The 72089-nt window shown below is 36.2% G+C and overlaps 1 protein-coding gene across 1 annotated transcript; it reads left to right on the top strand.

Moving 5' to 3' along the window:
• Positions 1 to 41144: 41144 nt before the first annotated feature.
• Positions 41145 to 43117, top strand: LOC139855248 (uncharacterized). The gene is made up of 7 exons (XM_071844486.1): positions 41145 to 41319; positions 41404 to 41484; positions 41724 to 41809; positions 41886 to 42029; positions 42341 to 42436; positions 42571 to 42885; positions 42971 to 43117. The coding sequence occupies exons 1-7, from the start codon at positions 41145 to 41147 to the stop codon at positions 43115 to 43117; spliced, it is 1044 nt and encodes a 347-aa protein (XP_071700587.1).
• The last annotated feature ends 28972 nt before the right edge of the window (positions 43118 to 72089 follow it).

Genomic DNA, 72089 nt, shown 5'->3' on the forward strand with positions numbered 1-72089 from the left:
TGTAACATATTTGTATTGTAAACCATTATGTAATGGTCGTGTGTAAACAGGATATTTTAGATTATCATTATTTGATAATCTACGTAAAGCTTTTTAAACCTTTATTTATGAAATAAAGGTTATGGTTTGTTTTAAAAATGAATGCAGTCTTTGAAAAACGTCTCATATAGAGGTCAAAACCTCGCAACGAAATCAATTAATATGGAACGTTTTTAATCAATAAGAACGGGACATTTCATATATAATTACAATTTAGATATTAAAGAAATATAATTAAAATAAGCTAGCTAGCATGCAACAACTAAGGACATAGAAGACGTGGTTCACCATGATTTAAGATAACATAGTGTCGGGATGATTGTGAGACACACATTTGATAGATATACCTTGGTGTAGACACTAGATTCCCTACTAATTGATTTCTCGATTAGCATGTCACTAGGAACTAGGCTATCGTGATTCTGATCGGATGAACTATGCTCAACTCCCGACGCTTTATCTGGTTTAAGGATATAAGCGGCCCATCTTGGATGCAATGCATACCTTGGGCGCACGAATAAAGTAGCATAGCCATATAGATATAATATCCAACATTTCTTAACACCTTAGTGTATCACTCAAGTGAGTGGTTATGATTGTGTTTCGAATTCCTTTATGTCAATGGTTTGGTAAAATCTAAGGGTTTATAGACAAATTAGAACCTCTGATAGTTCTCAGTCATCCTTAAATATTTATAAGCTTAGTTTGTATTGTAGTGCGTTAAATTCTCATTTATGATTTAAACCAGCCCTTACTTAAATCTACCTAATAAATCCCTTAGTTATCCACCATGTACTATACTTATAATGGTTCCATAGCTTCTAACCTTGACCAGGTTCAAGTGGTCCTATATTACATCAACACTGTACTCTACTGTAGCAACAGTATTTCCTCGAGTCTTATACTCTTGACCAATGTCTTGATCTGGTCCTACGGTAATTCCCCATGCACTTTATAGTATTTTCGATGGGTTCAAACCTTGACCAATGTATAAACACATATAATTAATTACCTTATAATTGTTAACTTTATAAAAGGTTTTAATCACGTTTATTGGTGGAAGGGCGACAATAACGAGGTTTAATATCATAGACAGAAAGCGAGTACGAAACGCTAATCATCTCTAACTAACATTATTAAATCATGGCAAACAATCAAGTAATTACTCACACATCATGGCAACAAGCATTTCTAATATTAATAAATCACAAATATCGAACAAGAATATTATAATAAATTAATAAAAGAAATGATAGATGTTACCGAATAATGTCGGCAGAATAACACTTGTAATTCTTCATAATATCCATAGCGTTACAATGCTTGATAGCTTCTACTAATAACTACATACTACTCTCTTATTGATCACTAGAGAGCGACAATAGAGAGATAATTACATTTCCTAATCTCTGTACTTCTCTCTCTAGAATCTAGAGAGAGAAAGTAGAGAGAGAACTAATCTCCTACTGATCACTAGAGAGCGACAATAGAAAGATATTTAGAGAGAGAAGTGAAGAACGTGTGTGTTGAAATGGTGGGATGAAGCCCCCATTTATAGGAAATGCTTGGTGGGAAAATTGTAATTAAATGGCTAAAAAACCCCTGGCAGGCCGTTCGGCAGGCCGTTCGGCAGGCCGTTTTTCGAGGCCATTTTCCACGGAAACCTGATTTTGATGCCCGTTTGCTGGCATGCCGTTTTCCCTTATGGCAAGCCGTTTGGCAAGCCGTTTGCTGGATCGTAACTTGTATTTCACCGTTTTCACTCTAGAATCTTCGTTTTAGCTCCGTTTCTGACGATTCTTGCACCCACGCTTTCGTAATTAAATATCCTACAACATGAAATTAAGTAAATAAATATTTCTAAAATTTATAAAATAAGTTATTTAAACGCGAGTTAATTGTATTAGCCGGGTTTTGCTCGTTTTTCCTCGTTTTTCATCCGTTTTAGTGATTCTTGAAACATAGCCTTTGTAATGACATAATCTACCAAATGAAGCAAATAAATGCTAGTTTAGATGATAAAGTCAATTACTTTATCATAAATGGGGCTAGTATCGTTGATAAAAATGTGACTTTTTAGCCGATATCAAATATCCCCACTTAGACTTTGCTTGTCCCCAAGCAAACCTTTCTTTTATTTTGAGTTCAAGGATGCTTCTGAGGTTTCCGTTCTATTATTCAAGTGGCTTGTTTTTATAAGAGCAAGATCAGACAAACCGTCTTTTAAAAGGGTAGAAAATATTTATGCAAGCATGAGGGGAGATTACATGATATTAGCTTCCTTACACAGGTCAATCAAATCACTCAATTGTTTGGGGTTCCCTATCAATCTATGAATTCGCTCATAGCCAGTCATGTTGCAAGTATTGTCATAGGCTTGACCAAAAATCAAATCTCCACCGGTTAGATAAGGACGACACTATTCTTCTCCCTAATCATTCTTTCAAGAGGAAGAGCGAGTTTAAAGGCTGGTTTGCGGAGAAAAGTGAAGGTTTTGATATGGCGAAAAAGTTGATTTTTGAATCATTAAAATTTAGAGAGATTCGATAGATTTTGGTTTCAATGAGGATATAATTTTTCTAGGATAGATGAGACTCTATTTTTTTGTGGAAGAGTTCCTTTAGAGGGTGCTGATTTTCAGCGAAGACTTTGCTTCTTTTCTGCAATCCTCCCGGGTCACAATCTTCATTTTCTTGGGGGATCTATGCTTTTATTTGAAGACTTTTCTCTTCTTATTTTGGAGACTTTGCTCATCAATTTTTTTTTTCATATCCCATCTTCATAACTTTGTCTATTTCTTCTTGTGCCCTGAGAGAAAATTATTTCACCAGAAATAGGTCTTTTATGACCTATCAAAAGCAGTTTGGAATTTCGGAATTTTTCGACAAGTGTTTGAAGTAAACTTGGTCGATCTATCTCTTTGAATTTCTAGATTTTGGAAATGAGAAAGGAAAGAGGGTGGAAAGGGTAACGTATTTGATAGTGAATTTGGGGGTGAGTATTTTCTGATTCATCAACTCTTTGGGATGAGTTGGTCGGTTTAAATGCGTGGAGTGGAAACAGAAACGGAAACGGATGGTTTTTGTCTTCTCTATTCAGAATGATTTCGGAAGGAGTATTGCAACTACACCACGTATGACGCTTACTAACCATTGGCCTTGAAATGTATGTCAAGGTCAAGTTCTAACTCTAAATGCTAACATCGGCACTCTCAACGGAAAAGATAGTGAAGCATTAAAAATGAATGCTTATTGGGCCATTTTTTAGGTGCCTCACAACAATTATATTGGGTCGATAATGCCTAGTCATGAAATGCTCTTTTAGAGAATCGGTTCATCCTTGAGAAGGTTTATGCCCTCATTTGTCTTAATTTTAGAACAAACACGTTTGATTTTCGAAAGTACTTTTTCAGAAAGTATCATTTAGTCAAACTTTTTTGAAAAATTTACGTTGAGGACAAAGACTCTAAATACTAGGTATACTCGAAAAGCTTAGTAAAATTTGAAGTTAAGAACATTTTCCGAGCATCCCATAGATAATTACGGTGTACTACACCACTATCCACACTTAGAGGAACATTGTCCCTAATGTTCATTCTTAGACTTAGGGAGCTAAAATCCCACACTTATAGTTTGAACATGTTGAAAAATGTATCTAAGCTCAATATTGGGTTGGAATCCCACACTTAGTGATAAGCTTAGGATAGGGTATAGTTTAAGGATATAACAAAGCAAAATAAACAAACAAGGAGAAAGAAACGAATTACTCCCTCGGGTGCGGCTGTGAGCTGAGGATCTGAAGGTAGACTGAGTCGGAACCATCTTCTATTGGATTCGAATCGGTCTTTTTGAAGTGTACTCGAGCTCGTTAGGGTGTTCTCAGCCTCCATACATCATCCACCATAACTTGCAATGAAATAGTCAACGGGTTTCCTTGTCGTTTCATCATTATTCAAAGAGTCTCCACCACAGGCATCAATAACTGTTTATTACTTTTAAAAATGGAAAAGATCAAACCTAGACAAGTGATTAAGCTTTAGGCCATAGACTCACTGATTTGCGTTTTGATGAAAAGGTTATTTGAAAACTTGAGGGTTTCAAAATTAGGTTTTTGAAAATTCAACAAATCAATGTATGACTAAAAAGCTTAATCCCACACTTAAAGTGTTGACTGCCTTTAATTTTAAGATCTTTGAAATATTGTAGCAAATAGTGCATTTAAGCTCAAAACAAGTTGGAGAAGTGAATTCGTCCTAAGAAACGTTGAAAATTTTATTTTAAGTTTCACTTTTCAGTTATTCAATTAACCTAATTATCCTAATCTAACTACTACTAAAGCTATAAACACACAGGTTGCCTCCCGAGAAGCGCTTGTTTTTGTTTGAGTCGCGAGCCTGACTCTAGCCTTATTTCTCAGGAAATCTAGGCGGCTCCCTTGCATCCATCAGTAGACACAAGAGGTAATATTAGAACATACTGAAATGATTGAAGCGAACATATAATAAGGTATGTCCAATTAGAGGAGAAGGTAGTTTGAAGTGAATGCTTTTTTTTAACTTGAGGTTTAACAAAGTTATCAACTTCTTTTTCCTCCTTGATTAGAACGGGATGGTCAAAGGGGTCCTCATCACTCCATGATGTGTATGTGATTATGTATTTGAGTGATGGTTTATAAGGTAGCCCTGACACAAAACCCGTATTTCTTCCATGTGACTTCAGGTTGGTCGTAATGTTGTACTCTAAGGATGGAGGTTGGACGTGGTCGGTGTCGAAGGGCAGGTCAAAAATAGCCTAATTACTCTACTTTAGATAGGGTAAGTAGGATTCGTTCCACGGGAAGTTATGGTTAACTAGCAAGCAATTTCAAGATTGATTTGTCGGTTTAACTAAGAGCCACTAAGATTAATCAACTAATTTAAAGCTTAAAACTTAAACTGAAGTGCAACTGAAAATGTTGAAATGTAAACAATGAGAGTAAAACTTTTATCCTTTCACAATCCCAATCTAGCATGCATTCATTCAAACAAGTATTATGATTACCAAGTGTTGATCAAATATCATAGACAATACTTCTTAAGTTCATCAATTCTATTATCTTGGGATTGAACTATGCAACCTAGACAATATGTCTTTATCCCTAATCTAATTAACACTAAGTTGGATCAAGAACACACTGTTAAATCACAATCATTCAGCTTGCAATAACAAAGCATAAAACTTGCATTAATCAACAATTGATTTGGTTTACAATATCATAATCCATAAGTATTAAAACATCATAAAGCACATAACTTGAATGAAATCATACATGTTTAATTGTTCATGGAAAGGATAAAGTTAAGAAAACTAGCCAAACATGTTGGTGATGATAATCATGTAGATTCTTGAAGATTGCATGATGAACAACCATTGAATCCTAGCTTGAATCCTTGAGCAATGATGATTTTGGAGTGTTATTGTGTGTTTGGGGATGACCTCTGCTGCAAAAACTGATGGGAAAAGTGTTGTGTTCGTAACCCTAATGCTCCCTTTATATAGGGGTTGGATTGAAATGTCCCGTTCTTATTGATTAAAAACGTTCCATATTAATTGATTTCGTTGCGAGGTTTTGACCTCTATATGAGACGTTTTTCAAAGACTGCATTCATTTTTAAACAAACCATAACCTTTATTTCATCAATAAAGGTTTAAAAAGCTTTACGTAGATTATCAAATAATGATAATCTAAAATATCCTGTTTACACACGACCATTACATAATGGTTTACAATACAAATATGTTACAACAAAATAAGTTTCTTGAATGCAGTTTTTACACAATATCATACAAGCATGGACTCCAAATCTTGTCCTTATTTAAGTATGCGACAGCGGAAGCTCTTATTAATCACCTGAGAATAAACATGCTTAAAACGTCAACAAAAATGTTGGTGAGTTATAGGTTTAACCTATATATATCAAATCGTAACAATAGACCACAAGATTTCATATTTCAATACACATCCCATACATAGAGATAAAAATCATTCATATGGTGAACACCTGGTAACCGACAATAACAAGATGCATATATAAGAAAATCCCCATCATTCCGGGACACCCTTCGGATATGATATAAATTTCGAAGTACTAAAGCATCCGGTACTTTGGATGGGGTTTGTTAGGCCCAATAGATCTATCTTTAGGATTCGCGTCAATTAGGGTGTCTGTTCCCTAATTCTTAGATTACCAGACTTAAATAAAAGGGGCATATTCGATTTCGATAATTCAACCATAGAATGTAGTTTCACGTACTTGTGTCTATTTTGTAAATCATTTATAAAACCTGCATGTATTCTCATCCCAAAAATATTAGATTTTAAAAGTGGGACTATAACTCACTTTCACAGATTTTTACTTCATCGGGAAGTAAGACTTGGCCACTGGTTGATTCATGAACCTATAACAATATATACATATATATATCAAAGTATGTTCAAAATATATTTACAACACTTTTAATATATTTTGATGTTTTAAGTTTATTAAGTCAGCTGTCCTCGTTAGTAACCTACAACTAGTTGTCCACAGTTAGATGTACAGAAATAAATCGATAAATATTATCTTGAATCAATCCACGACCCAGTGTATACGTATCTCAGTATTGATCACAACTCAAACTATATATATTTTGGAATCAACCTCAACCCTGTATAGCTAACTCCAACATTCACATATAGAGTGTCTATGGTTGTTCCGAAATATATATAGATGTGTCGACATGATAGGTCGAAACATTGTATACGTGTCTATGGTATCTCAAGATTACATAATATACAATACAAGTTGATTAAGTTTTTGTTGGAATAGATTTGTTACCAATTTTCACGTAGCTAAAATGAGAAAAATTATCCAATCTTGTTTTACCCATAACTTCTTCATTTTAAATCCGTTTTGAGTGAATCAAATTGCTATGGTTTCATATTGAACTCTATTTTATGAATCTAAACAGAAAAAGTATAGGTTTATTGTCAGAAAAATAAGTTACAAGTCGTTTTTGTAAAGGTAGTCATTTCAGTCGAAAGAACGACGTCTAGATGACCATTTTAGAAAACATACTTCCACTTTGAGTTTAACCATAATTTTTGGATATAGTTTCATGTTCATAATAAAAATCATTTTCTCAGAATAACAACTTTTAAATCAAAGTTTATCATAGTTTTTAATTAACTAACCCAAAACAGCCCGCGGTGTTACTACGACGGCGTAAATCCGATTTTACGGTGTTTTTCGTGTTTCCAGGTTTTAAATCATTAAGTTAGCATATCATATAGATATAGAACATGTGTTTAGTTGATTTTAAAAGTCAAGTTAGAAGGATTAACTTTTGTTTGCGAACAAGTTTAGAATTAACTAAACTATGTTCTAGTGATTACAAGTTTAAACCTTCGAATAAGATAGCTTTATATGTATGAATCGAATGATGTTATGAACATCATTACTACCTTAAGTTCCTTGGATAAACCTACTGGAAAAGAGAAAAATGGATCTAGCTTCAACGGATCCTTGGATGGCTCGAAGTTCTTGAAGCAGAATCATGACACGAAAACAAGTTCAAGTAAGATCATCACTTGAAATAAGATTGTTATAGTTATAGAAATTGAACCAAAGTTTGAATATGATTATTACCTTGTATTAGAATGATAACCTACTGTAAGAAACAAAGATTTCTTGAGGTTGGATGATCACCTTACAAGATTGGAAGTGAGCTAGCAAACTTGAAAGTATTCTTGATTTTATGTAACTAGAACTTGTAGAATTTATGAAGAACACTTAGAACTTGAAGATAGAACTTGAGAGAGATCAATTAGATGAAGAAAATTGAAGAATGAAAGTGTTTGTAGGTGTTTTTGGTCGTTGGTGTATGGATTAGATATAAAGGATATGTAATTTTGTTTTCATGTAAATAAGTCATGAATGATTACTCATATTTTTGTAATCTTATGAGATATTTCATGCTAGTTGCCAAATGATGGTTCCCACATGTGTTAGGTGACTCACATGGGCTGCTAAGAGCTGATCATTGGAGTGTATATACCAATAGTACATACATCTAAAAGCTGTGTATTGTACGAGTACGAATACGGGTGCATACGAGTAGAATTGTTGATGAAACTGAACGAGGATGTAATTGTAAGCATTTTTGTTAAGTAGAAGTATTTTGATAAGTGTATTGAAGTCTTTCAAAAGTGTATGAATACATATTAAAACACTACATGTATATACATTTTAACTGAGTCGTTAAGTCATCGTTAGTCGTTACATGTAAGTGTTGTTTTGAAACCTTTAGGTTAACGATCTTGTTAAATGTTGTTAACCCAATGTTTATAATATCAAATGAGATTTTAAATTATTATATTATCATGATATTATCATGTATGAATATCTCTTAATATGATATATATACATTAAATGTCTTTACAACGATAATCGTTACATATATGTCTCGTTTAAAAATCATTAAGTTAGTAGTCTTGTTTTTACATATGTAGTTCATTGTTAATATACTTAATGATATGTTTACTTATTATAGTATCATGTTAACTATATATATATCCATATATATGTCATCATATAGTTTTTACAAGTTTTAACGTTCGTGAATCACCGGTCAACTTGGGTGGTCAATTGTCTATATGAAACATATTTCAATTAATCAAGTCTTAACAAGTTTGATTGCTTAACATATTGGAAACATTTAGTCATGTAAATATCAATCTCAATTAATATATATAAACATGGAAAAGTTCGGGTCACTACATGGATAACTTGATCACAAAGCTAAAATTCGTATTTCCCGGCATTAGAAAATTTTTATTGGCGTAATTTACGCCAAGCCTGGCGTATTTTACGCCAGTGTTAATTCCAATATGGCGTATTTTTACGCCAGAAACTTAACTTTTCCCTGAGGCGTATCTGAGATGTGGTGTAATTTACGCCAATACTGGCGTATTTTACGCCAGTGTTACATTCTGGTTCCATTTTTAATTTCTCCATTCTTGTCCCCAATTCGCCTTTAATCGCTGTTTTCTATCTTGTTTCGCACCAATCTCTTTTCTCAACTATAAAACACAAAACCACATCAAAGTATCCCATTTCACTACAACAAAAATGATCTTTCGGGACCCTTTTTCTGGGACCCAAAAAAAAGGGTACTAAAAACCACCTGATAGTACCATTCGTCAGATAGCCTAAAAAATAACGAATCATCATATCTTCATCGCCATTATTCACGCTAGTTTAATTGTAAATTTTAACCAAGGGTCCTAAGAATTGGAATTGATAGGACGGTTTAAAAAAAGGGTCCTATAACTCATATAAATGTATTATCATGGCCATGAATTCGTTATATAATAGGATCGTTAGATGTATGGGTCCTATTACTTATATCATTACGTTGTCCTGGCCATTAATTAACTGTAATATCAGGACCCTTAAATTTGGTCGCACAATTATAACTTGCGTTATTAACAAACTGTACTTACAAATCGAATTAATATGACGTTTTAATGTAAGGGTCCTATAACTCATATCATCCGATTATCATGGCTGGGAATTCAATATATCAATAGGACAGTTTGATAATGGGGTCCTTTTAATGATAAAATTAGGTTATCATGGTCATTAATTAACTTTATTAATATGACCCTTTACCTTAGTCGTAAAATTTATAGCTTTAATTTTTAGCATAGTGTACAAAAAATAGGATGGTTTAATAAAGGGTCCTTTTAATGATATAATTAGGTTATCATGGCATTAATTAACTTTATTAATTGGACCCTTTACCTTATTCGTAAAATTTATAGCTTTCATTTTTAGCCAAGTGTACAAAAAATAGAATGGTTTAATAAAGGGTCCTTTTAATGATTTAATTAGGTTATCATTGTCGTTAATAAATTTTATTATTAGGACCCTTTATTTTAGTCGTAAAAATTATAGTTTTCATTTTTAGCCAAGTGTACAGAAAATATGACGGTTTAATAAATTGTCCTTCTAACCAATACATCGGGTTATAAGTCAGTTGATTCAAGCCTGTGTTGCTTGATTACAACTAGTGTAAAAATACAGTACTGTTACATAAACAAGTGTCAAACTTTTGTTAAAATAACCAGTGCAGCTTAAACTGCTTATTTACTTTATCGTAGTTACACTGATGAGAGGATTCAAAATAATGTCAAACTTGTGTATTCATTTAATTGGTTAGTTGTTTTTAGAAGCATATACCATTAGTCACTTTATTGATCAATTGTGTAGACGAGATATTGCGACAATCATACATCATCACAAACGGCCAAACAATTGCAGTCAGAGTAAATAACACAATTGTTGAATGAACTTATAATTCAATAGAATTCAAAACGATCCAACTTCAAAAGTAACAAACAAAAACATAGACAACTTGCAAGAAAGACCAGAATAAATAAAGGATCATCTAATGAAACAAAAAATAACAAATAAAAGCAATCCAGCTAACAACGAAAATCTTCTTCAACATTAGCAATTCAGCATCCTTTTCTTTGATACTTTCTTCCAGCTTGTAATTGTTTCGGTGCAATCCAGGAATTATCTCACCTGCTCTGTTACACATGGGTGGATCCACCCATCCAATAAATCCACAATCGTTTGAATCCTGATTAGATAATTAAAGTTATCGAATATTTTATTAATTTGGAAAGGCATAAAGTTAACGAATTAGGTTAAAAAATTAAAACAAAATAGAGAATCTGGAAACTTACATTACTAGGGCAGCAGTAGAACCTTCGCCCAGGGTTTGCTTGCGTCCAAGATGTTCGAATAATACATAGTTTTCCACAAACACAACGTACTTCCATTATGAAAAACGATGGTTGATTGTGGTGTGTTTGAGTTGTAGGTAGTTGAATTATTAGGGTTGTGAATGTCATCGCCGATGAACAATGCGTTGGTTATATAGGATACGTGATGGCGGTTGATGCGCATTAAATAGGGCAAATCATCCCAAAAGTTATAATATTACGATACGATTACCAAATTATTATATATATATTATATATTATTATTAATATTTTATAAATATAACCATAAGTGTTCCATTGATTGGCCCATTGGTACTCAACATAACATTATGTTTCATGTTTTTTTTTTCGTTAACTGGACCATTATGCTTCATGTTATAAACAAGATTAAGGGGTTTGCGCTACGCGACTATGAGTTATTGACGGATATTCTATATACGTTACATTTAGCAAAGTATTGTACGTTTGAAAATTTATCATAATTAGTATATATTTAGATTTAGTATCTAACAATTACAAACAGTTTAGGTTATAAATTAAACCTACCATAAACATCATACATAATTATCAAACATTTACAACTGTTTGTTAACATCAAGCTTCAGGTTCAAAAGATCCCACCAACACACATACATACACCAAATTATATTAGTTTAACCAATATTCACACATTCTGCCTATACAAACTAAAAATTGCAGTATCTAAACCATTCCCAAACAGACTAATCTAAGTTATGAACGTCATCCCACATAACCTCGAACCTGCGCTCCCTGCGTTTGAACACAAACCAAACTTCATCACCGGGATCATAGCCATTCAAATTCAGAAATTTTAGCTAGCCAGATGAAACCATCAAATTCGGTTTTTTTTTGTTTCCCTCCTACAACAAGCCCCAAATGTGAACTCTGTCGTCAACATCAACACATGCACATTCATACCTTCTCCGGCTGTTTAACTTCGGGAGTTGCACTAGCTCATGTGGTAGACGCTGAATCACATTCGTATTATAATTGTTAAACAATGCATCAATATTATGTGAAAAACATGTAAATTATAGATAACATTGTCTGATGCACTCGTGAATGCAATCTAAGAATGGTTAAAATATATTGAGTCAAATATATTTTGTATGAAAATAGAAATAACTTACCCACACATTCCCTTTAGGTATGTTCATGAAAATAAATACTTGTTGATTAGCGGGCATTCGTTGAGGGTTATTCACAGTCGCATCAAACTCGTTCTCGCTGATTACCATTACATATGAACTATCATCAGAGGCAGCCATCTTTTCTTTCACTAAATTATCCATATAAGTAAACAAATGTTAGATACATAATACATGAAAAACCCTTATATTTTCAAAGATTTTTGTCATAAATTTCTATTTATCAACACCAAATTTCAAAAGAAAAAATAACATTAAGGATACAGAACATCTATCTGATCATTTAATTTTGTGATGTTGTAAAAAACAAAAATATGTCTTTATGTTCAAAGCAGTACAGTTACACAGACACACACACTAGATTCATAACAATTTCATAAATATACAATAAATACACATTCATATACATACATACATATATCTATACACACACGTTCAACATTGAAATCTTGAATTGAACAGAAAACTTACTCAACACTTCAGTTTTATACAAAATTGTACACTTGTAAAGGTTAAATAGGAAACTAAAATGCAAATGAATTTGTTAACTCCAAACTTCAGAATAAAATTATTTGTCATATAAACTCTAAGCAAGACGATTGTTAAAATCTTGCTTGCAGATAATGAAACAATTTACAGATATGCAATATGTGAAGATAACATATGATTTGAAGTTAAATTCATAATTGATGTCATAGCATAACACTTGCATGTGTTTGGTTGTGAATCTAAAGTATGATATTAACAACGAACTACAATCTGACATAAAATCGATCAGTGTGCGAACAAAGAACAAAAAATCCATTAAAGTAGAGATCGATTGGTTCATTATAAAGTCTAGAATAAAATATGCTGTGATTATAAACCCTAAGTAAAAATCGAATAGATTTTTTATATTCATAAAGTTCGTTACCAATGTAAAGCAGATCGAGAATTGTAAAGTAATAATATAGATGCTGATAAAGAGAATAAAAAACCTTTTTCGTGATGCTTCAATCGGAGGTTTTTCGCAGTTTCCAAGTTAATCAATGGGGAAGTGTGGAGCAGGTGAAGATCTTTTGATCGGCTATAATATTAAAAAATTGTATGAAGCGCGTAAACCTATAATATCCAATAATAATAATTAATATTAAAAATAATTAATAATAATAATTAAAAAAGCTAATTAATAATAATAATAAATAATTAAAATAATAATAATTAAAAAAAATTATTGTGTTAATAGAATATGGGTAGAAAATAGACCACTCTGTATGTTTCCATTACCGCTAGTTATCCGTAGTTACCCGTAGTTACATGTACTGAACCATATGGGCTTAGTTTCACTCGTTAGTTCTCCGAACTCACCATCAATTTAACGAAAGTATAAATCTTAGTTATAGCAATTGTGGGTCCCATTCACTTTTTATTGTTTGGACTTTATGCTGTATTGCTTGTACATTGTATATTTCGGGGAGTATTGTTTTAGCCAATTTACGGAGTGTTTAGTTATCAGTTAGTTAAAGGATATTGGTGTTAATGTGGCTATGATGTCGAAAGTTAAGAGGATGATTAGGTTAGTCACGATAGGGAGTGGCCTTGCCTATTGTTCAATTTTTGTTTCCGTTATTGTATAATTTTGTTTTAATTTAAACTATCGTACAATATTGTTAGATAAATAATTAATTACATATTTAGCCGTATACTCTTGGTCTGCCATTGTATGGAAATGGGATTAATTTTATATTTGTAATTTACAGCTACCAAATTTGTAATGTTTTTGGATCGGATGATCAACAAGAGTCCAATACCAAAGGGTTTGTACCAAAGTGAGTTGTCATTTGGTTGAATTTACTTATACATCGACTACTAAACCTAAAACAACTAAAACCCAATTGTCATACAGTTTTCCAACTATGTAGTTTTACAATACATAATAAACGGATCCTGTGTAATTTAACCTCCAACATTATCGTTAGTTGGATCGATTACCAATTTCAAACGCGAAGTACATATCACATGTAGCGAATCAGAATTAGGTATTAAAAGTAATATCGCATAATAAGAACAACCTGTTAAACATAACGTCACACAACATATAAGCTGCTCAAACTGCAAATAAACAATAATAGCGAATTGTCGAACAGCATATACGCTGTATATATTACAAACCTAGTTTAAACCTACATCACCACAAACCGAGCTTAATATTGTACGTACCCAACAAACATAAAGGGTCTGATCAACAGATAATGAAAGTACACATAGATTAATTACAAATTCAAAAGATCATTGTTTTAGTGAAATCATAGTTTCACATGTCACAAGGGATTAAACACCAGTCTTACTTACGAGATTGATCGGATGAAGACAAGTTTTCATTGTCAGTTGACATGTTTTGATGAGACGATTGTCCAGGAGCTACCAAATGCGGAGGAAGTTCATATTCGTGGCCAAGCTTTCCAATCAAGAAATGCAATGCACTGTTTGCCCACGTTATGTCTTTCTTCAAAGAGCGTACCTCAGCTTTCCAATCAATGGAATGCAATGCACTTGTACCAGCATCTTCTTGAACTTTGTCAATAAAACCAGGATCCACAAAACGTAAGGGTGGATTTTTTTCAACAATCAAAAACTTCCTTAATTGCGCCTCATCAAATAGCATAGGCGTTGCCAACACTTCAAAACCAGCCAGTTGCTCCTCCGTATAAGCCCCTAAACCAATAGCCAACTCCGTCACATATGCCGCACCAAAAACAGCATTACTATCACTCTTTCCAGGGCTTTTGTAAAGATACTGAGCCAAACACTTTGCAATATTGCACGCTTGTTATTCACAATGAAATACATGTATTTCATGTCCTTCTGGGTAACATGGTTGGTGCAACTGCCACGTTGAGATATGGATTCGGAAATAAGGTGATGCAGTATCCTGTAAGTTGGTTTAGTGATTTTCGTGCAAGAAACGTTCTTGTCGTACACCCCTTTTCCAAAAGTTGACCAAAAGTCGATAAGGATAAGATTAGTTGGCATTTCAGTTAAACCCTTCTCAAATTCTTCACCCTCCACTTCCTCTTTGCTATGAAGGTTCATAGCCTCCACAAATTGTTTGAAATCAAGGTTGTGCAATTTGCCACCTAAGCTAAAGCTCATTACCGGTCCTGTTTTCACCGTCTGCATTTTCATCATTTGCTCATTGAACATGTATGTGCTGAAGAACTCCAGCATCAAATTCTTGTACACCGTTCGATTGATGGAAAACAATTTTTTCCAAGCTGGAGATAATCAATCATCGAACTGTTAATCAACCTGCCGGTTTGATAGTGTCTTCCAATGTATGTTAGCTTGACCATTAAATTTGTTCTTCGCAAGAAGACTCGTTGGAGAACTTGCAGGGTCTATGTGAGATAGAACATTTAACGCTTTTTCCCCACAACCTGTTATTTTCCCACCACCTGTTGTTTACTCACCTTTTGAGAAGCGTTGGTGTCTATAACAGTTGCTTCTTTATCGACATTTGTAAGATCCCAAATTTTGTGCGTCAGAAAAGGTTCCTGAAAGTGTCAGTAAATGTGCGCAATAGAAAGCGCCACTAAAAGTGAACCTAACACTTATGCATTTTCAGAATTTACATCAGAATCAGAGTTAGGCAAGTTCAGTCCCTGAAATTCAGAGTCAGAATCAGATTCAGTACTGAGCCGCGCCGCGGACTTTTTAGCCGCGCCGCAGGCTATAACGTGGTCTGATGCTGATTTATTTGAAAAGGCTCGACATGGTTTTGAGGCTTTAATTCGCGCCGCGGGCTTCCCAGCTGCGTCGCGGCCTATAACGGGAGAGAATGCTGAACAGCTTTTTGAAAAAGGGTTAAATGAAGGGCAAAAATGGTATTTCACATATGGACGGGTTTTGAGCCTCAAAAGCTGATCCAAACCTTATCTAAACTTCATTTCCCCCATTTTATTCTCATCCAAACACTCTCATCTTTTGGAGTGAGAAAGAGGAAGCTCCGATCTAGGAGGAAGGAGGTCATTTCGGGTGAAAGCTCAAGTATTAAAGTTGTTCATCTCGTACGTGGGTACGTTATGGTTGTATTAGTAAGTTCTAACTCCGAATTTCATTGTTTGATTTGAGATTCAATGTTAGGGTTTGAACTTAAATTGTCATGAAACCCATTTAAACTCTTAAAGTGAGTTTATTGATGCTAGTAATCGGGTTTAAAATTATTGTTGGTGGGTTTTGGGGTTGGTTGATGATTTAGCCTTGATTAGGGCTTTAATTTAAGTGTAATCACTATAATTAGTGATTATATTGTTGAAAGAACCCAAATGGGTGCTGTTGGAAACTTGATTTTGAATTGGGTCAAAATAAGTGTTGTAAGTTGATTTTGGTGAAGACAAGTGTTTAAAGCTTGTGGTTTAGTTAAGTTGGTGTTGTTGGAACCATTTTCACTAGTGTTAGTGAATATGGAAGTGTTGGAACCATTTTGGGTGTATTTGGTTGACCAATTTTGAAATGGGTCAAAATTAGGGTTTAAGTGTCATTTTGGGCAAGATAGGTGTTTAACACCTATGATTGGGTTTAATTGGTGTATTAGGACCATTGTCACTTGTGTTAATGATTATTGGTTAGTTTGGGTGCGGTTGTGCTTGGAAGTGCTTTTGGGTCGAAATTGCACTAGGTGTCAATTTTGGTTGATTTGTAAATCCACCCTAATTGTGTTTGCTTGTTATGTGATTAATGGAATAGGTACATTCCACCGGAGTATGCAAATTATTCAGTTGCATCCATCAAGACTTCAAGGTGAGTGTTAATATCCTATGTGCATATGTATGTGTAGGATGGGTGCGGGTCGGGTGAAGTGGTTCTCGGTTATAGAGCTCACTTCACATATAGGTGGATTTGATGGACTTGTGTATATGTCCAAATGGCACGGTTGTGCATTTTGGTTGACCACCTTTGGCGAGGTGCACATTTTGTGTGTATGATATCACATGGTCTTGTGATGTGGATAATCCCGATGGCGTGGGTTTGTTGTGAGAAGTAAGTCACGTGTGGATACGGATTCACGATGACGCGTGTAGTTCGATCATCTTATTGACATAGTGGTCTCGTGTAGTGCGAATTCACTAAGGCTCGTGTAGTTCAGCCAACCTCGATGTTGTTGTGGTATTGAAGATAGTAGTCTCGTGTGTATGCGGATTTACTAAGGCTCGTGTAGTTCGGCCAATCTTCATTTTGGTAATTGGTAGTTGGTTTTGGTATTGGGTTAAGGGGTTAACCTTGGGCGTTTATATATTGTTTATATATATTGTTGTATTATCGTGTTGTAGCTAACCCTCCGGGTGTAGCTTATTGGCGTTGTTCACATCGTCGTTGGTGAACTTACTTTATTGTTGATGTTGTTAGCTTGTCGTACGGTATGCTTAGTTTAGCTTGCCTTTATGCTTGGATGCTCCGGTATGTGATATTTTGATTTGTTGTGTGGCGTGTCCATTTTATGCATATATATGTATGTAGTATATTCTCACTCACTAAGTGTTAGCTTATCCTCTCGTTGTTTACATTTTTATAGATTTGCATGGAGGCGGTGGCACGGGTAAGCGTGGGAACTAGTGGACTTGCGTAGTTTGCTTTACAAGACGTGCTTTTGGATTGATTAGGATTGGGTAGCGTATTCCAAATCACCATGCTCGTTTTGTTGGAAATTAAAATAGTCGGGTCGTGTTTGCCCGTTTGGATATTTAAACTATGTATTAAATGTTTTAAAAGTTTATTGAACGTGCTATTGTGTTAAAGATGCTTTTGGAAACATAATTGGGACCTAAATATTAATGTAATTAAGAAAAAAATTTACGGACCGGTTTAAATACGGGTTGGGTTGTTACAAGTGGTATCAGAGCATGGTCTAAGGGATTTAAGCGACTTGAGATAGGTGCCTAGACTTAGACTTTTATGTGTTTAATTGTTGCGGGACTTGTAGGTGAACGGGTCGGAATGGGAACTTGGTTAGTGCCTTAGCGTGTAGGTGAACTAACTAGGATTGTGGCTTGTGTTTTGATGTAATTCTTGCGTGTGTTTATATCGCGTAGAGTTTTCGTTTGTGTTGATTATATCATCGAGCGAGGTGGTCATTGTACTAACGAGTCGATACGGCGTGTGTGCGTAATAAGGACTTGCAAACCTTATTACGGATGCAAATCGTGTCTAACAAGTGATGTACGACGAGTGTTTAGCAAGATGGGGCGGTGTTGTGCGTGTGGTTTTATACGTTTACGGACTAATCATTTTGAATGCTTTAGAATGACGACGAGAAACGGGATCGGGGCGAGTGACGATGAGTTTAACACTAGAGTTGCGGCCGCCGTTGCGGAGCAAATGGGTATGTTTCGAGAAGAAATGGATAGGAAGTATTCTGAATTTTTAAGTAGTAGTGAGATGGAGCGTTGTCTCAAGAGCTTCATGAGGACTAAACCTCCGATGTATGATGGGAAACCGGATCCTTTGGTAAGCACCACATAGATCTCGAATGTCGAAGGGGGTTTTTTCGTACTATTGATTGTCCTCCCGAGAAGAGGACAAGACTCGCTACTAACTTGTTGCGAGGTAGGGCGAAGGATTGGTTGAATGGTAAGATTGATCTTGTCGGTGGTGAACTGTTTATGGCGTTATCGTGGGACGAATTTAAGGAGGAATTCTTCGAGGAGTTCCGGACTTCACCCGATTTGTCGGAATTGCGTAATGAGTTGCGAAATTTGCAACAAGGTTCTATGGATTTGAATACCCTCAAGACGACCTTTATGGCAAAGGCTCGTTTTTGCCCGGAGTATTTGGGAAATGATCATTTGTTGATGGAAGATTTCTATCAAACTTTGAATGATGACTTGAAGAACAAAATTAGCAGAGGTCAGGCGAAATCGTTTGCGAAGTTATTCGCCGTGGCTAGGGGTTTCTAGTCGCATTCGCGATCAAAGACTGGTGAACCTTCAAGTAAGAGAAGGGTTGTTTTGTATGGTGCTCCAAGTAAGAGTACTAAGGGTGCAAGTGTGAGCACGGGTGGTATACGGACGAGTATATCGGATTCTAGTGCGTCTAGATGTTACAATTGTGGCGTGAGGGGTCACAAGTCTTGGGAATGTTCGGTGCCAAAGGGTGATAGCACGGTGTGTTTCAATTACCAAGAGGAAGGACATCGTAAGTCGAAATGTCCTGAGTTAGCGGGGACGGGTGTGGCAAGGAGACGTTAAGGTACGTTTCTTTTTAATAAATATGTCCTTTGGTTATTTATTATGTGCCGATGAATTTGGGTTTGTTAAATGCATTGTGTTGTGCATATTATTGTTATGGGTGACGTTCCTAATGGAAGTACCCTATGGTGACGTTGGATTGATGGGCGAAGGGCGTAAGACTTGGTTGCACCAAGCATTCCTTAGTGTTGAGAAGTGTTTCTACCAAGCCATGGGTGTGGGCTTTGGTGTTCGGATGTTAGAGCGTGTTCGCTCTCGTGTTGACGTTGATGAACCGTGTGGTTTGTCGGGTGGATGAACCCTTGAGATTGAGTGTTTTGGATCTCGATGAATGTTGGTAATGGAGTCTACGGGACGCAAAGCTAGGTGCCTCTTTCATACCTACTAGCGTGGTGTTCAACTCCGATGGTGTTGCGGTTACATTGTACTTAGGGTACCGAAGAGAAACCCTTAGGTACATGAGTGACTAGGTGGAAATTGACAAGCTATAGCAATTGGATGATTGCAAGAGAAAAGCTTGTGTAAATTATGGTGAACTCTTCGTTCGAAGTGTTTAAGGATTGGTTAAAATCCTTCGTCTGCTCAGGGTTAGAGCAAGATGTGGTGATGGGTCGTATGAACCCAATTGTTAGTAAAATCTACCTTTGGTAGCATTGTACGGTTGTATGAGGTGTGGTTATGGAACGTAGTTCCATATGAGAGAGTTACACTCCTACACGAGGAGGTTTTAGTGTGAGATTTCGGATGATGCTCCTAGTAGATCCGGAATTTGTATCGGGACCTAGATTTGGTCGATTTGTGGTAGAGTACAATGTTGGTTAAATTGTACTTATGGTTTTGGATTTAAATTATCACCAAGGTGGTAATGTGGTAAATCTCGTTGAGAGATAATGGACGCGTTTGATGGGCAAGGTGAGATCCCTCGTTAAGGGATGTGCGTGTTGGATTCTCTTCTAGAGAATTATTTTTTGGTACCTATGTGAGATATAGGTGGTTCTTGTGTAACATCCCGCCTTTTTCCGTTAAATTTATTTTTAACACCGTCTTTTTCTTTTAAATAATACCTTTCGTTATTTAAATTCGTAGTTTCCATTGACTAACGTTCACAATAATTCCGTCATTTAATTATAACATCTCTCGTTAACTTGCGTTTTAAAAATATTCGTTTGGTTAATTCCCGCACCCGCTCTGAAACTTGAGGGACTAGTTCCGCCACTTGACCAAAGAGGTGGCTAGTAGTTGACTAGTCAACCACTCACCACCTCCACCCCTCATTCATCCATTTCTTTTTCCTTCTTTCTTTCTTTTTTTTTCTCAAGAACACAAACATAAATCATCATCTAAATCCGGATCGGGAAGCAAACTTCAAAACAAATTACATATTTGGAATCCTCTCTTCATCCTCTACAATTTGATACCAACTTCATCTCGTTTGGGTAACTTTCTAAAAACTCTAGATTTCTATAAATTCGTGTTTTTGACTTGAAATGGTGTTAGTTAGTGTCTATGGCTCGTGTATAACATGAATATATGTTTTGTTTGCTCGATTCGTTGTTTTGAGTAACTAGTTTGAACATTTGAAATGGGTTTGCTTAATCCTTGATTTTGGATGAGTTAATGTTGTTAGATTGTTAAAGTGCATGTTTTAATTGTGTTACTAGTATCACTAGCTTCGTTTGGATGTGTAGGTTGATTAAGAAAACTTCAAAAACCCGATTAATGATTTTGTGATGTTTGACTAGGGTTTGATAGTTCTTGACATGAACATTTGGATGTTTAAATGCCATGGAATGTTAATTGTTAGTGATTAGTTGTAATGTATGCTTAATTACCTTCGAAACGGCATATCGTATGTGTAAATTGGATTCCCGAAACTTAAAATGCAATTGATGAACTTGAAACTTTGAAAATGGACTTTTAAACGATCACTTGACGAGAAATCGGTTATGGAAAATGTTGTTTTTGTTTGATGAAACATGTTTAGTTGTGTTCCTTGTCAAAAGAGCTTTCCAACGGTATAAGATACGCTTCCTAATTGTTTACGGTTTGAGTTTTGCGTTTGTTTGAAATTTTACCAAGCCTTGAACAAGTGAAACAGGCCAGGGACCAGGCCACGGCCATTGTCGCGCCGCGGAGCAATTTGTCGCGCCGTGGCCCAAAGGGTGATTTTAGAACATGTTTTTCAAGCTTTCTGACCTTCAACATAGGCATTTGTCGCGCCGCGGAGCAATTTGTCGCGCCGTGACAATTGCCTGTTTCATCCGAACTTCAGCAAACTTGTTTTGGCCATAACTTTTTGACCGTAACTCCGTTTTCGATGAATCAAATATCGTTGGAAACGTAATAAGATTTCCTTTCTAATGGTAAGGTTTTGAAATGTCAACTCAAACTTTATTACAATCGTTCTAACATGCTTTTATACTTGATTCTTGCATGAAACTTGACAACGTGATTCACATGCTATACTATTCGAGTCGTAACGAGCCATATGACTAATTGAACACATTTCACCCGACCTTGTGTCGTAACCGGTTAATTGATACAACTTATTTGTTTAGGTCAAGGCTAAGCAACTTTCATGCACACGTTTACTTGTTGAAGTACCTTTATACTCGTGCACTCGAGGTGAGATCATAGTCCCACTTTTTACTCTTTTGAACTTACTTTTGGGATGAGAAAACATAAACGATTCTTTTGAACTAAGTGAACACAAGAACGGGAAAACAAACATTCTACATACGAGTTTAGAACGAAAATCCTCAATCCGATTATCATTAGTTACATCAGATGGTGTAAGCGAGAACTTATGTTATATGGCCATATGGGTTTGACAAACCCTCATTCAAACGGTTCGCTACCGTTTACGAATGAAATATATTTTCGGGAACAGTGTTGTTCTAGCACTAATTGATGGGGTATTCAACGGACGGAACGTTAAGCTTTGATAATTGGGTGCTCGTGAATATTAACTTTTAGAATGTACTACTATTATTTCAACTTTGCAAATCTTGTGGTTCGACTTACTTTACTTTTACTCACTTACTCAAACCTATGATTTCACCAACGTTTTTGCGTTGACAGATTCTTCTATGTTTTCTCAGGTTTTCACATGGCTATTTGTTACACGCTTCCGCACTCTTTGGTTATTTGATTGGAGTCTACCATGCATGCATACGCTAGGGATAGCATTTTTGGATTCAAACTTTTGTCTACTTACGCTATTTATAGCAACTGTGGTTTCAAACTAATTATGTCGCAAGTTATTTCATTCATACTTATAACTTTGTAAACTTAAACTTATTGTCGATCCGTTTGTTAAACTAAACTTTGTACCTTTCAAATGAACGCGACATAATTTTGGTCAAACGAGTCTCATATAGGGACTACGACCACGCAACGGGACCTAAGTTAACGACGCCGTCAATAACGGTTTTGGTCGGGTCGTTACAGATGGTATCAGAGCGTTGGTTGTAGGGAACTAGGACGTGCATTAGTGTGTCTAACAGAGTCGTTAGGACGCATTAGTGAGTCTAGACTACAACCGGATAGTTAGCATTTGCATTCTGACATACATTGCTATAGATAGCACTTACTTGACTACTTGTGCATTATACTTGAATCATTCTTAGGCAAACTTTTTAATGGTACCCAACCTTCATCATACGAACTCGTATTCCGCCAATTTTTGGTAAAACACGTGAATTCAAGATTCATACGCGTACGGATGACCGCGACTTCGTTAGCTACTCTAGCTCGGGAACTCAAATTCTTTGGTTGTTATCCACCCCGTCTTAGCTTACTATCCATGAGTATTGTAAAGTCACTGTCATTACTCTAGGTGAGTATCGTCATCACTATTTATCGCTACGGTTGCGTACTACTCGCTATCACGACTCGTTACTCTTTTCATACCTAACTACGTTATTGTCTGATTCGAACCGCATTGACGTGAACAATCACTTATACACTTCCCTCGGGGAACGCATCTTTAGAGTTGCACTAATTCTTTCGATTCAATACGAATCATGTTTGAGACGTCGTTACATTTTGTTCATTTTAGATTTTCACGATGACACGAACTTGAACTCATGGAGTGATGTGGGAATGGAAGTATGATTTGGCGTAATATAACGACACTCGATCAACGTGGTTATATTACGGTAAGACATACCAAAGTTCTAGTGACGCGTGATGGTGGTTAGACTCGATCAACCTAAACACCACCATGTGCCATGTACATGACTTCATCCTTTCATGTTTGGACATCCGAAAACTCCGAGAATATTTATAACAACCATACCGGGGACACACTTACAATTATTGTCAAATTATATTTATGCTACCGAATGAATTACCGATTCCATTCGACTTCAACCGTATGTCACACGGGTATACTAGCTCGTCCTCGCGCAGTCATATTGACTAACTACAATTTACTCGTTATGCTCACATCGGGGCGGGAACTTCTCTTGCATCACCCTCGTACTTCCGGTTCAGGAGGTCCTTATTCTAAATTCTCAATGGAGAGCGACTCTTCACGTCATACAAGTATTCGCCGCGAGGGTGGATAGTCCTAACAATCGTTTTCAAAACCCGATAAGAACTTGCCCCGACGAACGTTTTTGGAAACCGATAAATCTCCCGCGACGTGAATTTCTTGAGAAACTTGTTCCAGCTAACGTTTTCAATTCATAGCAAACTTGTTCAATATGCCTTAGGGAAATGTACCCCGTTTCGGATCGAGACTCGTTTCACTTCTAGATTTTGGAGTACCTTACAAAAAGCCTCGGGACCGCGTTTAGACATGAGTACCGCGTACCATCCACAACCCGACGGACCGAACAAACATGCGATTTAAACCTTGGAAACCATAATACAAGTTTGTATTACCAACTTCAAATTTACTTGAGAAAAGTATTTTCCTTTAACCGAATCCTCGTACTACAATGATTTTCATTCGAGTTTTAACGTCACTCCTTTTGAAACCACATGTGACCGGAAACGTCATTCTCCTTTGTCGAACCAAGTAAACGATGATCAATTCACCGGGGCCGAGGTTATTCATGAGCAACCGAGAAAATTTATTCATATTCAGGCAAAACCCTACGCGACTCGTAATCACCAAGAGCTACGCCGATGTTAGACGTAAACATTTCAAATTCCACGTGAGAAACCGCGTCACGTTAAGAGTCGCACCTTGGAAAGGTGCAATCCGTTTCGGAAAACGTAGGAAGCTAAATCCGCGATATTTTGATCCTTTAAATTCTTGGGGTGTTTTGGACCCGTCGCTAGCCGTTTAGATTTTTCCGACTCATTTTGGGTCTCCGTTTATCCTACATTTGATGTATCAACTCAAAGACGTGTTTTGCGAAACGAGAACTTGTTATCTCCTTTGATGAACTCACTATCGACGATAACCCTCACTTCCTAGGAGGACCGGTTGAAACCATAAATCGTGAAGCCAAACCTTAAAACAACACATGATCCCGACCGTCAAAATTCGTTGAAATACCTTAGAACGTACTTCTCCCTCATTCGTAGAATTGGCAACACAAGATCTCGAGGAAGATTCAACGACTACTACTTCCAACTAAATTTCGGGACGAAATTTCTTTTGAGGTGTGGATAATGTAACATCCCGCCTTTTTCCGTTAAATTTATTTTTAACACCGTCTTTTTCTTTTAAATAATACCTTTCGTTATTTAAATTCGTAGTTTCCATTGACTAACGTTCACAATAATTCCGTCATTTAATTATAACATCTCTCGTTAACTTGCGTTTTAAAAATATTCGTTTGGTTAATTCCCGCACCCGCTCTGAAACTTGAGGGACTAGTTCCGCCACTTGACCAAAGAGGTGGCTAGTAGTTGACTAGTCAACCACTCATCACCTCCACCCCTCATTCATCCATTTCTTTTTCCTTCTTTCTTTCTTTTTTTCTCTCAAGAACACAAACATAAATCATCATCTAAATCCGGATCGGGAAGCAAACTTCAAAACAAATTACATATTTGGAATCCTCTCTTCATCCTCTACAATTTGATACCAACTTCATCTCGTTTGGGTAACTTTCTAAAAACTCTAGATTTCTATAAATTCGTGTTTTTGACTTGAAATGGTGTTAGTTAGTGTCTATGGCTCGTGTATAACATGAATATATGTTTTGTTTGCTCGATTCGTTGTTTTGAGTAACTAGTTTGAACATTTGAAATGGGTTTGCTTAATCCTTGATTTTGGATGAGTTAATGTTGTTAGATTGTTAAAGTGCATGTTTTAATTGTGTTACTAGTATCACTAGCTTCGTTTGGATGTGTAGGTTGATTAAGAAAACTTCAAAAACCCGATTAATGATTTTGTGATGTTTGACTAGGGTTTGATAGTTCTTGACATGAACATTTGGATGTTTAAATGCCATGGAATGTTAATTGTTAGTGATTAGTTGTAATGTATGCTTAATTACCTTCGAAACGGCATATCGTATGTGTAAATTGGATTCCCGAAACTTAAAATGCAATTGATGAACTTGAAACTTTGAAAATGGACTTTTAAACGATCACTTGACGAGAAATCGGTTATGGAAAATGTTGTTTTTGTTTGATGAAACATGTTTAGTTGTGTTCCTTGTCAAAAGAGCTTTCCAACGGTATAAGATACGCTTCCTAATTGTTTACGGTTTGAGTTTTGCGTTTGTTTGAAATTTTACCAAGCCTTGAACAAGTGAAACAGGCCAGGGACCAGGCCACGGCCATTGTCGCGCCGCGGAGCAATTTGTCGCGCCGTGGCCCAAAGGGTGATTTTAGAACATGTTTTTCAAGCTTTCTGACCTTCAACATAGGCATTTGTCGCGCCGCGGAGCAATTTGTCGCGCCGTGACAATTGCCTGTTTCATCCGAACTTCAGCAAACTTGTTTTGGCCATAAATTTTTGACCGTAACTCCGTTTTCGATGAATCAAATATCGTTGGAAACGTAATAAGATTTCCTTTCTAATGGTAAGGTTTTGAAATGTCAACTCAAACTTTATTACAATCGTTCTAACATGCTTTTATACTTGATTCTTGCATGAAACTTGACAACGTGATTCACATGCTATACTATTCGAGTCGTAACGAGCCATAGGACTAATTGAACACATTTCACCCGACCTTGTGTCGTAACCGGTTAATTGATACAACTTATTTGTTTAGGTCAAGGCTAAGCAACTTTCATGCACACGTTTACTTGTTGAAGTACCTTTATACTCGTGCACTCGAGGTGAGATCATAGTCCCACTTTTTACTCTTTTGAACTTACTTTTGGGATGAGAAAACATAAACGATTCTTTTGAACTAAGTGAACACAAGAACGGGAAAACAAACATTCTACATACGAGTTTAGAACGAAAATCCTCAATCCGATTATCATTAGTTACATCAGATGGTGTAAGCGAGAACTTATGTTATATGGCCATATGGGTTTGACAAACCCTCATTCAAACGGTTCGCTACCGTTTACGAATGAAATATATTTTCGGGAACAGTGTTGTTCTAGCACTAATTGATGGGGTATTCAACGGACGGAACGTTAAGCTTTGATAATTGGGTGCTCGTGAATATTAACTTTTAGAATGTACTACTATTATTTCAACTTTGCAAATCTTGTGGTTCGACTTACTTTACTTTTACTCACTTACTCAAACCTATGATTTCACCAACGTTTTTGCGTTGACAGATTCTTCTATGTTTTCTCAGGTTTTCACATGGCTATTTGTTACACGCTTCCGCACTCTTTGGTTATTTGATTGGAGTCTACCATGCATGCATACGCTAGGGATAGCATTTTTGGATTCAAACTTTTGTCTACTTACGCTATTTATAGCAACTGTGGTTTCAAACTAATTATGTTGCAAGTTATTTCATTCATACTTATAACTTTGTAAACTTAAACTTATTGTCGATCCGTTTGTTAAACTAAACTTTGTACCTTTCAAATGAACGCGACATAATTTTGGTCAAACGAGTCTCATATAGGGACTACGACCACGCAACGGGACCTAAGTTAACGACGCCGTCAATAACGGTTTTGGTCGGGTCGTTACATCTTGCTCGATGGTGTTGGCGTTGTGTACTCGTACGTGTGTGGATGGTTAGTGGTATCCGTTAGGATGCACTATAGTGTAACAGTGTGCGACGTTACACTACTCGTTGTTCGAGGCCAAAAGAGAGTGTGATGATGGTTAGTGGTATCCGTTAGGATTCACTATGGTGTAGCAGTGCGCGATGTTACACTACTCGTCGATTGGGGCCAAAAGAGCGTGTGTGATGGGAGTAGTATTATATCGGCATGGTATAACATTATCGGGAAATGCGAGTACCATTCCTGTGTTGAGATTTGGGAGGTGGATCACGTGTGGATGCGGATTCACAAATGACTCGTGTGGATGCGGTCATTATATTGTGGAAGTGAGTCTCGTGTAGTTCGGATTCACAAATGACTCGTGTGGATGCGGTCATTATATTGAGGATGTGAGTCTCATGTAGTTCGGATTCAAAAATGACACGTGTGGTTGCGGTCATTCTATTGGGATAGTGACTCTCGTGTAGTTCGGATTCACTGGGGCGCGTGTAGTTGGCCAATCCCGATTGTTGTTGCGGTGGAGGTAGTGAGTCGCGTATGGTGCGGATTCACTAAAGCGCGTGTAGTTTTCGGCCAGCCTTCATGTTGTTGGATGTGTGAACTATCGGTTGTTTTATACGCCGATAGTGGGGTCGTAAGGACCATGTTGTGTGATTAGTGATGCGATAGCCGTGTTTCACTCACATGTTGTTACGGGTGTGACAATAGTCGATTTTGTACACCTTGGGATTTGCGTTGCCATAGTCGTTTTGGGCGCTATCGGTTTTAGCCGTTTGCTTATGATGTTGCGGTAGTTGCGTAATAGCCGTGTTTGCGCACTACAAGGGTTGTTACGTGGTAAGTGTTATCCGTAAGGATTCTCTTTTTCGGTCTTCATCGGTCGGATGGTTGACTTTATTGTGGTTGTTTTTAGCATTGTACTTGGTATGGGTACGCTAAAGGGTTGACATCTCGGTATGAGATTGGTTGAGTTTTCCCGATGTGAGGGATTGAGCAAGTGTTAGTGCTCAGATTTGTGGATTTGAGGAGTCGCGGGTGACGATTTGGTTGTTAATGGTGACTCTTTGAGAAGAATTGCCTACAGGAATTGGAAGAATACGTGGCGATTTCGCATATTCTAAGTGATCGTTATAGACTTCGGATGTTGTGTGTATTGCATGTCTCGGAATGCGTGCAAGTGTGTATTTAGTTAATGGATTAACCTTCAGATTAACGAGAAGTGTGGTGGAAGTCAGATTGGAACATTGTTTGAGAACCACCGAGTGTAGGTTCGGATTGGTTAAGTGACTAGGATCACGAGGACGTGATCGAATTTAAGTTGGGGAGAGTTGTAAGATCCCGAATTTTGTGCGTCAGAAAAGGTTCCTGAAAGTTCAGTGTTGTAAGTTGATTTTGGTGAAGACAAGTGTTTAAAGCTTGTGGTTTAGTTAAGTTGGTGTTGTTGGAACCATTTTCACTAGTGTTAGTGATTATGGAAGTGTTGGAACCATTTTGGGTGTATTTGGTTGACTAATTTTGAAATGGGTCAAAATTAGGGTTTAAGTGTCATTTTGGGCAAGATAGGTGTTTAACACCTATGATTGGGTTTAATTGGCGTATTAGGACCATTCTCACTTGTGTTAGTGATTATTGGTTAGTTTGGGAACGGTTGTGCTTGGAAGTGCTTTTGGGTCGAAATTGCACTAGGTGTCAATTTGGGTTGATTTGTAAATCCACCCTAATTGTGTTTGCTTGTTATGTGATTAATGGAATAGGTACATTCCATTGGCGATTGCGAATTATTCAGTTGCATCCATCAAGACTTCAAGGTGAGTGTTAATATCCTATGTGCATATGTATGTGTAAGATGGGTGCGGGTCGGATGAAGTGGTTCTCGGTTATAGAGCTCACTTCACATATAGGTGGATTTGATGGACTTGTGTATAGGTCCAAATGGCACGGTTGTGCGTTTTGGTTTACCACCTTTGGCGAGGTGCACATTTTGTGTGTATGATATCACATGGTCTTGTGATGTGGATAATCTCGATGGCGTGGGTTTGTTGTGAGAAGAGAGTCACGTGTGGATACGGATTCACGATGACGCGTGTAGTTCGGTCATCTTATCGAGGTAGTGGTCTCGTGTAGTGCGGATTCACTAAGGCTCGTGTAGTTCGGCCAACCTCGATGTTGTTGTGGTATTGAAGATAGCAGTCTCGTGTGGATGCGGATTTACTAAAGCTCATGTAGTTCGGCCAATATTCATTTTGGTAATTGGTAGGTAGTTTTGGTATTGGGTTAAGGGGTTAACCTTGGGCGTTTATATATTGTTTATATATATTGTTGTATTGTCGTATTGTAGCTAACCCTCCGGGTGTAGCTTATTGGCGTTGTTCACATCGTCGTTGGTGAACTTACTTTATTGTTGATTTTGTTAGCTTGTTGCTTAGTGATCATACGGTATGCTTAGTTTAGCTTGCCTTTATGCTTGGATGCTTCGGTATGTGATATTTTGATTTGTTGTTTGGCGTGTTCATTTTATGCATATATATGTATGTAGTATATTCTCACTCACTAAGTGTTAGCTTACCATCTCATTGTTTACATTTTTATAGATTTGCATGGAGGCGGTGGCACGGGTAAGCGTGGGAACTAGTGGACTTGCGTAGTTTACTTTAGAAGACGTGCTTTTGGATTGATTAGGATTGGGTAGCGTATTCCAAATCACCATGCTCGTTTTGTTGGAAATTAAAATAGTCGGGTCGTGTTTGCCTGTTTGGATATTTAAACTTTGTATTAAATGTTTTAAACGTTTATTGAACTTACTATTGTGTTAAAGATGCTTTTGGAAACATAATTGGGACCTAAATATTAATGTAATTAAGAAAAAAAATTATGGACCGGTTTAAATACGGGTTGGGTTGTTACAACATTGGTACTTGTTAACACTTGTTTTTTGGGTTTGTTTTTGGTTTGTTGAGTCGCTTTCTTCTTGGTCAGTTTTTGTTGTTCGCTAACAAGTGGATGGACATCTGATTGAACTGGTTCGAGATCAGGAGTAGATACATCGGGTATTGACATATCACGTGTTTTCTTCTGTTTCTTAGTTTTGGGTTTTTGTGGTTCCGAAACAGATTGAGGGATCTCTAATTTGAGTCGTTCGGGGACAGATGGTGTAGGGATTTCTTCAATGACTGGAGCATACGGATCGTTTATATTGGTAGCTGACTGTTGGTTGTTTTGTGTGGTGTTTTTGCTTGCTTGATTTGGTTCGTTAATGGCTGGGGGATGTTGAGATTGTTGTGGTTTAGTAACGATGGGCAAAACAATCGCTAGTGTCACCTCTTCAGTAGATAATTTGTTAGTTTCTATGTTGGGTTTCGGTGTTGTGGTTGGTTCAATAACAGTTAGTTGTTTTTGAGGTAGTTGGTTATGGGTATCGATAACAGGTGGGATAACTTCTTTTGGTTTCATAATCATAAGAGGGTTGTTTGTGAATGCCTATTTATGTGGCGTGCCAGAAGACTCATCGTTTGCATTTGAAACAACGTGTTGTGTTTTCTGTTTTTTCAGAGTGTTTTGCTTTGTAGTTGTTTGTGGTATACTAACAGCTGTTTGTTCAGCACCCGAATTGTTTGTCGTAGTCAAATCAATTGGTGTTGAATCCCCTAGCACACCTAACACAGTCTTGATCTTGCTACGAGTAACGGGTTTGTGATCAACAGTTGGTTTTGGAGAGTTTTTAACTTTGTTTGTTTTGGGTGATTGCTTGTTTGATGTTGCCATTCTCTTTTGCCTAGGCATCTTGTAAAAGACTGTTACACAATAATTAAGCAAGTGTAAGTAAAACAGCTAATCTACTTGTATAGATTGCATGATGTATAAAAATGAACCTACCTTTTGTTAAAATTTATTAGTCTAAGAATTCTAGAGAATTATAAGCTGTCTAAATGGCAAAAAGTATTAATGTATAATCCGAATTTCACACATGTAGGCCATTATACCAATGCATGCAATGTTCTATAGAAATCACAGCATTTAAAAAATCGACCAAATTTTAGACTTAATGATGGTAGCAAAAAAAAGCCCTAATCATGTCAGCCCTGATCAATAAGTACGTCTTTAATGTCTATTAGCCCTAATCGACCAAAATATTTTCCCTAATTGAACCAAAAAAAATTGACCTAATCGAACCAGATATTTGCCCTAAATATTTTAGCCCTTACGATTTTAACACACAGGAATCAAGTAACAAGTAATGTGAATAATCATGACAGAGAATACCATGAACAAACGAGGATGAGTGATGTATCACTTACCAGTGAACAACCGAGGATGAAGGATTGATTTGCTTGATGAACGTAGTCTTCAGTTTGCACAGAGATTGACTTTGTTTGAATGAAAAAATAGAGCGTTTTTTTGTGCTTTTTTAGTAGATAAACCGTAAATATATAAATATAAAATATATACTTAATATAAATTGAAATACAGCTTATTTTTTTAATTTTATATAAAGTAATAATATGAACATATTATATTGTAATTAAAAATAAATCTGTAAATAAAAAATAATTAAAAAATATATAATGTATAATTATAAATAATCTTAATGTCGATTTACATTCCAAAATCAGGTTTAATATTTTAAAGCATTTTAATTTATTAATATGTAACAAATACGGAGAAAAAGATTAAATAAATAAACTCTATCAGTTCCTTGTTCTTAGCATTATACTTTGACGCTTTTGACGCAACTAACACATTCATCCAGCCCGAAAGCAAAGGTAAGTATCTTTCAAATATTTCGTGACTTTCTTTGAATTCTTTGACCTATTATTCATATATATTTACGTCAACTGATTATCGGTTGTATAAATAACATTGTAATATCATTTAGGGTTTAGAGTACTGTATAACATCATTCAGCATATGTTAAGTTTGTTAGTTGTTAAATCGTTAGCATAGTTTATTTTATTCAGTAACAAACATTGTCTTCATGCATCTGATGACAAAAAAACAGAACAATCACTTTTAAAGTTAAAAATAAGTCTGACACTTGAATGGATTCTATTTAGGTAAAAAAAAGGACTTTTTTTTGTCAGATTCTAAGATCCAGGTGATATATGGGATTCTTTTATTAATTTAACAAATTGAATGTTCATTGAAAAGTTCAATTATTGTTGTACATTCAGTTATTTAATATACATTTATGTATTACAGCACACATGCAGTTAAATGAGGTTAAATATTATTACATATATGTTAAATCTCCTGTTTTGGTATTTCATAGTACATCTTCAAAGTCATGGCTTCATCATCCCGATTACCTTCATTCATTGTTGATGTTACAGCTGTTACAACTCGATTCCTGGTACGGTTAATGTACATTTATGTAACAACCATTTGTTGTCCATTCATACATTTTATAGGTACTTTAATAAATAAATATGTACTTATACTTATCTTGTTTATATTCACAGAAATTCCCATCAAAGTGGGTCGATTGTTACTATGACGATAATCCAAATGATTTGATTTACGTCATCACTGCCGATGGTTACCGGGCACAAGTTCAAATCATATGGGATGGTCATGATCTAGCAATGAAAACAGGATGGAAACAGGTTGTTAAGAATCTACAAATTAAAGTTCAGGATGTTCTTCAAATAACTATGGTTGATGACAAAATTTTGAACTCACGGTGTTCGATTCTGATCTGTGTGAAAAGCATGTTCCCGCTAACAGAAATCCAAAATTCATTAAATGGTTCGTTGATGTATCCAAACCAACGATGGTAAGTCAACACGATACTTAAGCTTACAAATTGACAATGTTGTTAATATGTATACAGTTAGTTGTACAATATCTAATATTATACATATCAAATAAAACTTACCCCAAATCCTTGGTTTATGCAGATCCTCCCAATCAAGTGGGTCAATCCAATATATGTTGTTGGTCAATTGAATGATGAAGTCTTCATCAACACATCCAAGGGTTATACTATCAATCTCAAGTTGAAAGATGATGGTAAGGACGTTTGGTTTTCTAATGGATGGAGTAAGTTTGTTAAAGATGTTGATATACGTCGGTTTGACATACTCGTCTTCACTTTTTCTGATCAAAATCAATTTGAAATGGTTGTGTATGATTCTGACTACATTCAATGCATGTCGTAACGTCTAAATCTTCATACAATGAAGAATCATTGAACAAGAGGAGAAGATATTGAGCTGGTGCCTCTCAACATCTCTTCTGGTAGTCAGAATCAACGTCTCTTTTTGGTAGTCAGAATCTTCTTCTCTTTTGTAAGTTGACCATTATCTCATCTAACTCCAACTTGTATGTAATATTTGGTACAGTTTATCTACTGATTTGGCTATGTAATTATAAAACAGCATGGTACTTGTTAATCAATGATAGCATCATCTTCAAGATGATCCTCATTTGTGTTCGTATATGTTGTAGTAATATTGTCAACGACAATCCCATCTATGTCCTCTCTAACCAACTCAATGTTCACATTTTCATCAATTTGAGGACCCATACATGTTTCGCTCTGCAGGTGTGTTTCCACGTCATCAAGAGATGTTAGTGCATCCATTTCATAAGAATCTCTAGGCTTTGTCTTGATAACAACATTCCATCCTTTGTGAATACAATCTTTAACATAAAACACTTGTTGTATTTGACTTGCTAGTATGAACGGCTCTTTATCTTCCTTTAATCGACGAAAATTGAGCATTGTAAACCCATTTTCATCTTCCTTTTGACTTGAACCGTTTGAGATCCAGTCACATCGGAACAAGACTACTTTTTTGTCAGCAGCATACTGTAGCTCAATGATTTCTTTTAAAACCCCGTTATATGTTACGGCCCCAACGATAGGATTTTATCTCTAACACTTGAGAAGCTATTTATTGTTGCCTCGAGCATTACTCCACTATTCTGCGTTTTCATTTTCTTCTCTGTCTGTTTGGTTTGAAAATAATAACCATTAACGATATATCCCTTATATGTTGTCACATACTCAGATGGGCCATTTGCCAAATGCCTTAGATCTTCTGATATTTCATCTACACCTTGTTTATGCAGCTTACGAACCTGGTCAAAATAATTTAATATAAGATGAATAATTGGTTACAAATAAGTTTTTGATAAATAATAACACTAAATAAATCTCTAGCTACTGAGTAATTTTAGAACGAGCGTTCTTAATAAATTCATAGCTTAAAATTAATGAAATTCCAAGTGATTCTTACATGTTTCCCAAACCATTTCTCGAATTTGTTACTGTGCATACGCTGTATCAAATGCTGACGTTCTTTCTTATTTTCACGCCGAAGAATACTCAGATGTTCTCTGCAATGTGTATAGAGGTGATGCAATCAAAGTGCAAAATGTAATATAAATTCTGAAACTCAAAATGTATACTAAATAAACTTACTTTCTAAAGGATTCCAGTTCACTACAATTGAACAACACATATGAATGTGCTTTCGCCAAACGATCTAGAGATAGTAAAGCCATTTTTCTAGCACCAATGGGTCTACCCGGCATAGAAAATATTGGTAGACCGTCCTCCTTACCACCGTCGTCATAGTTTCTACTTTTCTTGTTATGTATAGTCTCGACATTGTCAGCGAAGTATACTGAACAAAACGACAAACACTCATCAGCTAGATATCCTTCTGATATTGAACCCTCAGGTTTACTCCTGTTTCGCACATAAGATTTTAATGTGGCTAAATACCTGACGAAAAACCAATTATGAAGACCAAATTCCGTGAACCTACTTAATTAAACAATTTACTATAGTATTTCTGTTATACAATCCATATCAAAACATGTTATATTGTGTGTGAGTTTCTCTTAAAAACATAAAATAAATTAAAAACAGCATGTCATATTTTGTACAATTTACTTAAATTAAATGTGGCCAGATGTAATTTACTACCTCTCAATTGGATACATCCAACGATAATGCACTGGTCCTCCAATTCTAGCCTCATACGCAAGGTGAACAGAAAGATGAACCTTTACGTCAAAGAATGATGGTGGAAAAATCCTCTCCATATCGCAAAGTATTTTTCCAATATCATTTTCCATTTGAAACAATTCAGTTGGATCGAGAACTTTACAGCATAAGCGTGTATAGTAATGACACAACTTGATCACAACAGAGCGGACATGCTTAGGTAGACTATTTCGTATGCAAATTGGAAGCAACTGTTGCATCAAAATATGATTGTCGTGACTTTTAAGGCCACCAATTTTTGGAGGGTTGAGTTGAACGCATCTTGAAATATTAGCTGAATAACCATCAGGAACTTTCGCTGCTTTAAGCATCCGACAAAATCTATCTTTTTCTTTTTTATTCATTGAGAAACACGCATGTGGCAAATACACTTTGTTGTTTTCTAGAACTTCGAGATGTAGTTCCTTTCGAATTCCCATTTCTTCTAAATCATAACGGCCATTTAAATGATCTTTTGTCTTTCCATCTAAATTCATTAATGTTCCAATGACACTATCACATACATTTTTCTCAATATGCATTACATCTAGATTATGTCGTATCAAGTTGTCTTTCCAGTACGGTAATTTGAAGAATATACTTCTCTTCTTCCAATTATACGGCAATACTGGGTTGTCCTTGACTAGTTTCCCAAATTTAAATTCAATACCATTTAGCTCATTGAGAACGTCTGACCCTGTTAAGCAAGTTGGTATAGTCTCCAACTCTTCTGTACCATCAAACGAAGTTTTATCCTTCTGATACGCATGTCTCTTTGACAACAATCGACGATGTCCCATAAAAACAAATTTCCTACTACGTCTCAACTAAATCGATCTTGTACACTTATGGCAGGATGGACATGCAAGTTTACCTTTAGTGCTCCATCCAGATAAGTTGGCATACGCCGGAAAGTCACTTATTGTCCATACCATACCAGCACGCATTTGAAAGTTACTATTTGTTGATGAATCATATGTCTCTACTCCATGATCCCACAACAACTTTAGCTCATCCACTAGAGGTTCCAAATATAGGTCTATATTATTCCCTGGCGCAGATGGTCCTGGTATTAGTAGAGTAAGCATGAAATAGGGTTTTTTCATGCACATCCAAGGAGGTAGATTATAGGGAATCAATACAACATGCCATGTACTATGGGAATTACTCATATTTCCAAAAGGGTTAAACCCGTCACTAGCTAAACCAAGCGTGACATTACGGGATTCCTTTGCATATTTTGGATAATTATGATCAAATGTTTGCCAAGCTGGTGAATCTGCCGGATGTCTCAGTAAACCATCTTTCGTGAGACCCTCTTCATGCCATCTCATGGAGGCAGCAGCTTCAGATGACATATATAACCTTTGCAAATGCGGGATGAGAGGAAAGTAACGCAAAACCTTTGCTGGGACCTTATTATGATCATTGGCTATTAAGTTTTCCTCATCATCTGAATCATCTTCACTTGTTTTATACCGTGACGTGTGACATACCAATACAACATACAATTATTAGGGCATGCATCGATTTTTTCATAACCTAGTCCTAAATCTCTTATTAACTTCCGTAGATCATATAATGACTTAGGTATGGCTGCTTCCGGGAAGGCTTCCCTTAAAGTATCAATGATCATGCTGAAACCCTTGTCATTACATTTGCCAATACACTTGCTATGAAATAGTCTAACTATGAAAGAAAGAACAGAGAACTTTTTACATCCGGGGTATAGTGCTTGCTTTGCACTCTACAATCCTTTATAAAACTTTTTGGTACTTTTGTTTGGTAAGCTATGATCTTCGGTTTCGAGTATGTTATCGTCAAACCAATGATGGGTGTCAGTCACCAATCCTATCATGTCATCTTCTGCATCTTTCATAGGAATGTCACGTGGTTCGCTTATCGGAGTTTTAATTGTATAGCCTTTAAAAAAACCGTCACATAGTAGATGTGTTCTAGCATAATACCGTCCAACCCATTTTAGATTAACACACTTATTGCATGGGCATGTTATCTCACCATTTACACCCTCCTTTTTAAATATATAATCAATAAACTTATCAAGACCTTTCTTATATGCAGAAGAATTTCACGGGCTAGACATCCAATTTGTGTCCATCCTGGATGAAACAATGCAATCATCATCTAATTTATATAAAACTATTGTACATATATTAAGTACGTAATTCTTCTTAAAAATTAAACCAAATATTGATGGGGTTCATCAATTATTACCAAAATTATAGAATTAAAGAACGAACTTATCATATGCATATTGAAATCAGAACGCGTAAGATCATGTAACACATGAAATTATTAACAAAATTAGTCACAGAAAAGTACCTGTTCAATATGTAGTCGCGATATACAATTGTCAGTTTAACACGTTGGAAGAAACTTGAAGTTTGCAGAGGATACGATAGAAGAAAGTAGAAAACAAGGAGAAGATATGGTCAACAAAATACAATAAATGACGCTAACAAGTAGTTTTATTTGTTTTAGAAACCATAATTATGTCCGTTTATAAATTATCTACATTAATTCACGGATACTTAGTTACTTATTATTATTAATAATTCTCAAAGTTAAAACAGAAATAAGAACTGCAGCTCATTGATAAATAACATTGTATGTAAACAGAAGGTCTTCAGTTCGATTCCCTACACTTACAATTTATAATCTTTTTTACCTTTGATTTACATAAACTATACTGTATTAATTGATATGATAATATCATATAGTTTATATAATCATTTACAAATCATAATAATTGCTATATAATAATAATATATAAACTATATTTAGTTTATATTTTAATATTAATAAAATATAATAATTTTACCAAATTATTTAATTTATATAAAATATATGATATGATAATATCATATATTCACTATTTAATAATATTATTATTTCTTAAATTTCTAATATTATTGGGTTAATAGTATTTTTTGATTTCTATTAAGTATATGATATGATATGATATGATATGATATGATATGATATGATATGATATGATATGATATGATATGATATGATATGATATGATATGATATGATATGATATGATATGATACATACATATACACATACACGCATACATACATACGTACATAGATGCATACATACATACATATAGATCATACACACATACCTACATACATATATATATACATACATACATACATACATATATTCATACATACATACATACATACATACATACATACATACATACATACATACATACATACATACTTACATACTTACATACATACATACATACATACATATATACATACATACATACATACATACATACATACATACATGCATACATACATACATGCATGCATGCATGCATGCATACATACATACATACATACATACATACATACATACATACATACATACATACATACATGCATGCATGCATGCATGCGTACATACATACATACATACATACATACATACATACATACATACATACATACATACATACATACATACATACATACATACATACATACATAGTATTGAAGGATCAAACACAAGTACTAGCTACCTAGTGTCCCTAATCCCACTAGCCAGAAACTTTAGTCGTTTACCAAACTCCAACTGAATTTCGGACACCATCAAACAATTATAGAAACCTCGATCAACTTCAATGAATGTACAAGATCATTGCGATCGATCCGACCATACTATCTAAGTTAACATTGCAAATAGGTCACCACTAAACAACTCGTATATATTGTTAGACAACCATCTACCATAACTCGACCCCTAATTTGACCGCATTCTGGCTATTCTAGACCCTTCAAACCAATTCCTTTAGTGATAGAGCTCTACCCCTAACCTCTTATCTGGCATACACCTTTATATACCAAAACTTTTTCGTTAGTCATTCCATTTTGATATGATTCATTTAATATCTATGGAACAAATGTGTATGCATAATATTAGTTATAATTCTATTAAATCGTCTATGTAATAAATTTTTTCATATCATAAGATACATATTATATATTATTATTATTAGTATTATTATTATTATTATTATTATTATTATTATTATTATTATTATTATTATTATTATTATTATTTTATTATTCTAGACGAATATAAATGTTAAATAAATGTAAATTATACAATTGGTAACCTATATTAAAACAAAAATTCGTATCAATACTTATTACAATTATATTAGTCATTATAGTATGTATAATATAAGTTTTTTATTAAATTAAATAACAAGGTCAAAATAAATTTAATACTCAATAATATTGGTTATATAAGGTAAATATATAAGGTATTTATATAAAGATCATGATCTCTATAATTATAGGATATACCCATCATCCGATATACACGCCGCTAACACGTACATCTATAGCGCCAACAGTTATAACCCAAAATTTTTGAAGCAGGAATTTTTCATCCGAAATTTTTAGATCGCCATTTTGCTTCCCACCAATCCTTTTTTCCCAAAAATTTTGAACGTCATTATGCTTACCACCAATAAACCGATCAATATGTTAACTCTTTTTTGTAATTCTATTAGAGAAGACCTAGTATCACACATAATATTTTTCGCAGCAAGGTCTATGAGTTTTTAAAATCAATCGGAGAAAAGGTAATTACTTTGGATCTTGACTTTGTAAATCTGTGATGTTGTTGTAGCATACGTTTTATATACTGCAATCATAGTTAATATTCTGTTTCATACTATGGTGATAACATATTGTTTACTTATTCTATTATCTCGATTATGAAACTGAAACTGATCGAAAATGATACGCTCATTTAGTTGTAATAGTTTATGAGATTTATTCTAGTATACTTATAGATTTAGGTACATCATCATGTTTACATTGATGTATGGTATATTTTAATCTTTATAAGACAAATAAATGTTTACTGTCATCGCCATGATTATTAGAAATAGATTTAGGTTTCCAACATGATTGTCTTGTTTTTGTTGTCTTTTACTTGTAACGTCATCACCATGATTACGTTGATCATCCTTATGTTCTTCTAAACTTATATTTCTTCTGTCAGGTAGAAGTAATCAAGGTCAAAGATCAATGGAACCTGTCAATGCTTATGAAAATGAGAGAAATATGACGATGCAGAAGAATGCACAAGTATTTGAATCCTATGGTCTACCAAATCTTCTAATTATTTGCATACAAAAAAATCTAGAAAAAAACAAACGAAAGATAAATCAACTCTAAGGTTAATAGATGAGGATGATGATTATAGGCCTGATGAGTTGCTTGACATTGATGGTGAGGATGATTTTGTTGAAGCAGATGTAACAACTTTCAAGGTGTCTGAAAAGGTAAAAAGAAATTATTCTAACACATTTTATTTCATTATATTTATTTAACAAACTGTTACTTCTTGCAGAAAAAGCATAAAAATTACATAAAACTAATGTCGCTAAATAGCGTGGCTAATTTAAGGAAGAAACGTGTGAGTTCTACGACTATGAACCATAATGAGATGGTTGCAAAATCTAAAAAGAAAAAGTTACAGATGGCTAGTACAAGGGGTGCGATAACTCGTATGTCACAACAGTCTAAGAAATGCAAGAAGATAGTTGGCACAGCACTGTAAATAGATTCACCAGAACAGCTAAAAACGATAGATAGAGTCACTAATGGTGGGTTGATCGTTATTTTATGTTGTGGCAGTCTTATTTTTCAACAAATTTATTTCTGACATCGACTGATTATTAATCCTAGTTTTAATTTACTATTATATATAACCTTCTTCAATAACAGACGAGATGACTATAGAAGAACGAACTGGCGACATCAATGCTGACATCGATGGTCATGATACCGAGATGGTGTACCCAGATGACCATGAAGTTAATTCTCAAAAAGAATTGGATCTTGAAACAGAGATTGATTGGGAGCTGAACGCAGACCGTGAATTTACTCAACCTGAGCATGACCAACGTAAACTTTTGATATTTGCAACACCATTCTTTTATTTTGTCAATCCTATATTCAAACTTTGATAATGACTTTTGTGATAAAAAGCAAAAGAAGATCAAGAAGATCAAGAAGAGGAACTTGTCCCAACAGAACAAGAAAGACAAAATGATGTGGATAGTGGATCAGGTATTCTAGTGAATTTGGTTTTATCTGTGTTTAGTTAATGTATTTGATTACACCAAATAAAAATTTATTCACGTTCTGTCTTTCAGCAACAACTAAATGCTTCATGCCAAGAGGACCAACACAAATGAAAAAAGCATGGGAACGAATAGAATTGGAGCGAACAATTATCGTTGTAAATGAATTTGGATAACCTGTTAGTAAAAAAAGTTGTGAGCTTACCCATTTCATGGGTGTGGTAGCTAGGAGTGGGAAGGAATGTCCTCTTCACAAACGTTGGCATAAAGTTCATAAATCAACAAAGAAGGATTTGCTTGCTATCATAAAGGTCTATACATAAAAAGTGGATGTCATTGATTATCTTTTATGTTTTACTAAACTGAAAGTTTATATTTAATTTGTAGACAAAAGTTGACATTCGTGGAGATGATGATAAGTGGATTCTTCAATTTATTGGAAAAAAGGTCAAGAGCTGGAGGAATAGACTTAAGAAGCTTCACTATGATCCAAGTAAATCACGCCACGAACAATTAAAATCCAGGCCTAAGGTAGTCCAAAAAACACACTGGAAAAGACTTGTTGACTTTTGGAATGGTGATGCATCAAAAGTATGATCATGTCTTCATATTAAAACAACATTATATTATTGTTTATCTCATTATAATATTTCATTTTCCTTAATTAGGGCATGAGTGAGAAAAATAAACGTAATTGACAAAAAAGGTCATTGCACCCATTGATTGGCAAAAAGAGTTATGCACAAATTCGTGAGGAACTAAAGGTAAGTTTATTACAAATGCAAATGTTATTATAGTGCTATCTTTTTTGTTGTTACTCATTTTCTTTTTTGTTACAACAGATACAATTGGGAAGAGAGCCGAGTAGAGTGGACATTTTTGAGCGGTCTTTCTCGAAAGCTGACATCACAAACAATTTTGAAGCTGTAAAACAGCTTGTAAGTTACATAATTACAAAACTGAATGTGCTGGCAGAATGATAACTATTTTTGCTTAAATGTAATCATTATTTTATGGCCTCTCTACATGTGGTTTACCGTGGGGATTTTAATGATCATTTTTCTATTTACAGGAACAAATGAAAGAACTTTCCAAGGAATTACCAAAAGGTTCACTCGATGAGCCTGGACCAGATGATATCTATGCAAAAGTCAGGGGTACAGCTAAACATGGACAAGCAGAAATGTATGGGCTCGGTGTTCGTGTATCAGATGTTTGGGGTGAAGTCAGGAGTCGTGCCGCTATATGCCAAGAGAACGTCAAGTTGAAAGCAGAACTCCAGGAGTATAAAGAACGTGAAAAACAAAAGAACGTTATGACAGATTATTCCGTTGTTAATCCTCATGCATCAACAAATAATGGCATAATTACCAATACACCACTACAGGTATATTTCTATTCAGTTACTATTGTTATTATCCTCGTTAAAATATTTATTGTTGAATAATTAATAGTTGGAAAATTAAAAATAGGTTGGCAAAGAAGTCCACCTAAAGAGCATTAATAATCCAACCCTCATTGTCGCAAAAGGCAGGCTTCGTAGTTTAGACCCACTAACAGTGGTTGGAGGAGTAGAGATTGGTCCAGGATGGGTGAAGTACATGTTCAAGTTGCAATAAAAAGTGATGAAACAGTGATAAGACCATTTGAACTTGTTACTACAATGATAGAGGCTACCGGTGTGGCTATTGCGTGGCCAACTTCTTTACTCTCGGTATGCCATTGTTAAATTGTTGATGTAATTCGGTTTAATAACTTTGAATGCTTATGCTTATACATTAATTATTTGTTTGTAGGTTGTGCCACTGGATTAAGCTCACATGATTGGCAGGGATTAATACTTGATGACGTTGCTGCTTTTTATTTGAATGTTCAGTTACTTTTCTGTTGGATGTTTTTTTAGTGTGTTACTTGTTTATCCTTTATTAAGTTTGCAACAATATTATGTTATATGGTTTGAATTTTATTAATGGAAATTATTAATTGCATGTCCACATTGGTTAAAGAAAGCATAAATATAAATATAATAAATCCATATATAAATATATATAAATATATTAAATATAATAAATATAAATATAAATATAAATATAAATATACATACATATCCCATTGGGATCATTGTGATGATATGCAAATGATAGAATATAATTTTAGGACCCTTTTTGGATCTATTAAAAATATTTATTCGTGAACTACCAACATCATTGCCATTACACGGCCATTACATATTACATTTTATTGGACCCTTTTTGGGTGTACTAATTAGTAAATTGTTCCTTCTAAATATCATGGTTATGACATGATAATTAGAAAAAATATATTAGGACCCTTTCTAGAGGTACTATATTAGTCACATTAGTTCATGGTTTCCTATTGATATCATGGCCATTACATGATATCTATATTAGGACCCATATCGGCCTAAAGAAAGTGTCCCAAAAATGTTTTTTAGGAACTTTTTCCTTCGTAAAAAAGGGTGCCAATATGTTTTTATGGATCATTGTCCATCGTAATAAAGGGTCCCAATTAGTCATATTAGTTTAGGGTTTCATATTGATATCATGGCCATTACAGGATACGTATATTAGGACCCTTATCGGTCGTAATATAGGGTCCCAAATATGTTTTTACGACCAATTTCCTTCGTAATAAAGGGTCCTAATAGGTTTTTAAGGACCAGTGTCCATCGTAAAAAAAGGTCCCATTTAGTTTTTAGGAACTTCAATAAAGGGTCTAAAAATGTGTTTAGGACCTTTAATAAAGGTTCCCAAAACCCCATTGCTAACGTAGATCGTCACATGATAGGACCTTTTTGGGGTTCCTTATAGGTCATTTTTTTCTGGTACCCTTTTGACCCTTTAGGTACGGCTTATCTAGTAACCAACATTCAAAGGGTGCCAAAAGCAAAAGGGTACCAAACAGGCACATAATGGGACACTTTTGGGGGTGCCGTAAGGTCATTTTTATTGTAGTGTTTTTTCATTCAACTATGGTTACTTTTGCGTTGTTAAGCATAAACGATCGTGTCAAATAAGGACCGATCAACTCCCTCACACTTAGCTATTGCTTGTACTCAAGCAATCTTAAACTCAACCCTTCAATTCAAATCTCTAGCAAATGATAAATCTTCAAAGGCATGAATAAAATCGCAAAATCTTGCACTCACTGTGAAACATAAATTCCTCCGACATGGCTCCCACTTGAATTTAACCAACTTAAATTCCCAACTTGCATCATGAGTATAATAACATCTTATCTCGAACTTTGTGATTTTCAAACGAACCATGAGTCAAGTGGGAGCCATCCGCCATATGAACTAGATAAAAGAACCATGTACCGTCAATTCCATATTTGTTTTAAAGGTTGGTGTGCCGGAGTGTCCGAAGACACCCTTTTTGGTTCTCCCGATGTTATAGGATCACAACACTCATCTCATGCCCCCAACAACTCCTCCGGTGACTCTCAGAGCAGGGTGGACAATGGACAAAGGGTCGTGGAATTTAAGTCCCATGTGACTTCTAATGAGAAATAGTTTTTGTGGATTTAGCCCCATCTAGCTCTATTTTTAGCGGTATTATACGCCCCAACAATGCTCGCGTGTAGGAATATTTATCCAGCCCCTATACTGGATGTTTTATGGATTTGGCTCCATCGAGCTCTCGTTTGTGGTTTTAGCCCCAAGCAAGGCTCTCGTGTAGGAATATTTATCCAGCCCATATACTGGTTGTTTTGCAGCGAACTGCGGGTATGGCTAGTGTCATCCACAGCTAATCCTGGTTTTGGATAGCGGCACAGAACAAGTCCAAACACTAGCATTTGTTCTCGGTATCGAAACAAGATGTGAATGAACAGAAAATGACATTTTGTACCTTTCACTTTCGTCAATTCATGGTAAAAAGCTGCACTAAAAAGTGCTTTAAATATAAATTGGAAGACTTTACTTCCTTTTTGAAAACACCTTGATAACACAACTAAGAAGACTTTACTTCTTAGCTTTACCTCAAAAAAAAATCTTGTTTAATTTAGGTGCCAACAACCACTTTTCTTAATACCTGTTAATACCATGCCACTTCACTTATGCTTCCACTGTTTTTCACAAAAATCACACTTGGTTTGTTATAAAATTATGATAAAAATTTTGTTCAACTTTAATAATCATAATGTTTTACTCACTTTAAGCTTCAAACCAAGTAATGTATCCCAAAAAAATTTAAAATTTCCCCTCTCCCCCAAACTTAGATCATGCTACGCCCTCGTATGCATGTTTTAAGAACATCACAATGTTTGTGTGAAAAGAAAAGAAATTATTAACATATTACCGAGATACTTGCACGTTCACCATCCATTTGTAACCATTGCACACCATTTTGATTCATCATCATGCATTCCATTGATTACATTTATCCTTTCCATTACAACTTAGAAAAGAAAAACAAAAGAAAAATGTAAAATCTAACTAGCGCACATTCGGAGGGATCCGCTTTAAACCACCTGATTCCCTCGAGTGGACGTGTTTTGTCTCGTGAGGGCTTGTAGTGAACATACCCACAAAGTTCATTTAACTACTACAAAAATGGAAATAAAGTAAGAAAAATAAAAGAAAAGAAAAGTGTACATGTTATTTTAGACGGAGCACATGACCTGATTAAAATCAGAGAGGCTCATCCCATCCTGGGATCAGGACCAAATATGCTGTCAAATAAACTTCTCAATAACAGTGCCATGTCAAACACCGACTTTCTGCCTTCCTCTCTTGCTCTCTCCATATCCGGTGGTAGTGGTGTGGGTTGCTGATAAAACAATGGTGGTGCCACAGATGGTGCAGGTGGATCTACATACTCCACACCCACTGCAAAGCCTGACGTATATGTCGTGTAATCAATCGGCTCATAGTATTGCGTAACCGGTCGTTGCTGCAAAATATCCTCATATTGACGCCTTCGATTATCCCTTTCAAAAATATTCTGCTGATATCGCTCAGTCAAATAAATCTGTGCTCTAGCCGCATCAAGAAGGGTATTTTGTTGTTCCTCCATCCTTGCTCACCTCTGTTCGTCTACCTGAACATATCTCCTACCTCTACTTGTTCCCTCACCTTGAGAGTTATAATCCGGATCGACCCTATCATCCATATCCTCAACAGCCCGCGCAACCCGCTCGAATGAATCTACCGAATTGTAATCCTCTTCCTCAACAGGAAGCTCATCATCCTCTACCCCAAAAGTATGTCACTCCAAGTAAGATGGGTTCTCAATTACAAAACCATCCCCTTGTCTCATAAATTCGAGCCCGGGTACCTTTTCTTTTACTTTCTTAATGTCTTGGCTTTTTCCTTTGGGATTATTCGCAATCCCCCATTCCTCCATAAAAAGAAAGACAAAAACCGCATATAAGGGATCATCGCCCTTTGTTCCAACTGCTCTCGACATTCCCAAATCTAAGTCATCATAACCAACCGTAACGAAGGTACCATTGAATTAGTTACCATAGCATACAACGTTTGTGGAAATTTTTCCCCTGGAATCCATTTTAAAGTCGACAACCAATTAAACACCTGTGTAGGATAAGATCTCCCAATAACAGTTTAGATGTGTATTCGAAAAACCCATTTGAACTGGTTGCAATGCAGCTTCCCTGCCCCAGTCTGAAAGTACCTGAAAACCCCCATAGTTTCTCCACACACTTACAGTTATGTACCTTTCACAGAAAGCATTTCTCAAGAGCTGTTCCTTCTTCTCTGTATACAAGTGAACCTGCCATTCATAAGGTAATTCAATTAACCATTTCTTATCTATCCAGTTTAGAGTGACTCCTTGGTTACCACCGCTTCTCTTACCTCTGCTTAGCATTTTCTGCAATTACACAACTTAACAAACACTTTAGTATTTAAATGAAATACTTTACATGTTATTGCTTAACAAATCAATATCATGAACTCATAGCAATACATGCAAACCCTAACCTTGTGCACTAAATTCACTAATATCAACATGTTCAATCTTTATGAACTATCTTTTGCTCATTTAACCAAAAGAACACTCAATTTAACCATTTAAATTACTCATCTCTATTAGCCAACCCTATTCAAGTAAAACATCATAAACCATTGAAATCATCATTCTAAAAAAAAAACTACAAACTTCATTACCTCACAAACATTACATTAACATTAAACATTAAGGACACACATTCTAGTCACAAAACATTACCAATTTTGGTCAAAGTCAACTCTAGTCAACTACTTGAAAGCAATCAACAAGTTCTAACCTAAATCCCCAAATTGGTCATGCATACATATCCTATTCACATATTTAGGCACAATTAACATTAGCTAGAACATAAACAATGCTTAAACATGATTAAATCGGATTAACCCTAGCACATAAATATGAAAATAGCAAAAACCCAAAATTGATAATCGAAAACAATGAAAACAAGAGAATGATGACTACTTTCATGTTAAAACACTTGATTTGAATGAATATTTGAAGAATTAAACCTCGAAATCGAAACCCCCAAACTTAGGTTTTTGGCCAAAAACACGAATCAACACCCAATTTGGTTGATTTTGTAAAGATTTGGATGTTTGAAAGAAGTGCAATGACGAATTGATGATGTTTAAAGCTTCGATTTGTTGTTTAGATGATGAAAAATTATGGTTTAGAGTGATGGTGTTTGTGGTTAATGGCTGCACTTGAGGAGTATATGTTTTTAATTTTTTTCTTCTATTTAAAACCCTTAACCCGTCACCAGCGACTTTACACTGGCGTAAAATACGCCAGAACTGGCGTAAATTACGCCAACACAGAAACAACCGTAAAAATGTGGTGTAATTTTAAGCCTAAAATTGATTTTTTCGTTGAACCACGATGATATATGCACGTAAATTACACCCAATTGGCGTAAATTACGCCATCTTTCAGGTACTGAAAAGTTTTTCTTTTTTTCATTTTCTGCATTCTTTTCGCAGAACTCGTTTTTGGGACTAAAAACCTGACCCCCTCCCACACATTGAGCAATGCATTGTCCTCAATGCTCAAAATTAGAGATAGTCATTAAACCAACCCATATTAATGCCTTGAAAATGGTTCTTTGCCCCACCCGCATGTACAAAAATAAAATAAAATACCCTACAACTTACAAACTTTACAAAGGTGTGCGGATTTTTGACGGAGTCGCGCACTCGACTCCTCTTCCATATTAGCACTTGTCGGGATCATCGACTCCGATGTTGCTAGAGTCGAATCCATCTTCCATATTGAGAGTGATTATGATATCTTCATCTTTAATTACCAACGTCCCCGTATCTAAATCTAGTGACATCCTCGCGGTTGCTAAAAACCCAAGTCCCAACACAAGTGGAGTGTTTTTGTCCGGCTCACAATCCATAATGAAGAAATCTTCTTTATAGCTAATACCGTGGATAATAAGAGGGACATCTACCGCAATCCCAATTGGGTCATCAACAGTTTGATTTCCAAATCGGATACTCGTACTAGTTCGAACCAATTCCCGAATGCCTAACGATTTTGCAACTTTGGCCGGCATCATATTAACACTTGCACCCTAGTCTAGCAATGCCAAGTAAGTCTTTTCGTTTTGAAATTGACACATAACCGAAAACTCCCCCAGATCTCTATATCTTATACGAGGCTTGAATTCACATTGTGGTTTAGGCTTAACGCACTCAAATTCAATCGTCCAACCTTCATCATCAACAAAAGACGTTTTGGTGTTGTTCATGAACATGTCCATGTTTTCTTTACCCCACATATTCTCAAGCGTCTCTCGAATCTCTTATACATCTACATCCGGTTCATTTTCTCTCTTAGGCGCTTCCTTAACCGTGTTAACACAAATGGTTTCAACTTTGCTCGAACTCGCATCACTCTTCTTCTTCAATTGTCTTTCCAAGTAGAAATGAAAAGAATTTTCTTCTTCAATGATCTCTAGAAGTGCATCACGTTCTTCCGGTCTTAACTCAAACAACATTCTCTCGGTTAGCTTGTGATCACCCCTAGCTTTCTTGAATTCTTTATACTTTTGTTTCATAGAATCATACAAAATTTCAGCTTTCTCATCTTCACTTAACTCGGAATCTAAGCGTTGATTGGGTCGAATACCCCTGCACTCAACACTGTGATAGATCTCATCCATGTCTATCGTATCACCAACCACTTCCTCAATAACTTCTCTGTTAGGACCCCGAAGTTGTATAGTGTTAATGTGAAACATGCTTAAGTGAAGGTTCCTTAGAAGAGGGCTATATAAGGAACCTAAGTAGTCCTAATTAGATAGACATTGCATTGTAACCGAGTTCTAGAAGCTGTGGAATGTAATTTTACCGATTCTCTCTAGTACCGAGTCTCCTTCTTACTTACCGAATCTCATTCTATCTTATCATTTCTATCAATCTCAACATGATCTGACCTATCATTTGGTATCAGAGCTCCCAGAGAGTGATATTACATCACTATATCAATCCAGAGATTGTAGATTACAGAATCTGAGCACTCTCGGTATATTGAATCAGATTCGGTATAATTGAATTTGATAATCTGACGTTCAGATTCTTGTGATAAGTTCAGCGAAGGTGTATTAGGTCTATTAGAAAGAGTTTTGATCATCATTAAAGCTTTTTAACTTCAATTATGGAGAATCAAGTTGATTTTTAGAGTTCGTGGCTAAAACTCTCAGTATTGTCTAATTCAAGCTTGATTCCGGATTTCTGAGAAGATTTAAAGATTCAGTTGTGTTCGTGAGGTGTTAAATCACATTTCTATCGGTTCAATTTCTTCGATTCTTCAAGTTTTGAAGATTTGATCAACATTCGGTATCGTAACCGTCATACCGAGTCTGCTTCATTACTAGAATTCATCTTAAGTGTTGCAGATTTTGGTGTGTTTGTGATTCTATCACATTCGGTTTGTGTTTACGCAGCTAATTGGTGTGGTTTGAGAAAGGATTCTGTTAAATTTCTAAGTCTAAGACTTAGACTCGATATTGTCAACTGCTACAGTTGACATTCGGTATCCTGGATCTTTGGTATAATTGTTATCCTATTTGTTACTAACTTGTTTTCTTGTGCAGCAAGGTTACCAAATCTAATTCAAAGGAATTAGATTGTGATTACACATATTTGGTTACAGAATCTGACTACCGAGTCAGTTACCGAACCAGACTCTCTGTTTCACTTAATTCTTTGGTTTTAAGTGTTCTGAGGCTTCAAGTTGTGTGGTTACCGAATCCATACCAAATCTGGGTGTGTTACTTGTGATTCTTATCAGTTTCTGATACAAAATCTGGTTTACCGAATAGTTACTGAATCTGCTACAGTACCGAATCTTTACCGAATCTGACACTTTTGTTAGATTTTACTGAACCCTTGTCCTAGATTATGTTTAATACCGAATCTATACTGAATCTACCTCAATTCAAGATGTCTACTCAAGATACTCTTATCATTGGATCAGATTCCCGACCTCCAGTGTTGTTTGATGGTAAGTACACTCAGTGGCTTCATCGTATCACTCAGTACATAGACTATAAGGGTGAGAAAGCTAAACACATATGGGCTTCTTTAAGAGATGGTCCAGTTGCAGAGTTTCATCCTGATACTGGTATGCCAATTCCAGTCTATGAACTTTCTGGTGATAGACGTGAAAGAGCTCAGGGTGACATAGAGGCTAAGAATATTGTCATGCAAGCTATCCCATATGAGCTATTTGAAAATGTTGATAGCAACACTACTGCAAAAGATATATGGGATGAGATCAAACGACAACAAGAAGGTTATGACATGTCAGACGTTACTAAATTGAATAAGGCTCTGGGATTCTATGAAGATTTCAAGCAGGAACCAGAAGAGCAACTCAAGGATACCTACCGTCATTTCAATGGTGTTCTCAATGAGTTGAAAAGGTATAAAATTGTAAAGGTTAATGCAGAAGTAAACATGAAATTCCTCAAAAAGCTCAATGCTGATTGGCTTCCTTATGGAACCATTGTTCGATCAACCAAAGAGATTGACAAGATGACCATTCATGAGCTTGTTGGAGTGCTTATGCATTATCAACCTGAAGTGTCTAAACTTCAAGAGGGAAGGAAAGAGGTGTCTCCAAGTGATCCTCTTGCTTTAATTGCCAAAAGGAAGAGCAAATCATCTACTTCTTCTAAGAGTTTGTCCATGAAAGTTCTTGTTGAAGAATCCTCTGATTCTGATGACTTGAATTTTTCTGATATTGATGATTCTCATCTTGACTTAGTCAAAATGGCCGCCATGTTCACTAAGGCCTTGAACAAACACAAGTTCAAAGGCAAATCAAGCAATCAATGCAAAAACTCTTCGTCTTCCTCCTACTACAAGAAACATGATCAACCCAAACAACAACAACGTGCTGATGATTCCAAGAAGGAAGATTCAATTTGTTTCAATTGTGGTAAAGCTGGGCATTACTCTCGTGAATGCAAGATGCCTAAGAAAAAGGATGCTGCTTACTACAAGAAGAAAATGTTGATGGCAAAGATTGTGGAAACTAGAGGAGAGCTGAAACCGGTTGATGATACTTGGTTTAACTGGACTGACGAATCAGATTTAGAGGTGGATCATGCAAATATTTGCAAAGTGACTAAGCTCATTAAGGCTAAAGTAGCATCGGAGAATTCTGACTCAACATCTGACGATGATGAGGTACAATCAACTGAAATCTCACCTGATTTTATTAAAATGCAAAATGACTTGATGAAGAATCTGGTCTCAATGTCAAAAGAAGTTAAAGGCTTAAAATCTGAAAACAAGGTTTTAAAAGATAAAATCAAACTAAATGAGACCAGACCTTCTTCATCTAAATTGCAATCGGATGTACAAAGATTGACACTCCAACTCAGCTCCACGAAAACTGAGTTGGAAGATCTTAAAAAGACAATCCATCCGATTAAAGTTGAACAAACTGATTTTCATCTAAAATCGGAACGACTTGCAGAAAAAGTTCAATTCTTAGAAAAAGATCTTTCTGATTTAAAGAACCAACATGAACCCACACTTTCAAAACTAAACAAGAAAATTATTCATTTGGAAAATGCCATAATTGAGAAAGACACTGAAATTTTGTCATTGTCAAAAGAGTCTATTCTAATGAAAGCTCAGCTTGCTCGATATGAGGAAAAACTCTATCGCACAGAGCAATCTAAAGCTATTATTGATATGGAACTTTCAAAACAAACAATTTTCATGAACAGACCAAAAACGATTCATGGTGAAAAGTGGGGGTTGGGTTATGAAGATCCTAAGATCTTAGATGAAGCTTCCAAAAAGATTCCAGGACTATATCATTCTGATTATTTTCAAGCTGGCTTACCATATCATATTGTGCATGCTTCTGATGCTGATTTTGATGATATTATTGCTAATCGTAAATCTAAAAAATATCATCAAATTAGCTTAATGTATGAGAAAATTAATGCTAAAATGGGTTAATCACATCCTGATTTCTTGAAGGAACTCATTGAAACTGAAAAGAATGTGAAATGTGTTGATTATGTGCCTAAACGTAGATTGGTTTATATTCCTACACTCATGCTAGAGAAATACATTTTAATGCTTGAGAATAAATTGTTTAACAAACCTAGTTCTAGCATTATCACAATAGATGAAGTGTTTGATGAACCAACTTTTGATGTGAAACCAATTCTACCGGCCTTAATTGCATGTCCAGATGATGTATTCCGTGAAGACCTAGCACATGAACTAACTGTCTTCTTTGAGACAGATTCTCTAGGTCAAAATTCTTTAGATGAAACAGTAGAACCTCATGATGAACCGACTATTGAACCTTTGATAGATTTTGAAAGTCAACTTGATCCTTTGCATGATTATTACTTGCATTTACCTGCTGTACGTAATTTGAATCGTATAGTAGCTCAACTTGAACAGGAGAATATTGACTTACAACTTAAGTGCCAATCATTAGAGCACATGCTTGCTTTATGTGATAAGTTGCCTTCACTGCCTAAGAAAGAATGTACTTATGCTTTTAAAGAGGGTGAAGTGATAGTTTCTGCTGAAGAATTATGTCTTGAGATTAAAAGCTTAAAACAAAAGATAATTCAACTGAAACAGGCTAACACACTTAAGCAATCGTCTAATGTTGCAACCAATGTGCTTAAATGTATTGGTGGGATTGCTAAGAAGGGGAAGGGTACAACCACATCTAAGGATGCAAAACCCATTACTATTCTTAAAAATCCTCTACGTTCTCAATTTGGCAATATTGTTTCAAAAGTGGTTCCAACAACTCAATATGTTGTCAAAAAGGTTCATTCTCCCGATGGTTCTGTGTCAACTGAAAAGATTCCTATGATTCCAATGTCAAAAACTTCAAAAGTGAGTCTTTTAAAGAAATCAGTTAAGTCCACAAAACACACAAGTCCTAAACCTAATTTAAGTGAGTATGATGCAAAAGAACGTAAAATCAAATTGGAAATTTTGCAAAATCAATCATCTCATGAGTCAACTGAAAAGTTTGGACGTCTAACTAACAAAGGTGTTTTCCGTGTCACAGGTTATAATTCAAACTTGAATTACAAGTCTGTATGGGTTCCTAAGTCAACACCTAAGAAAGTAGTAAACAAACCAACGATATCTGCTAGTCGACCTAGGAAGTCATCACATGTATTTTGATTTTCTTCTGTGAACAAAACATCTACATGGAATAAGTTGTGTGTTAAGACTTCTGATACTGATGTAAAACCTGATATTGCGCATGATGCTTCATGTAATGTGGTTTTAAATGATGCTTTATTGTCTAAACTGCATGTTGCATTACGTGATTATTTCATCGTTGATCCAAAGTTTATTGTTAATCTAAAGTTTATTGATGGTACTAACCGAAAAGGACCCAAGAAACTTTGGGTACCTAAACTCTAGGAAATTAACATTTACAGGGTTTCGACATCTGTGTTTGGTATATCGATTCCGGTTGTTCTCGACACATGACGGGCGATAAATCCTTGCTTGTCAAGTTCATTGACAAATTCCTAGGGACGGTCACATTTGGAAATGATGAGATTGCAGCGATAACGGGTTACGGAGATTATGTGCAAAATGGCATAACAATCAAACGGGTTTCATATGTTGAGGGTTTGGGGTGCAATTTATTTAGTGTGAGCCAATTCTGCGATGGAGATCTCAAAATTCTGTTTGAACGTCGACAATGCTTGGTGCAATCCACCGAAGGAAATGATCTTCTTATTGGTAAACGTTGTGCTTCACTATATACTATTGACCTCAATGATGCACTATCACATGCAACCATGTGTTTGGCTACTCATTCTACAAAAGAAATTTCCTGGTTATGGCATCACCAGATGTTACACTTGAATTACAAGGGTATCAATCGACTAGGCTCTAAAGACTTAGTTGATGGTATTCCAACTTTTCTATATGATAAGCATCATGTGTGTCCATCATGTGCGATGGGTAAGCTGAAACGGACTAGTCATCCGCTTAAGCAAAACCCCAGTACTTCATCGTCTTTGCAATTATTGCATATGGACTTATGTGGACCCATGCGTATTTCTACCCTTGGTGGCCGGAAATATGTGCTTGTCATTGTAGATGACTATACCCGATTTACATGGATTTTTCTTATGAGAACTAAGTCAGAAACCCCCGCCATTATCATTGAGTTCACTAAAAAGACTCAACGCTCTTTTAACAAACATGTTAAGATCATTCAAACTGATAATGAGATGGAATTTAAGAATAACCTGCTTGATAGTTATTTGAAAGACAAAGGCATTGAATATTAGTTCTCTGCTGCTCGAACCCCCCAACAGAATGGAGTAGTCAAACGACGTAATCATACGTTGTATGAAGCAGCTCGAACGATGCTTGCTTACTACAAAATACCTCCAAAAATGTGGGGGGAGGCCATTACAACTGCATGTTATACCCAGAATCGTTGTATTGTTAATAAACGCTTTGATAAAACTCCGTATGAGTTGCTATATGGTAGACGCCCGAATGTCAAAGATTTCCGTATTTTTGGTTGTATATGCTATTTGCTTAACGATTGTGACAGCCTTGGAAAGTTTGATCCTCATGGCGATCAGGCCATACTTCTTGGTTATTCTTCGAACAAAGTTTCTTACCGTGTCTATCACAAACGGACAAAGACGATTAAAGAAAGCATCAATGTTAACTTCGATGAATTTTCAGGAATGGCTTTTGAACAATTCAGTTCAAAACCCGATCCTAACCTGACGACCACTTCTTCCGCGCAAAACTCAATTTTCTCGAAGAAGGGTGTTCCTACGGTAACAACAGAGGAACTAGATCTTTTGTTTGGAAATCTTTATGCTCCTTAACGTGATTCAAATGTTAATGCCGTATCTGCAACACTAACTCAATCTTCTACGGTGGAGACTCAACCAAGTCTCTTTGATGAAGAATCAACACCAACTGATTCACCTGTTGTTTCTTCATCCTCCCTCCCTCCTCCTACTGATAATCTTGAACCAATTCAGGATTCATCAAATGATACAACTCCAGTTGTTTCTCCAGATATTGAAATGCATCCATTAGAAAGTGTTACATCAGAACAAGCGGATCAAGGCTCAACGTCAACAACGGTTGATGTTTCAATGGATACCACTGATGTACATCCACTTCCACATAACAACCGATGGACTAAAAGTCATCCGATAGATCTTATCATTGGTGATGCTTCTGCTCCAGTCTCAACTCGAAGGGCTACTCGGAACATGTGTTTATATACTGCTTTTCTTAGTAAGATTGAACCAACTACGGTTGATCAAGCTTTACTAGATCCAAACTGGGTGGTAGCAATGCAAGAGGAGATCAATCAATTTGAACAATTAAAAGTTTGGCATTTAGTTCCAAGACCAAAGGGTCAACGACCAATAGGGGTGAAGTGGATTTTCAAAAACAAGAAGGATTCTGATGGAATTGTGGTTCGAAATAAGGCACGTCTTGTGGCCAAGGGATACCGACAACAAGAGGGCATTGATTATGATGAAACGTTTGCTCTGGTTACAAGGATTGAGGCTATTCGTCTTTTTCTTGCATTTGCTTCTCACATGAAGTTCACGGTGTTTCAAATGGATGTCAAAACTACTTTTCTAAATGGTCATCTTCAAGAGAAAGTTTATGTCGATCAACCAGAAGGCTTTGTCGATCTCATTCATCCAAACCACGTATATTTCTTGGAGAAAGCTTTGTATGGTCTAAAGCAAGCACCGCGTGCATGGTACTAGACCTTGACGAAGTACTTACTGGACAACGGCTTTTCTCGTGGAACAATTGATACAACGCTCTTCATCCGTAAAAACCACGGTCACATTCTCTTGGTTCAAATTTACATTGATGACATTATTTTTGGTTCCACGTCCCCGGCCTTATGCAAAGAATTTGGTGACCTTATGGCCAGCAAATTCGAAATGAGCATGCTTGACCAGCTTAATTTCTTCTTGGGATTACAAGTTAAACAATTACCAAACGGTATTTTTCTCAGTCAAACAAAGTATATCAATGATATGCTAAAATGTTTTAAATTGACTGAATTAAAACCAATGACAACCCCAATGAGGAAATTGCTGGATGCTGATACAAATGGGGAACCCTTTGATGTTACGATTTATAGAAGCATGGTTGGATCATTAATGTACTTAACTGTGAGCAGACCTGACATTACACTTGCTGTAATGGTCTGTGCTCGCTTTCAGTCAAACCCTAAGAAATCACACTCCAAAGCAGTGGTTAGAATTTTTCAACACCTAAAAGGTACACCTAACCTTGGAATCTGGTATCCTCATGGATCCGATTTCAATCTCACTGCTTATACAGATGCTGATCATGGCGGTTGCCATGTTGATAGAAAAAGCACATCTGGATCAATTCAGATGTTGGGAAATAGATTAGTCGGTTGGTCATCTAAAAAGCAGAACTGTGTGTCTTTATCAACAGCTGAGTCTGAGTATATTGCTGCAGCTCACTGTTGTTCACAAGTTCTGTGGATGCAAATTCAACTTTTGGACTATGGCTTTAAGATTTCTAAGACCCCAATTTACTATGATTCACAAAGTGCTATTGCAATTACAAGCAACCCGGTCCAGCACTCTAAGACTAAACACATAGATATTCGTTATCATTTCATCAAGGACCATGTAGAAAAAGGAGATGTAGAGTTATACTTTGTGCCTACCAAAGTGCAATTAGCTGACATGTTCACTAAGCCCTTAGATGAACTTAGGCTAAAGTTCTTGATTAAAGAGATTGGCATGGTAGAATATAGTGCTTAACATTCCTTAGTTCTTTTGGGACTTATACTTGGGATTTTGTGTTAAGGGGGAGTATCTTATTTCTAGGAGGAGCAGATGATTCCTTATGCTTTAGATACCTTATTTCAAGGGGGAGCTTTTGTTTCAATGGTTACAAAAAGGGGGATGTAACTAATTGATATCATATTTCAAGGGGGAGTAAACACATTTTCTTGGGATTAATTCAAAATGCTGATTTACTTGCAAAGTATCTCACATTTTGAGGGGGAGAAAATGTGATAAAATGAGAAAATGAAAAGACAAAATTGTTTTTTTTTTCAAATGTGAATTCATAAAATTTTATTTTAAAATCTGAAAGAATTCATAATGGCTTGTATACATCTCAGTATGCAACCCGTATTAACAATTGGTATCACTAAAGATTTGTACTTTGTATATAATTCAAAGTTCTTTTAAGTACGAATCTTGTTTTGAGAAAATACATAAAAATTGGAAAAGATAAAATCCAAAATATTTGAAATTTTACTGAATAAATGCTATTTTTAGCATTATACCGAGTCTGACAACCAATAGTACAGATTCGGTAAGTTCAAAGTTTTTAAAAATTGTCTCAGAAATATTTTTCATAAAAAGATTGAAATGAATAATGAGAGAAAAAGTCAATTTGTCAAGATTTGAGGTTAAATTGATAAAGTTTTGAAAAGTGGACTGTATTCGGTATAATAGGCCCATTCTGTAAAGCCCATTCGGTATATTGTCTTCGGTATCAATAAAAGGAGGGTCAAAGTCAAACTTACTCTCTTACTATTTTTAATTACCTACCGAGTCTGAATTGATTATACCGAATCTGCCTAATCTACCGAGTCCGTCCTTCTGTACCTTCAAATCTTGGGTAAATATTCATTTTAATCAATGTTTAAGATACATAATTGTAGATTTGAGATAATTAAATGCTTATCAACTAGAAAAGATAAAAAAACAACTGGATTATGACTTTTAATTTTGAAATTTTGTTGATAATACCGAGTCTGAGTCGTATTCTTTTAATCTCTGATTAAAATCAATTAATTTGGAAAATCAACATGAAATTAAGTCTAGTATGAGTTAAATTAGCTGATCTATCATTTAACCGAGTCTGATTGCATGTTTAATTTCTTGTTTGATGGATTATGTATCAACCGAATGTGTTCTATCTTGATACCAAGTCTGTTCATACACTTAACATATTATTCTGATTTTCTTTAAGTGGTTAATTGATTAAGGTTGTGATCTTACATGATATGTGATAGAATATGCATGTTTGAGTGACTTTCTGTTAATTCTTGAAGATACCGAATCTGTTCTTATCTTGATACCGAGTCTGACATTTGGTACCTTGAAATTTTCTGATTTTTATCTTCAAACACTTAACATGTTTATTCTAGATCTTTTTAATATGAAAACTCAAGCTTATTTGGTTACCGAATCTCAAGTTTTCATGACTACCGAATCTGCTTGAATTGTGCTTAAATTTGACTCATATAATTGACTTTGCATGATGAATTTGTACTATGATGAATATCATATGAATGTCATGGTTGTCAATTACTTGTTCATACTTGGAATAAATGATTTTTATATCTTAGAAAAATCATAAAAATATGTAAAATTTGAAAAATATAAAAAGGTTTTCAAAGGAAATAAGAATAGAGATATGTGCTTTATGATAACATGTTGTGGTCTTCTATTTCTTATTTATTCAGATAAATGGCGAACAATCACTTTATCAATTCTGAAACCAACATTCCTTGCAATTACTGAACTGCAATTCTAGATAGGCATACTTTATGGCCTGCTCTGAGCTCCACAGTTAGTGTGCCCAAAACAGACTTGGATCTTCTGAATAGATCAATTAGATTTATGGAGGCTACACAACCAAATGCTACTAATCCACAGGGAGAACCAACCAGATTTGAATTTAGGATGAGGGGAGTTCAAGGATACAGGAGTATCACTAAAGCAGACTTCGGGAGGATATTCAGACTTCCTCTTATACAGAATGCTCCTGATTTTCCTGCTACACAGCAGATAATGTCTTCAATTTTTGCTCTTGGATATGTTGGAGCAACAAATGTTCCACCTGCTAAGTTTCAGAAGAAGTATCTGCACTCCAGGTGGTATGTGATCTTCTCGATCATCAACAAATGCTTGTTGATGACCAGGAGTGGATCTGATAGCTTAACTGTGCCCATGCTCAGGCTGTTCTACTCTTTCACAAGAGTAGAGAATCCTGACTATGCAAAACTTATATGGGATTTAGTTCAGGCACAGGTTGAAAAGCCAATGGGTGCTTATATCCCTTGCGAAAGGTTTTTCTGTATCTTTATCCATGATGCTATAACTGCTTACAGAAATGCAAATATTGTTGTTCCAGGTACACATGGATTACAGATGAAATGCTTTGGGGAGTTAAAGATGAATACTCCGGTGATTTTTGACAATCAATACACTGCGCCGATTCCAAATTAGCTAGTGAGGCTAGCTGAACCCCAAGACGCTCGTATGCGTTCTTATTTTGAGGCTGTAGGAATACCTCTCCCGAACCCGGTGCAACAAGAACAAGTTGAACCAGCTGCGGTTCCAGCCCCAGAGGTTGTAGAGGAACCTGTAGTTCAACCACTCAGGCCAGCTAATCCTCCACTTAGGGTAAACCTCAAACGATCTAGGGTAACACAAATTGCTCAACCCGTGAGGATCAGGGAACCTAGTCTACTTAGGATTGAACCTACCCTGTCAACTACACCTGAGGGAACCAGTGACACCGATTCATCAGCAACTGAATCATCTCCTGAACATTCTCCCAAGAGAACATGATATATGCTTGATGAGATGATTCAGACTCCGCCAACCTTACGAGTAACTAGATCTAGGACTTCGACTCCTATCATTCGCCAAACAGTTACTCCAACCATTGGTGATACGGATCAAGACTTAGAGCTCAATAGGTCACCTTCACCCATTTCTGTATCACATCCAATAATAACAGTAAGCCCTACACTAAATGAAGCGCAAGCTTCGGTAGGCAAGAGAGCTGAAAGCAAGGATGGTAAAAAGACCACTAAGCCCATCCAATCTAAACAGGACTTAATAATAAATCTCACAAAGCATGGTGCTTCAGCATCTAAGGAAGTAAAGTCTTCCTCTGCAGTAAAGTCTGCGTTGACTCAATCGATTGAGGAAACTCAATCATTGAAGTCCAGAACGGCCAAAGGGGAGCCGAAAAATCTTGAACAGGCACCCTGCGTATCGGCTGGAAATCCTCTTGTGCCTCAATGTACAACAGGGTCTGGAGGTCCGGCTTATCTTGATGAGGGAGATCTGCCGCTTCCCATGGGAACGAATCAACATGACAATCCTTCGGGATATTTATCAGACTCCCAGCAGACTGTTCCTTTGGTTCAAGAAATTGATCCTCTGGTTCAAACCACTTCTCATCCGGATTCTGGAACTCAGAGTCTGGGGGAAAAGTCTTTAACTGAAAGATATGTGCCACCTCATGGTATATCAATGATTTCAGGAGTCGGGGATATAATCTCCGCGAGAGCTAAACTGACGGGTAGTTTTGCTACTCTGTCAGAGTCCCATGAGACTAAAGTCATGAAGGCGGATGATTCAATCGAATCTTTGCCGGTGACAACTCCGGTTGTTGCCCAACCTCCATCAGAAGGGGATATCACGAATCTGACTAGTAGTATGTACAGCCCTACATATAAGAATAATACCGCACAATCATCCTTACCTGACCTCACGGCAACTCACACACTTCCACCGAAATCGCCTTCAACAGATACTGCTGCTGCTACTACTATTCCAATGGTTACTTTACCACCGTCACCCCCGTATTCACCAAATTATTATGATGCTTTGGAGCAAGAATATTTTAGTCGTATGTTTTCTAGGATTAATATTGATGTTCTTCGATGTACTTCGCTTCAAGCAATGTTTCGTGCTCGATTACGACATCCACTTACTTCTTGTTCTTCTCTGATCCCTCACCGTGATGATGAACATGACGATTCTGATCCTCAGAATCGCCATGAGGGGGAGACAGGAGTAGATGGTGAGTTTACAACGGTGAATATTTCATCTAGGGGTGGTGGTGTGAGGTCTACATCAGCTTCTCCAGCTCAACAGGTTCAAACATATGATGATATTGATGACAGGTTCCCTGAGCAAGTTATAATTCCAATTATTCACACTGAGGCTAATAGTGAACCGGTTGATGAGGATTTGAACTTAAGTGATTATTATCTTGAAGAAACAGATGATGATGGGTTTGTCGTTCTAAGCAAGTTATCTACAGTATCATCTATTCCAAAAGATGTAGAAACTGTGACTGAAGAGAATTCTGATCCAGTAACAGAAAGTGATGACGAAATGGATTCTTCAGATGGAGATGAAGAGAATCTCTATGTTAATCCAAATGACAATGACATCTTTGATCATATTAAAGATGATAATGTTCCTACAAACGATACGACAAATCCTGCTGATCATTCATCAAGTCCAAATCCAACAGATACAAATGAGAGTTCAACTTCTGGTACTTCTACTTCAAGTGAAACAGTGAATTCAAGATTCAAATACAATCATGGTATTTCTTTAAGAATCGAGATCAAAGATTGGTATTGGGAGTTGAACATGATTTCATAACACTATGAAAGACATTCATCGAGGAAAATGCTTATAAGATCTTCCGCATCAACGAAACGCCAAGAAGTAAAAGGTTTACCTATATAGGCTCTCGATTGCTTCCTGCTAATGAAAGAAACTGGTATGAGTTTATGTGGAGGAAACATATCAACAAAGATGAAGATGATTTGTGGCTTCAAAGGAAGTTTCGTATAACAGGGGTGTTAAAGATTACTTGAGTCAGAGTAGAAATAAGTGAGAAAAGAGACGTCATCAGTCAGTTCCAAGTTATTAGAGAAGATGAGAAGGAATACAAGTTCACAGATGCTGATTTTCAGAATCTTGATATGCTTGATATCATTCACATCTACAACTACCTCAGTATCATCACCAACAGACCTTTTGCTAAATTTCAAGCATTGGAAGCAGTGAAAAGATATATGATGGAGGTAATTGAACTGATGAGACTTGAAGATTTTCAAATTGGTCTCGAAGCTAATAGGAAAAAGATTCGAATAACATGTCCGAATCAATATACATAGGGAATAAAGGATATGAGAATGTTTCAAATGCAATTCGAACCCGAAGGGTTTGTATTTGTGAATTCTCAAAAGGAAAAGGTGTTCATCCGCACTGAAGAGTTGAATAAATATTCAGATGGTACACTCAAGGCTGCACTGAAGTATCTCAAAATACATCAAAGCAAGTTTGATGACACTGACATGAAAATGGGTCTTGGAGAATTCATAAAGCACATCAGGGATCGTCTGAAGCTTCAGGTCCGTACAAGACAATTTGAGATTCTTCGTGGTCAAAGAAGAAGAAGGTATTTCAAAGAAATGGATGAATATCCATTACATGAGGGAGATCCAAGAAAAGCGTGGGGCGTCTGAAAACCGTCTAAACAAATTTCAAAAAATCAAGTTGAAGTTTCAAAACCAGATGGCACACGATGGAAACTAACGTTTGGACCTCTCAAGATTACACAATAGGATTATATTGTAAAATTTCACATTTAACACTAAGGGGGAGATTGTTAGGACCCCGAAGTTGTATAGTGTTAATGTGAAATATGCTTAAGTGAAGGTTCCTTAGAAGAGGGCTATATAAGGAACCTAAGTAGTCCTAATTAGATAGCCATTGCATTGTAACCAAGTTTTAGAAGCTGTGGAATGTAATTTTACCGATTCTTTCTAGTACTGAGTCTCCTTCTTACTTACCGAATCTCATTCTATCTTATCATTTCTATCAATCTCAACATGATCTGACCTATCATTCTCTATTCATTTCACCCTCTTCTACCTTAATCATCATAGCATATTCATCCTCGAACTCTCTCTCAACTATATACGCTGAAGGATACCTCATGTTCTCCGAATTACAAAATCGAAATGTTCCATTCCCCCTTCAAAAGTGATAGCACCTGCAGCAGGATCCAATTTGCCACCCGCAGTAGCAATAAAACCGCGTCCTACTAACAAAGGCACATCCTTATCCGTTGGCATATCGAAAATGGTGAATGGTACGTCAAGAAAAACTCCTTTCACACTTACCATTACATTACGAAGCACCCCATACGCTGTACATTTCGTGTTATTGCCTAATGTAATGACCGCGTCGGATTTACCCAAAGAACATAGAGTACAATTGGCGTGAAACAATTCCCTATACATCTCATAAGACATGATGTTGATTGAAGATCCTGAGTCCGCAATCACTTTAAACTCACTATGATCCTTAGCAAAATGTGGTAGAACCTCGATGAAAGTTAATTCAAACAAAATTTTTCCCGGATCTTCTTCTTGACAAAGAATCACCGGTCCTTCTCTAGCATTTTTCTTCTACCAATACATCTTCACGAAACTCATCAAAGCACTCATCTGAAATAACCTCGAAAACTGCACCATCGAGCGGATCATCAAATCGCCCATCATAATTCGAAGAATCGTAATCGGGCACATGACTAATACTAACATTTTTATCAAGCCATGAATCAACGTTGTCTTTACTAATCGCTATCTTCAGTTCATTCACCCTAATCATCCTAAGTTGATGGACTTTCATCGAATCAAAGTGAACTGTTTCAATTACCTTAAAATCTTCAAGTGACGAACTCGGAGCGATTTTCAATCGTTGCCCATTAACCAAAAATGGTTCTCCGCCCTTGGGATCTTGTATTTCAATTGCCCCATGCGAAGTAACCTTAGTGAAAAAATATGGCCCGTTCCATTTACTTCTCAACTTTTTCGCGAATAACTTTAACCTTGAGTTAAACAACCACACACTTTGCCCTACCTTAAATGTCCGCCTTATGATTTGCTTATCATGAAACGCTTTTGTTTTCTCTTTAAAAATTTTTGAGCTTTCATAAGCATCACGTCTCAATTCCTCTAATGCCGACAATTCTAACTTACTTGCGTTTCCTGCCTCATTCATGTTCATATTCACCTGTTTAATGGCCCACTCTGCACGATGCTCAATTTCAACAGGTAAGTGACATGCCTACCTAGATACAAGTCTGTAAGGTGAAGTACCAATAGGGGTTTTATAAGCTGTCCGGTAAGCCCAAAGCGCATCATCTAGTCTTAAAGACCAATCTTTGCGATTAGGATTCACAGTTTTTTCTAAAATCCTTTTTAATTCCCTATTAGATACTTCCACTTGCCCACTTGTTTGGGATAGTAAGGCATAGCAATTAGGTGATTTACCCCATAATCACTTAAAATTTAGCAAAATGGGAGTTCTTAAAGTGTGAACCCCCATCACTAATTATAGCCTATGGGACACCATGACGACATAAAATATTTTTCTTAGCAAACTCAAGGACAACTTTGTTGTCATTGGTCCGAGTAGCCTCAGCCTCCAACCATTTGGAGACATAATCAACGGCTACTAATATATACTCAAACCCGAAGGACGGTGGAAAAGGTCCCATAAAATCTATGCCCCAAACGTCAAAAATTTCACAAACCAAAATTGGGTTCATGAGCATTTCATTACATTTATAAATTCCCCCCATTCTTTGACACCTAGCACAAATTTTAACATACTCATATGCATCTTTGAAAATAGTAGGCCAAAAGAAACCTGAGTCGAGTACTTTGTACCCGGTTTTCTTTATTCCATAGTGTCCTCCACATGCGAAAGTATGGCAATGAGCTAGTATGTCCTTATGCTCGTCTTCCGCCACATATCTCCTTATGATTTGGCCGGGTCCAATTCAGTAAAGAACTGGGCCCTCCCAAATATAATGCTTAACCTGCGATAAAAAGTAATCCCTCTTGTGCTTGTTCCAATGCTCCGGTACTCTTTTAGTCACCAAATAGTTAACAATATGCGCAAACCACGGTACATGCACAACACTAAACAAACACTCGTCCGGGAAATTTTTATAGATCGGTTTAGCAGGGTCAAACGGTGGCGGGGGTATCCTAGACAAATGTTCTGCCACCATATTCTCTATACCCTTCTTATCCCTTATTTCCAAATCAAACTCTTGCAACAACAAGATCCACCTAATTAATCTGGACTTAGTCTCCTTTTTCTCTAGTAAGTGTCTTAGGGAACTATGGTCCGAGAAAACAACTACCTTAGACCCCTACAAATATGATCTAAACTTGTCTAAGGCAAACACTACTGCTAGTAATTCCTTCTCGGTTGTAGTATAGTTCACTTGGGCATCCGAGAATGTTTTACTAGCATTGTAGATAACAACCGGTTTCCTATCAACCCTTTGACCCAAAACAGCCCAAGCCGTGAATCACTGGCATCACACATAATCTCAAATGGTTTGGTCCAGTCAGGTGATTGCAAAATGGGTGCTTCGGTCAACTTACGCTTTAGGGTACTAAAGGCCTCCTTACATTGGTCATCAAAGTCAAAAGGTGCATCTTTTAACAATAAGTTACACAATGGGTTAGAAATAACGCTAAAATCTTTGATAAACCTACGATAGAAACTCGCATGTCCCAAAAACGATCTTACCCCCTTAACATTGGTCGATGGGGGTAATGTGGAAATAAGTTGCACTTTTGCCCTATCTACTTCAAATCATCGTTCGGACACAATGTGTCCTAAAACCACCCCTTCCCTTACCATAAAATGGATCTTTTCCCAACTAAGGACGAGGTTAGTCTCGATACACCGCTTTAAAACCTTTTCCAACATATTTAGACACGATTCAAAAGACTTGCGAAATATTGAGAAATCATCCATGAAAATTTCTAAAGACTCGCTTATTAACTCTGAGAAAATACTCATCATACAACTTTGAAAAGTAGCAGGTGCATTACATAGACCAAAAGGCATTCGCCTAAACGCATAAGTTCCATAAAGACAAGTAAAAGTTGTTTTTTCTTGGTCATTAGGGTGGATAGGTATTTGGTTGTATCCCGAATACCCATCTAGGAAACAGTAAAACTTTTGACCCGACAACTTTTCAATGATTTGTTCAATAAAAGGCAATGGAAAATGGTCTTTTGAAGTTGCAGCATTTAACTTCCTATAATCAATACATACCCGCCAACCCATCACGGGACGGGTTGTGATCTTTTCTCCTTCCTCGGTTTCCATGACCGTGATCCTTGCTTTCTCTGGCACTGTTTGAGTGAGGCTCACCCACTGACTATCCGAAATAGGGAAAATAATCCCCGCATCTAACCACTTAAGAACCTCCTTCTTTACAACGTCCTGCATGTTCGGGTTTAACCTTCGTTGTGTGTCACGAGCAGGTTTAACCTCTGGATCTGTAACTATACGATGCATGCACACTGATGTTGGTATTTAACAAGTTTGATATATCTTAAAACCTTTTAAGAATCATTATAAACAGAAGCATGTAATTATCAAGTTTTACTTGTTAAACTTTAACCAATTTAAAGCTAAATTCCATGGATCAAGTTGTGAACATTATGCTTACTAATTAACAAGAAAGGAAGAAGTTTATACCTCCTCAATGAGTGAGAAATGAGCTGAATTGGACAGCAGAAATGTGCTGAATTGGACAGCAGAAATGGTGATGAAGATGATGCAAAATGAGCTTCAAACTTGAAGCCTCAAGCAAGTGATACCCCAAGCAATTAATCACCAACACCCACCTTTGTTTAGTTAGGATTTTAGGACACTTAATACCTTAATTTAGCAAGCAAAAGGCTCTCCTATTCTGCCCAAACAGTTCAGCCAGCAGGGTCTACAAGAGCTGAATTTTTGTTGCAGTTTTTAAGTGTATATCTTGAACTTTGAATGCATGCCCACTTTGTATTTTGGTCAAGCATCAATAACTAAGGATTTGTGGCATATATTGGGAGTAACATCAAGCATGGGGAGGCCATCTTGGTCCCCTAAAAATGTCCCCCATGGGAATATATCAATAAATATGTAACTTTTAATTATCTAAAGAAAACTAGTTACATATAATCCCATGCCTTTTGTTACTTACATTTTATAAATCCCTTTTACAAAATGTATCACAACATAACTATTTAATCTTATAAATAATTAATTCCTTATCATATAAATTATCCAAATAATTTATCTCAAGTAATAATATTTTAGAAAAACCGATTTTCTAAAGTTCAAGTGTCGCGTATTTGTTTAATGAACCAATCGTTAAGATCAAATACGTTTAACGTGTCGGTAAGCTTGTTATTGGGTATGACCCGACTTGGATCATAACATACTAGCCACATTAATTTAATATGTCGCTCGGGCATACGAAATACCTTCAATCTCCCACTTGCACGAGAAACATAAGAAATTAATGCAAGTGATGGATACCACCTAACGACCGTCCATCACCCCCAATATGTTATGACTTTGTGCCATTCAATAACATCATCCTTTTCGAGTTCCCGTCTCGAACATGAATAGGTGAATCTATCATTATTTCCTTTCGTCCTAGATGTCATGTTAAATCCAAGAGATACAGAGTGATCACTCTCTTATAGATTTAACTTTATCAGGCCTTAGACATCTGACTCTCAACGAATAAGAGGGACAAATTCCATCTTGACTACATACGTCCTAAATATGTATCTTGCATTGTACCTGAGCTATCCCTTATGAACTACCATATTTCAGACTAGCGAAGGAAAGAATCAAGGCACAATACTTGGTAAATATCCGAACCCAATATGTATCTCAGGTCAGAGGATACAATGATATTCGCCTTTAATCAAGACTACATGTGATCGACCACAAAGGCTCTATTTAGTAAGTCTTGAGAGCGGGTCTTCCAATATTTGTGTCCCACAAATATCTATGAACCTTGGTTGCAACCTTGCCCCACATTCATCCCGTGAATGTATACCAATCCAAGTTCATAATAGTCTAAACCTCACACTTGTTCCCACGAATGTGATCGACTACGGAATTTTAGAATAATTACTTATTCATGGATAAAATATGCAAAATCGGAACATAACTCAAGATAAATTAATGCCATAATTGTATAAATGAGTTTGAACTACTTCGTTCCGTTACAATACTTAAAACAGATCATGACCAATCACTAGAATATCGAAGCCCTAACGCACAAACATGTCCAGCATGTTTTGATCCATGTAAGAGCTTCGTGAGAGGATCCGCTATGTTAAGATCTGTGTGAACTTTGCGAATACATATCTTTCCCTTTTCAACTTCATCCCTTATGTAGTTGAATCTCCGCTCAATGTGACGGGTCTTTTGGTGAGCACGAGGTTCTTTGATTTGAGCAATCGCACCCTCGTTGTCACAAAAGATCTCAAGAGGGTCCTGAATGGATGGGACCACTCCTAAGTCGTCTATGAATTTCTTCATCCATGCAGCTTCCTGAGCTGCCAATGAGGCGGCAATGTACTCCGACTCTGTAGTGGATAATGCAACAACATCCTGTTTTGAACTCTTCCAAGAGACCGCACCTCCATTTAATGTGAAGACATAACCGGATTGTGATCGAGAGTCATCTCGATCAGTTTGGAAACTTGCGTCCATGTAACCTTTTACAGCGAGTTCCTCCTCACCAGACCCATATATTAGAAACATATCCTTAGTCCTCCTGAGGTATTTCAATATACTTTTAACAGCAATCCAATGACTGTTTCCTGGGTTATTCTGGTATCTACTTGTCAAGCTTAGAGCGCATGACACATCCGGTCTAGTACATATCATTACATACATGATAGACCCAATAGCAGATGCGTATGGGACTTTCTTCATTCTCTCTTGTTCATCTTTCGTGGTAGGACACTGAGATGAACTGAGAACGGTTCCTCTTTGAATAGGTACCAAACCTTTCTTAGAGTTTTCCATCTTGAACCTTTTCAAGATTTTGTCAATGTATGTACTTTGACTTAAACCTATCAATCTCTTGGATCTATTCCTATAGATCCCAATCCCCAATATGTATTGTGCTTCTCCAAGATCCTTAATGGAGAAGCATTTACTTAACCAAGTTTTAACACCTTGCATTGCCGGAATATCGTTCCCTAATAACAATATATCATCCACATATAATACAAGGAACATGATAGTGCTCCCACTAGCTTTCTTATATACACAAGCTTCATCACCATTTTTAATGAAGCCAAATTTCTCAGCTTCCTCATTAAAACGATGATTCCACATTCTAGATGCTTGTTTCAATCCGTAGATTGACTTCTTTAACTTGCATACCTTTTTAGGATATTTCGGATTAACAAAACCTTCAGGCTGAACCATATAGACATCTTCCATAAGATATCCATTTAGGAAAGTGGTCTTGACATCCATTTGCCATATTTCGTAATCATAATGAGCAGCAATGGCAAATAATATCCTGATAGACTTTAGCATTGCCACAGGCGAAAAAGTTTCATCATAGTCAACCCCTTGAGTTTGAGTGAAACCTTTTGCTACAAGTCTAGCTTTGTATGTATCCAAGTTTCCATGTATGTCGGTTTTCATTTTGAAAAGCCATTTGCAATCAACTAGCCTAGAGCCAGGGGGTTGCGTAACAAGTTCCCAAACTTGGTTGTCATACATGAATTGCATCTCAGATTTCATGGCTTCCTGCCATTTATCTTTATCAATCCTTGATAAAGCATCTTGGTAGTTTGTTGGTTCATCCAAATCAACCATATAGTAATCATCTATGAGAAACCCATATCTCTCAGGAGGATTGCTAATCCTACCAGATCTACGAATGTCTTGTGTATTTTGATCATCCATTTGATCACTCTCAACATTTTCATGTTGAGTGCTAGTGTCAACCAATTGTGTATCATCTACTTGATCTTGAACCTCTTCAAGATCTATCTTCCTTTCACTATTTCCTTCCATTAGGAACTTAGTTTCAAGGAATTCCGCCTTCCGAGCAACAAATACATTCTGCTCGGATGGATCATAGAAATAGTATCCCATATCATCCTTGGGATATCCTATGAAGATACACTTCGTGGATCGAGCATCCAACTTATTAGGGACGTAACGCTTAGGATAAGCTTCACATCCCCATACCTTTAAGTATGAAAGAGAAGGAGGTTTTCCAAACCACATCTCATGAGGAGTTCGTTCCACTTTCTTGGTTGGGGCCATATTTAAAATACGAGCCGCGGAGCTTAGACAATAACCCCAAAATGATAGAGGTAACGAGCTTCTTGCCATCATAGATCGAACCATATCCATTAGGGTTCGGTTCCTCCTTTCGGAAACTCCATTAAGTTGGGGTGTTCCGGGTGGAGTAAGTTGTGAGATAATCCCACAACTCCTAAGATGATCTTGGAAGGCATCGCTTAGGTATTCACCTCCTCTATCGGTATGAAGTACCTTAATTGTCCTATTGAGTTGATTTTGTACTTCGTTTTGATATTCTTTGAATGCTTCAAACGTTTCGTCCTTGTGTCTTAACAAGTAGACATATCCGAAACGACTGAAGTCATCAATGAAAGTAATGAAGTATCTTTCACCATTCCTAGTTATGGGCTTAAAGGGTCCACATACATCCGAATGTATTAATCCCAATAAGTCTTTAGCCCTTTCATAGGTCCCTTGGAAAGGTGCTTTTGTCATTTTGCCTTGTAAACAAGATTCACATACATCAAATGAGTCTAGTTCATTTGATTTCAAAAGTCCATTCTTTTGAAGTGTATGCATTCGGTTCTTGTTTATATGGCCAAGGCGACAATGCCATAAATAGGAATCACTCAAATCCCTTTTGAGTTTCTTGGTGCTTGTATGGTATATAGAGCTCGATGATGCGTCATCATGAACCAATTCATAAATTCCATTTGAAGGCGAAGCCTTGAAATAGAATACATTGTCTTTAGAAACATGAATATCATCATCAATAAAATTAACAACGTAACCACATTGTTTTAAGCGAGAAATAGAAATAATGTTTCTACACAAATCCGGAGCATACAAAACATTTTCTAAAATAAGTTCCAATCCGCTTGGAAGCTTCAAAATAAAATCTCCTTGAGCTTTAACATGCACCTTTGCACCATTGCCCATATAGAGACTTGATGTTCCCGCCTTATGATCACTTCTTTTGAACCCCTGCAAAGAATTGCAAATATGAGTTCCACATCCCGTGTCTAATACCCATGTATTAGAAGAAGTAATACTAAGCTCTATATATACCATATATATATTACCTGAGGT

This window comes from Rutidosis leptorrhynchoides, chromosome 6 (genome assembly GCF_046630445.1).
Source record: "Rutidosis leptorrhynchoides isolate AG116_Rl617_1_P2 chromosome 6, CSIRO_AGI_Rlap_v1, whole genome shotgun sequence".
Lineage (NCBI taxonomy): Eukaryota > Viridiplantae > Streptophyta > Magnoliopsida > Asterales > Asteraceae > Rutidosis > Rutidosis leptorrhynchoides.

Coding starts and splice junctions, on each gene's coding strand:
- LOC139855248 (XM_071844486.1), top strand. CDS start 41,145: ATGACTATAGAAGAACGAACTGGCGACATCAATGCTGACATCGATGGT. Junction 41,320..41,403: donor TCAACCTGAGCATGACCAAC/GTAAACTTTTGA, acceptor TGTGATAAAAAG/CAAAAGAAGATCAAGAAGAT. Junction 42,437..42,570: donor TTGAAGCTGTAAAACAGCTT/GTAAGTTACATA, acceptor TTCTATTTACAG/GAACAAATGAAAGAACTTTC.